The sequence below is a fragment of the Ambystoma mexicanum genome, chromosome 11 (assembly GCF_040938575.1).
Source record: "Ambystoma mexicanum isolate Mex_15411 chromosome 11, UKY_AmexF1_1, whole genome shotgun sequence".
Classification (NCBI taxonomy): domain Eukaryota; kingdom Metazoa; phylum Chordata; class Amphibia; order Caudata; family Ambystomatidae; genus Ambystoma; species Ambystoma mexicanum.
The window spans coordinates 1,333,381,409-1,333,453,497 of record NC_090934.1 but is presented as its reverse complement, the minus strand read 5'-3'; positions in this window follow the sequence as shown (position 1 = coordinate 1,333,453,497).

The following is a 72,089-nucleotide window of genomic DNA, read 5'->3' as shown; positions in this document are numbered from 1 at the left end:
CAACTTTCTTATTCCAGGGCTCATTCAACTCTAAAATGTTTGACAGCCTTTGCTTCCAGCTTGGGCATAGATACAAGAGTGTTTGGTAGGGTTAATCTGGATGTTTATTCTTGCGGATTGTTTTCCGGGTAGAAGATTTCATTCTGAAGAGCAACATATCTTGATTTATTAGAGGGTCACATAAGTATGAAATTATAAAAATGAAGTACAAAACGTAGCAGCAAATAAACTTCACTTGGCTGTAGAAGTTCACATGAGGCAGAATCCTTTCTTTTCTGTACTATTCTATTTTGAAAAATGATTATGTTTTTTTTTTAAATTGACATTATTTTCCTGAGAATAAGGGACAGGGCATAATCTCCTTCCTTTATCACTTTGAGGGATAGAAAACTCTATTCAGGATTTTTGTTTTATCTAAAATATGGATTTCACAGGTCAAGAAGTGTACACTTACAGAACAAGCCAACGCGTATGACAAATTCCTAGGTCTAAGGGATCTATCCCAAGAACACTTTGAGATGAATAGTTTAACTCCCGAAGAGGGAATGTATTAAGCCCTTTTTTGAAAAAGGCCGATGTAGGGCCGAAACACGTGTTAACCAAGGGCCATTTTGTCAACAAATACGTTTTGCACCTTATTGGGCGCACTGTCCTGGATCTTTTTCTCTTTACCTCTGATTGTAAATGACGGGTTCTCCCAGGCTTCCCGTCAATCCAGTGACCTGCGACCTTCCTTTCTTTGAAGGTATTATCAAGACTGAAGGGACTGGTTGTCCCTCCAACCATATCTTATATCTTTATAACTAAATTGGAAAAACTTGCTCAGTCTCATTGAATTTTTGAGTCGCCAAACTAGACCAGCTGTACTCACAAGCCTGGGCTATATTTGAAGATCCATTCGCAATAAAGTCACAAATATACTATCCCATCCTCATCACCCCTCACCCCCTTAGAGATTATTTGATAAGTTTGACAAGAGCAATGCTCAGAAAATATTATTGTTCCGAGGGTTTAAGCATGTATTTTTATACATACGTTGATCGATCCCACAAACATTTCCAATGCACCTTACCTTAGTTTTCCTCTTTTCTACACATGTGAAATCTGGCAACAGGGCGCGGCCATCTTGTGCTAATCTTACCCGTTGCTGCATCGGCCTAAGGCAGCGGTATTCAAACTGTGGGGCGCGACCCCCCAGGGGTCCACGGATGCATCAATAGGGGCCCCTGAGAACTCAGCATGAAATCTAAAAATATATATATATATATATATATATATATATATATATATATATATATATATATATATATATATATATATATATTTTTTTTTAGATTGGAAGAAATGGGCAGAGTGGCTCACATGGTCGGGTTGAAGCATGAAACTGTCTTAGGCAACAATGAAAAAGTGGCCTGCAGTTGTAAATGGATATGTATTCCTTTAGTCACAGACTGGGCCTCATTACAACTATCGGCACCATTGCTACCGTACCACCATAGTAAAAGTTGTGCTCGCGGGTGCCTGACAGCCTGCCAGGTCTGACCTGGCAGGCCGTGAAGTACCCGCGAGCACAGCTCGTCAGATGCACCGGCACCGTTATTAACGGTGCCGGTGCATCCGAGCTCCCCATTCCCATTGAGCCCTACGGAGCTCAAATGGGAATGGGAATCTACCGGTACAGGCACCCGCGAAAGGGAAATTATCAGGTACGTCTAACTCGGCATGACCCAGTAATTGCCCATTCACGGGTGCTGGCGGCTCATCCATTATGGAGGAGCTAAGGAGCCATCCCAGTGAAACAGTGAGCACTCCCTCTGCTGCTTTTTCCAGCTGATGGAGTGCAACTGGGCCGGCTGAACTGTCAAAGGGAAAACTGTTTCCCTTTGAGAGTTCAGTTTAGTTCCCCAGCCGCACATGCTCACTGAGCCATACAAGTGCTGGGCCGTTTTGCTTCGCCAGCATTGCATAGCTCATTGGAATTGCTGGCTGGGGCACTGCATATTTGTATGTGCAAGGGGGAGCTCCTGCGCCTCCTCGCACATATGGACAGAGCAGCCTGGAGCAGGGCGTTTCAGCAACCACACGCAGGCCAATGCAGAAGGTACGTTTATGTTCATTGTTTTTATTTTAACTTGTGTATGGATGCGTGCATGCTTATGTTATGAGTGAATGTATGGTGATGGATGCTTGTGTCAATGATAGAGTGATTTCTCTTTAGATGTGCAGTGCCTTGCATACACACGTAATCATGTTGATTGTGTTAGGCCCAGTGGGGCCTAGGGGACAGGGATGATATCTTTTTACTGGACATTTATTATAGATGTCCAGTAAAAAAGGTCATGCCTGCCCCCTGGACCCCCAGCACCAATTGCAAACTGTTTGGCTATTTACCATTTTTTTTGTTAAAAGTATACTCTACAATGCAACATTTTAACCCATTATTTAAAAAAACATTCACAGGGGGAAACCCCCCCGACCCCCTTTTATTGGTTCTGGCTCCCTCACTATGCTCGGTCACTATGGCATTTTTGGGGGAAATAGTTATGCCCCTCCACTTAAAAAAATCACCAGCCGCCACTGGCCCTCAGACTGTGTTGGAATCGGGATGGGGGGAACCCACGTACTATGGTGGGAGCACAGTGGGTGGAAACCATGGGAAAGTGGTGGGAGCAGACTGGGGAGAGCCCAGGGTCTGTGATGGGGTGCGGAGGGACCAGGAACTGGGTAGGAGTGGGATGAGGGAGCCCAGCGACTGTGATGGGAGCAGGTGACGTAGCGCAATATAGACTGTCCATTTGGCATTTCTGGGGGGTCCCGACCTGCCCAAATATTGCTCAGGGGGGCCCCGGCCAAAAAAATGTGAAGACGACTGGCCTAAGGTGAACTGCCCTGACAGCACTACATCATATGCCCTGCCCCTGAGCCTCACATCACCAAAGTTAGTGATTTTGTCCACCTTTCTCAGTGACTTTTCTGAGCAGCGCACCCAAATGTGCCCAGTCATCACCTACGTGACGTGACGCAGAACCCGAAAATCAACACACAACTTCTCACAACACAACACCGTACAATTCGGAATACTAAACGGTACTTTAAAAAGAAACAACAAGACTGTACAATTTGTAAAGTACTTTTATTTCACAATAAACGCTCCGACAACATCCGACAATTGCCATATTCAATCAAATTTGAAATGTCTTTCTCCGCTCGTGATCCAAAATGTTTATCGTGAGTCTCGTGTTGTTGTTTTTGCGTACACAAGGTGTTAGTTTTGGATAAAAGAAGGGCCTGGGTCGCACAGTGAATTCCAGGGCTTGTGCATCAACTTGAGGCTACACCACCGTAAAGGATGTTATGTTATGTTGCTCCTAATCGCTAGTACAGCCTAAGGGCATATCTGCCCTTGCCGATCGTCCCAAAAAACTGTCAAACATATCCAGTTGTTCACAAGTAGCTGGAACTGGCGATTAAAAAATCCCTCAGTTGGCATCTGGAATCTATGACAATCGCAAAATGGCAAAATGTACCTGTTTCGGAAACATAATAGAAATATGTATCACTACCGATCTTTATTACAATTTGCTTCCAAGAACATTGCTTTGTAGTATGATCAACTCTAAACGGGATACGAAAGCTGATGCTACAATTCTATGTGCTCATACATGGCATTTTAATGAAATATTAGCGTTGAACCTGGGAGAACTGAGTAGTGGTCTACATGCATATCAATGCTGGCCTGCCCATCTGGACAGTAAAAAGAACATTACACACAAAGTTCATTGTAATATGCCACACAGAACAAACGAGTACAATGTAACCCACAAATAATGCTCAGATAATGATAAGTTGATGCTTGTTCGAGTATAAAATCATCCAAAATTAAACTTACATTACATTCACCATTTCCATTCTCTTGGCATAACTCAGACCGTAAGGCAGACTGCGTTCGTACCAACAATTTTTCATAAACTGAATTTACATGTTCCTTAGTCCACTTTTTGAATATATAACCTTATCATATCTTACATTATAACAACCCTCCTTCATTCAATTCCTTTCAGAATGGTCCCTTTCTCTCAAGGTCAAAAAACAATTGAACCTTATACTTTGTGTCCGATGCGTGGGCTTCCTGAGCTCGCAAACAAAAATTCAAAGCTGGTGACCTTCACTCAGAATCAAAATACATTCTTACTTTGCAACAACTTGCCACACCGCATCCATGAGAATTGTAATTCTCATGCACGTGCAGGGCGGTCTTTGCATCAGGCAGTGCAGGTGGCTGCCTGAGGTGCCGACTGTAGGGGGCGCCAGTCTGACTCCATTATTACTTTAATTACGTTTTAACACAGACATAAATAGCTCTTTCCTTGCTGCGCTCTGGGTGTAGCACAAGCACATCAATTTATAAACATCAAGCGTTTTAATTAAGAGTGTAAAATAACCTGAAATTACTTCTATTTAATATTAATACATATTGGGCAACCAATATAAACAATATAGAAGAACGGGCATTCGGAATGTAGTATTGCTCTGTAATACCACAAGGTAAGGTTGGCGTTGCAGACTGCAGAAGCAACAATCCCACATGGGGCTATTGCTAGAAACACTTTGACTCTTTTTTGTGTACCCTCTACTTCAATGTTGGAGTAGGGCGCATTCTGTCATTGCAAAGTTTCCTGACCCCTTAGCAGTGGGTACTGTCTCACTTCTCTGCACAGTGCTTTTAGCCTGCACCTTCACTAATTTTCCAGTTGATTGCATTATTTCAATGACAACACAGATGGTGAGGCAGAAACCTAAATGGTGGACTTGTAAACATAGATTGTAAGTCAATCAACCACTTCTTCCGGTCCTGCACAGGACTGTTCACAAACATCCTAACTGTTTGCACTTTCGCCACAAAAAACACCCGTTTTTTGCTTCTTGCAGCCATATCCCATCCCATCCTCATCACCCCTCACCTCCTAAGATATTATTTGATAAGTTTGACAAGTGCAATGTTGTGTTTTTTAATATGTTTATACTGCAATGTCCGCGGACACCAAGCATGGATCCAAGATGGCGGGCATTTCCAAAAATATGACGCACTTCAGCCTCTTCACCATCCAATCAGGGGACACGTCACATGTCCGCAAACATGACGTAAGCCGATTAGCCAATCGGTGTCCTGCCCGCGGAGCGAACAGGGAAGTGTGTCCGCGGAGCGGACATAGATATCACTAATTTTTTGTGACCTACTTTTTGGTCATTTTAAAAAAAACTACCAGATGGTTTTTCACCAAATTTACAAGCCTGCTTTCGGGACCAAGCCGCTGTTCCTGCTGCAAATTTGGTGAAAATCCGTCCAGCGGTTTGGGCTGTAGGCATGAGCAAAGTTTTTTCCCCATTCAGTCTATGAGAAAAAAAGAAATTTTGGGACCCCCTATATAACTTTTCCCCCCCTGCACCAAACCTCACCAAACTTTGCAAAAACATTCAGAGTGGGCCATATACTTTTTTGCACAGTTTGGTGTGGATTTGTCCAGGGGGAGCAAAGTTATAAGCCGCACAAAAAGTTCTCTTCCTATGGAAACAGCAACTTAACCATAACTACACGGCCACTACCGTGGCCATGTAATATATATATTACATGCTTTTGTTTTGCTTAAACAACAATGTTTTTCTGTTTGAGGGCTCCTTTTATCATCAAGTTAGAGGTACTGCTATGGGCAGTACCTTTGCTCCGTCATACACCAATTTAACCATGGAGTGGTGGAAGGCTACTTTCCTGTCTGATTTACTTTTGTTTAGTTTTCCCCACACAAATTAATGGTTGGTGGTGTTACATTGACAATGTTTTTATAATTTGGAAAGGAAATGAAAGTGAGTGGGGATCTTTTGTGGACAGTATTAACCCCTATGCTGTGAATCTGAGATTTACTGAATGTCACAGCTCCACTGAGATTGTATGTTTGGATGTCAATGTGAGGCTCAACAACCAAGGCATTCATACATCCCTATACAAAAAACCCACTAACACAGGCCTCCCTCTGCATGCCACGAGCTGTCATCCACCATCCTGTAAGAACAGCATCCCTTATGGCAAATGTATTCGCTTTTGGCACAGACATTCTTGAATTTGACTGGTGTAGCAGTCTGGCTGCTGTTGGCTTTTTACAACAGGGTTATCGTAAAAAGATTATAGAAACGGCCTTCCTTAAATTACGTGCACTTTCAAGGGAAAAACTATTGCATGATCCCACCAGTAAGAAAAACAAGGAGCATGATGATCCCCGCCTTATTGTCACATTCAATAATGCGTCCTATGATGTCCGGAAGATTATTATGAGACACTGGCGCATCCTCATGCTTGACAAAGATCTTGGTCCAGTACTGCCGAAATAAATGCCCGTTATTGACCTCCAAACAAGCACCGTCATTAAAGTACAGACTGGTCTTGAGTTATCTATCCCCTGTTCAAAAAAAGTCTACTATGACCAATTGGCTACCAGGTTTACCTAAAGGTTTCACTAAGTGCCAAAAATGTAAGGCTTGTCCACATGCTACTGCCTTTAAATCAATTATACATCCTATTACAGGCACTGAATTTAGGGTAAAACATTTTATCAATTGTGACACTCCATTTGTAGTGTATGTCCTTGCATGTCCCTGCCGGAAATTGTACGTAGGGTCCACTACATGTATATTTAAGCTCAGAATTCTGCAGCACCTTAGAGCGATCAAGAATTTTGACCCTACGTACCCAATGGCCAAACATTTCAGGCAGGACCATGACAGTGACTTCCATTTACTTATATTTTTTGCTGTGGCCCATTTCCCGACTCACCCTAGACTAGGTGACCGAACCTTGAAACAGAGGCAACTGGAAACCAGGTTCATTTTAGATTTTGATACCAAATACCCCATTGGTCATAACATGGATGAGGAGCTACATACATTTATGGGAATCTGACAGCTTTGTCCCTCTTGCCTCATCTCCTCTCCTTCTTGTATGTTTGATTTTTGATTCTGGTTACCTAATATTGTTTCTCTCAGGTATCAATTTGGTACACTGCCCTGGCCTGGTAATGCCCTATGTATTTTAATTTTATTATCTGTGTTATTGTACCTGACATATCTTTTTTTCAGTCTCACGGCTGCCTTGCCTTTCTGATGTATTTGTGGAATGCGACATTATGATTACGACATGACATGTTTATTTTAAATCTGTCCTCTTTACTTGCCTGTAGATATTGTTTTCCTCTCCTTATTTTTGTCCCCTCTCCGTTCTTGTTATTCTACAAGGTTCAGTACTGCCTAGATTTTCTGTTTTCATACATTTGCACTTTAGCGTGTGGGCCTTCAACATGAAAACGTTTTTTTAGATCTTAGGGTGTATATTGCTATGATTTGCACCCTAGACTGCAGCCATATGTATCTTAATATGGAATTTTATGATAGGAAGACATTGGTTTACATATGCACTTGCACTTTATGACTACTGACCTCTCTGAGTGTATACTGCTGCTATGGCGATATATTTGCACAGAAATGCATTTGCACTTTATGCTACAGCTATGGGTTGCCTTGTGTATGAGATCTTTCATTATTGTACTTGCACTTTATGGTCCCTTTTTGAAACATGCTTTAATTTTATGGTTGTAATTTTTGACAGTGATGTATTTATCTCTAAGTGTCAACACAGGCTCTGTATTCATAGTGCAACTCTATGTGTGGATTTACACTTGTAATCCATAACTGTTAACCATGGGATTTTATTTTTTCCATTGTACTTACCTTTTACCCGGTGAAATTTTTAACATGTTTCTTGTATTGTTTAATTGTACAATTTACCAAACCGCTATAGCTAATTCACTCTACTATTGGCATCCATGAGCACTTACTCCAGTCCAATATGGCTGCCCTGGTTTTACGGCATAGCAGCTGACCTGGAGAGGGACTATACTGCAATATGTAAGGTGATTTTTTTTTCGGTTCCCCTAATGTGACCAAGCGCTCAGCGAAGCGCGAAATGCATCATTCAGGACCCCCCCTAGACGTCCTGCTTTGTTTGCTGTGTGTGTTTTGCCTCATTTTTTTGGCATCATTAAAACTTGTTTCTTGACTTTGATCCAATTTTGTATTCTTTTGGGACTGGCAGTACCTCATGTGTGGAGTGTGTTTTTTTCCTCTGCTGTGTCCCACGATCCCACGATATATATATATATATATATATATTACATGGCCACGGTAGTGGCCATGTAGTTATGATTAAGTTGCTGTTTCCATAGGAAGAGCACTTTTTGGGCGGCTTATAACTTTGCTCCCCCTGGACGAATCCTCACCAAACTTTGCAAAAAAAAAGTATATGGCCCACTCTGAATTCTTTCACAAAGTTTGGTAAGGTTTGGTCCAGGGGGGGGCAAAGTTTGCTCACGCCTACAGCCCAAACCGCTTCACGGATTTACACCAAATTTGTGGCGGCAGCGGCGGCTTGGTCTCGAAAGCGTGCTTTTTTTATTTGGTGGAAATCCGTCCAGTAGTTTTTTTGAAAATGACAAAAATGTAAGTGAAAAAAATTAGTGATATCACTTCCCTGTTCGCTCCGCGGATCGGACAGGGATTGGGCAAGCGCTTGCGTGATGTCCGCGGACATGTGACGCTCTCTCCCATTGGCTGGCTGCGGTGAACCGTGCAGTGCATCGTATTTTCAGTGACGCCCGCCATCTTAGTTTATTGTTCGCATTGAGAGGCAACAGAGACCCTGCATACAACCCATCCCGAGCTGCTGCAGACTGCCAGGAGACATGCCATTGCCACACGGTGACCTGCGGAGGGCCGAGGAGCGGATATCCTGTTCCCCTCCACCACCCGCTCATGCCCCGTGTCTCCCTCCAGTTCCCCCGCCCCCCGCTCATGGCCCGTGTCTCTCTCTTGTTCCCCCTCACCCCCCGCTCATGGCCTGGTTCTCCCTCCTTTTCCCCCCACCCCCCACGTATGCCCCGTGTCTCCCTGTTCGCCCCACCCCCCGCACCTGCCCCGTGTCTCCCTCCTGTTCTTCCCACCCCCCGCTCATGGCCCGTGTCTCTCTCTTGTTACCCTCCACCCCCGCTCATGCCCCGTGTCTCCCCTGTTCCCCCCAGCCCCGCTCATGCCCCTTGTCTCCCTCCTTTCCCCCATCCCCCGCTCATGCCCCGTGTCTCCCCTGTTCCCCCCACCCCCGCTCATGCCCAGTGTCTCCCTCCTATTCCCCCCACCCCCCGCTCATGCCCCGTGCCTCCCTCCTGGACCCCCAGCCCCTGCTCATGCCCCATGTCTCCCCTATTCCCCCCACCCCCCGCTCATGCCCGTGTCTCCCTCCTTTCCCCTCCACCCCCTGCTCATGCCCTGTGTCTCCCTTGTTCCACCCACCCCCCGCTCATGCCCTGTGTCTACCTCCTGTTCCGCCCACCCCCCACTCATGCCCCGTGTCTCCCTCCTTTTCCCCCCACCCCCGCTCATGCCCCTTGTCTCCCCTGTTCCACCCCACCCCCCACTCATGCCCCGTTTCTCCCCTATTCCCCCCCACCGCCCGCACATGCGCCGTGTCTCCATCCTTTTCCTCCCAACCCCCGCTCATGTCCCGTGTCTCCCTCCTGCCTCCCCACCCCCCGCTCATGCCCCCTGTCTCCCTCCTTTTGCCCCCCACCCCCGGTTCATGCCCTGTGTCTCCCCTGTTCACCCCCATCCCCCGCTCATGCCCCGTGTCTCCCGCCTGTTACCCACCCACCCCCGCTCATGTCTCGTGTCTCCCCTGTTCCCCCCACCCCCCGCTCATGCCCCGTGTCTCCCTTCTTTTCCCCCATCCCCCACTCATGCCCCGTGTCTTCCCTGTTCCCTCCACCCCCTGCTCATGCCGTGTGTCTCCCTCCTTTTCCCTCCCAACCCCTGCTCATGCCCCGTGTCTCTCCTGTTCCCCCCCGCTCGTGCCCCGTGTCGCCCTGCTTTTCCCCTCCACCCCCCGCTCATGCCCCGTGTCTCCCCTGTTCCCCTACCCCCTGCTCATGCCCCGTGTCTCCCTCCTTTTCCCCCCACCCCCTCTCATGCCCCGTGTCTCCCTCCTTTGCCCCCCCACCCCCCGCTCATTCCCCTTGTCTCCCCTGTTCCCCCCACCCCCCGCTCATGCCCCGTGTCTCCCTCCCATTCCCCCCACCCCCCGCTCCTCATGCCCCGTGTCTTCCCTGTTCCCCTCACCCCCGCTCATGTCCCTTGTCTACCTCCCATTCCCCCCACCCCCCGCTCATGCCCGTGTCTACCTCCCATTCCCCCATCCCCCGCTCATGCCCCGTGTCTCCCCTGTTCTCCCCCACCCCCGCTCATGCCCCGTGTCTCCCCTGTTCCCCCACCACCTGCTCATGCCCTGTGTCTACCTCCGATTCCCCCCACTTCCTGCTCATGCCCTGTGTCTCCCCTGTTCCCCCCGCTCATGCCCCGTGTCTCCCTCTCATTCCCCCCACCCCCCGCTCATGCCCTGTGTCTCCCTCCCGTTCCCCCCACCTCCCGCTCATGCCCTGTGTCTCCCCTGTTTCCCCCAACCCCCCTGTTAATGCCCCGTGTCTCTCTCTTGTTCCCCTCACCCCCCTCTCATGCCCCATGTCTCCCTCCTTTTCTCCCCCACACCCCGCTCATGCCCTGTGTCTCCCCTGTTCCCCCTCACCCCCACCTCATGCCCCGTTTCTCCCTCCTTTTTTATAGCTTACCATAACTGGCAATATATAGACAGATTTGCCATAAAATCCTGAAATATCCTGAATTCATGGACATTCTTCAGGTTTCTGTGGCTGTAGGCATAACAGAGTTATTCACATGTGTACATCTATTAAGTATTCACATTTATAAATACAGTTAATGGGTTTATTTAAGCAAAAGTAAAACATAAGCCTATTACCTGGAAATTATTTTCATGATAGCTGTAACATAAAGGTTCTTGGGAAATGTAGTCCTTCAGAGTAGCATTATATATGAAGGATGGTAAATAAAAAGGCATAAGAAAGTCCAAGACAAAAGGGCTGCCTGCTTGGGGAATTCTAGAGCTCAGATCTTATCCTTTCTTCTGGAAACTACAAGGCCTCTCTACCTCTAATGGGGTTTTAGTGCTTCCTCTCTTTGCCAAGTGTCCCTAAATTACTTCACTTCTTGGCGCTCTCACACTCTGTGTTACCTACTCTGCTCTTGGGAAGCCAGGGCCCACTTTCCTCGTTACACATCACAACTCCTGGCGTTCAATGTCACTCTCCTTTCAACTCTCTTGTCACTTTAACATGCCACTCTTCTGGGTTCATGGAGCTCTCTGGCCCCTCATTGGAGCCTGCCCCTACTCTGAGTTTCTAGGTGCTGTCATCTGTTGTACACCACTTCTTCTGGGGAGCACAGCCAATCTGTTTCTTACTACTTTTCATCATCCCCTTCACCTGGGTCAGGGGTATCTGTATTCTAGTGTCAAGGGGCTCTAGTCCATGTCACTGAAGCACACACCCCTTCTGGACTCACAGGGTTCTGCTCCCCTGCACTATAGCACACCCCTTCTCTCTGGTTCCAGGGGGACACCTCTTCCTCACTGGAATGCACAACTCTTCTGGAGATCAAGGAGCTCTTCACGCACACCCCTTTTCTGGGCTCAAAGAGTTCCTCTTCTCTGATGCTCTCCAGCTTTATCAACAAACTTCTGCAATCAGCCACTAGCCCAAAGACTCTCAGCCTGGAGACTCCAAGCCCAGAGACACTGAGGGTCATTACGAGGTAGGGGGTACCGGGTTCGGGTTCCCTGAATGGGGAATTACTGGGCCATTCCGACCTTGGAGGGCCTGGTATTTCCCCGTTCAGGGAAGCGGACCCCAGCACATCCCCATTCCCATTTGAGCCCAATGGGAATGGGGAGGGTGCTAACAAGGGGGCCATTAATAGCAGGCCCGTTGTTAGCACCCTTGTCTGCTTGCGGGACCCGCTAAGGATGTCTGGTCAGCAGCAGACTCGTAATGAGGTGGTAAGGGGTTGACGGCTCCGGCTCCTTTACCGGTGCCGCTAACCCCTTACCGCCTGGATCATAATGACCCCCACTGTCTGCAGATGTGATCCTCAAATTTAAAGTCCTCATGTACTCCCACTGGCTCAGGCACACTTTCAAATTGATTGGTTAATTGGTTTCTCATTCCAAACCTGGGGTAAAATCTTTTTAAAAGGCATGCTGCTATTTTGGACTTGGTGTTTGACTGCTGCTTTTCTCCTGGTGTGTCTCCAGTCCAGACTTTTCCCCTGCACAAAAAATAATTTTGTGGGTTTCTGGTGTTGAAAGACCATCACAAGGGACAGGTAAACCTTGAGTTCCCACCTGTGCGAAATAGTTTTTTCTTTGGGAAGGGGAAAAGTGTTTCTAGGCAGTACAAGACAGGGAGGGGGAAACAGAGGGAGGATCTGATTAGGCCTTCTGTCATTCAGATTGCACACATGCAGGGAAAGGAAAGGGGAGAAGTGCAAAGAGGGAGGGAGGGTGGCTGAAGGGCAGGTAATCAAAAGTGAAGCCAGTGGGTGGCTCAGTGCAGGTAACCAGAAAGTACAGCCAATGGGTGGCTCATAAGTGCAGAGAGAGCAGACTGTAGGGTTACAGATACAGACCACAAGTGCTGCGGGAGACAAGAGGCAGTGTGAGGTGCAACTGGACAGGCATGGACCTGGGCCCAAGTTCAAAGGGTGGCCAGGTGACCAGCGCATGAAACCTACAGGTCATTAGGAGGGGAAAGGAAGTGAGAAAGCAGAAGTGAAGAGGAAGGTCTGGAGTTGCTTCTGGAACTGGAGATAGTTCTGCTCAAGTTTGAGAGAGGAAGGGACTCTGTTCCAGAGGGAGGCTCCAGCTGAAGAAAGAGATCTGCCCTCAAATCTCTGCTTGGAAAAGCGACTGACCCTCAGAGATCTGGAGGTGGATGAGTGGAGAGCTCGAGTTGGGAGATGCTTAGGAAGAGAGAGTTGGAGGTAGTGCAGTCCCAGGCCCCAGAACACCTTGTGGACAATGCAGAGGGCCTTGAAATTGATCCTTGCCACCACTTGCAGCCAATGAAGAGATTTTAGGGCTGGAGAGATATGATCCCTGGGCTTGAAAACAAGAACATGTCTCGCAGTCCTGTTCTGGATAAGTTGTAGAGGACGGAGAGTAGAGGCAGGAAGATTTAGAAACAGGCTGTTTCAGTAGTCCAGCCTTGAGAGGACCAGAGCTCTGGAGACAGCTTCTGGGGGAAAGTGAGGAAAGGAAGAATACCTCAAAATGTAGACTGAACAGCACAGTTTTACAAGAAATTATTTATGTGAACAACATAAAAGATAGGGTGTCATGAGTGGTCAGGATATGACATGGTATCCCCACTACATGATCAATTTGACATCCACTATCCAATGAATGCAACAACAATAATTGGCAGGAATATATGCCGAGAAGGCCACTGAGGGACTATGCCAATGCTTTGTATGCAATACATACATTCAGCATCCCCAGTTACCACAAGGTGACTTCGTATGTAACATGATCATCCCAGTTATAGCCACTGAGGATAAAAGAAGGAGAAAGCTTGAACTTGGGATTCTCCATGTGGAAGTTCTATCATGATAGACATCAGTCCGAAAGAATCAGCTGTTACTAGAATATTCCCTTCCCCCTCTTTTCCTGTACCTACCTCTGCTTCTCTCATACACTCGATCAGCTTACAGGAGGTTTGAACTGGAAATACAACATATAGTGCAGAATGTTTTTCCCACTACCTTTCCCCCTGTTTTGGCTCCGTTGTCAATGACTCTTGTAAAAGTTTTTCTTCTGCAGGTAGAACTTCTGTGAATTCCTGCTTCACAGTGCATGAACAGACTCCAGTTTCTTTTCTTAAAATGATTCCTGCTCACACACCATTGGTTTGTTCTGTCTGTATGATGTCTCGTGAGGGAAGGGAACATACTAGTAGATGAATTGGATCATTTTTATCTGTTCCTCCTAAAATAAACTATATGCATTGATATTGATATTGATATTTTATTTCTATCGCGCTCGTACACAAGTGTTTCAAAGTGCGACAAGGCAAGGGAGGGGAACAGGGGAGAACCAAAAAAGCGAACTTACTAGGCCCAGTGACATTGAGAACGCGCAAGTGCCTGGGAGAGGGGGAGGGGAAAAGTGCATGGAAGGGGGGAGAAGTGTAAAGTGCGAAGCAGAGGAGAACAGATCAATAACAACAAATAAATAATAAAGGCAGCAAACAGTGGTAGTGCAGCCAGCAATTTGCAAGTGCTAGGTTTAAGGCAGCAGACAGGGTAGGTCTGATAAGTGCAGGAACAAAAGGGGGTGCTGTATGGGTACAGATACAGACCCCAGTGCAGATGGCAGGTTGAGCAGGTACCTGTGCCTGGAGGACAGAGGGTGGCCAAGTGTCCGGTGCCAAGAGAGAACAGATCAGCAGGCAGGGGAGAGGTGGAGCAAAGGCAGAAGAAAAGAGCAAGGTCTTGAGTTGCTCCCAGAACCGGAGATGGTTCTCCTCATGTTTTAGAGTGGCAGGGAGGCTGTTCCAGAGGGAAGACCTAGCCAATGACAGAGATCTACCCCCAGCTCATTTCTTTGAAAAACAACAGAACCTGAGGGAGTTAGAGGTAGAGGAGCGAAGAGCTCGAGAGTGGAGGTATTTGCGGAGGGATAGCTGAAGGTATTTTGGACCCAGGCCCCAGAAAGCCTTGTGAACAATGCAGAGGGTTTTGAATTTAATCCTTGCATCCACTGGGAGCCAATGGAGAGATTTCAGAGCTGGAGAGATACGATCCCAGGGCTTGAGGCCAAGGACAAGTCTTGTAGTCCTGTTCTGGATTAGTTGCAGAGGATGGAGAGTAGAGGCAGGTAGATTTAGAAAGAAGCTGTTACAATAGTCCAATCTAGAGAGAACCAGAGCTTGGGATAACATGAGCTTCTGGGGGAAGGAAAGGCAGAGTACCTCTGAGGAGGTGCAGTAGGAAATTTGACTTTTTAGAGACCTCAGAGATGTGGGCGAGGAAGCAAAGGGAGGAGTCAAAGATGACCCCGAGGTTCTTAGCCTCGCAGGTGGGGGTAGGCGGAGGGCCAAGGGAGGCCAGCTGTAGAGTGAGGGGAAAGGATGGTGAAGGTGTGCCGATGAGGAGGATCTGCGTCTTGCTGGCATTCAGACAAAGATCATTGGCGGCACACCATTTTTGAATGGCAGTTAGGCAATCAGAGAAGAGAGAGGGAGAGGAGGTGGCAGAGGGCAGCCTGAAAATGAGTTGAGTGTCATCAGCGTAGCACTGGAAATTTGAGCAGAAAGTGGCAATGCAGTGGGCGAGAGTTGCCAGGTATTGGTTGATAAGCCAGGGTGAGAGGTTAGACCCCTATGGAAAACCACAGGTAGAGAGGAAGGTAGATGAAAGTAAGTACCCAAGTTAGACCTGGGAGGGTTGATCTGAGAGGAAAGAGGTCAGCCAGGCCAGAGCCTGATCAGTGATACTCAGGTTTTCATGGAGACGGTTGAGCAGGATGGTATGGTTCACCGTGTCAAAGGCAGAAGTGAGATCGAGGAGGATGAGGACAGAGGGAATGTTAGAGCCAAGGTTGGAGAGCAGATCTTCACGGATGTTCAGGAGAGCAGTTTCCATGCTTCTGGCAGCTCTGAAGCCATACTGGTGGTCATGGAGAGAGCCAACAGAATTGGAATGATGGTTAAGCTGAGAGATGGCCAACTTTTCCAGGAGTTTGCCCAGAAAGGGAGTAATGGAAATTGGGTGATAGTTGGCTGGACAAGAAGGATCAGCTGTGGGTTTCTTGAGAAGAGGATGCACAAAGGAGTGCTTCAGAGGGGAGGGGAAGGATCCTGAGGCAAAGGAGTGGTTGCAAAAATCAGCAAGGGCCTGAGCAAGGGTGTCAATGTGGTCCTTGAAGGTTTTAGAGGAACAGGGATGAACCTGTTTTGACAAGTCTTTCATAGATCGGACTTGTCTAGCAACCTTGTCAGGGGAGAAAAGAGGAAAGGACGAAAAGGGTGGTCGGGGGGTGGCTAAAGGAGGGTCAGCAAGCACAGATGGAGAGGAGAGAGGAGGGGTGTGGGTGGAGAGGGTAGACAGGATGTCCTGAAATGAAGTGAGAGCCAAGGGCATTGCAAAGAGCCTGGGAGGCAACAGGATGGGTAGAGACTGTAGCAGGGTTGGCCAGCTCCTTGCAGATTTTAAAGAGTTTGGCCGAGTTGTTAGATACCGCAGAAATACAAGCTTGAATGGGGATTCTCTTCTTGGTGAGGACAGAGAGTCGGTATTTCCTTTGTAGCAGGCGAAAGGCCAGTTTGTTAGAGGATGAACAGGAAGTCCTCCATTTCCTCTCAGCCACCCTACACTTACATTTAAGTGTAGCTAGGTCAGAGTTATACCAGGAATTGCACTTGGCTTTGGACTTCAAACGGATCCTCATGACCGGGGCAAGAGCATGAAGCGTATCAGAAATTGAAGAGTAGAGCAGACAGGGCTGTGTCAGGATGTGAGAGAAAGTGGTGTCAAAAGCCTCAACTGACACACGCTTCATGGGCCAGATGTCCGAGAAGGTAGGTGGCAGTGTTGGGGTAGGCTTGGATTGGGGGGAAGAGGGAGAGATGAGAGAAGAGGAGGGAGTGACCGCTCCAGGAGAGAGGAGTGGGGGGTGAGGGATGGAGAGGGTGAGGTCAGAGGAGATCAAGACATTGAGTGTGTGCCCTGCAGAGTGAGTCGGGCCAGAGGGGAGGATAGACAGGGAGAGGGAGTTGCATAGGTCACGGAAGAGTACAGAGGAGGAGCAAGGAAAGTCTAAGTGTATATTGAGGTCACCGCTGAGGAGGAGTTGAGTGGTAGAGGCCAGGAGAGAGGAGGAGAGGTCTGCCCACTCAGAGAGAAATGAGGTGATTTGACCAGGAGGCCGGTAGATGGTAACCACGGTAAGAGAATGGGTAGGCGGGAGAGAAAGCCTACAGACAAGTAATTCAAAAGAGGAGTAGGTCTGAGTGGGAATGATAGAGGTAGCAAGCCACTCAGGAAGGATCAGGGCTACCCCCCCCATCGGACCAGGAGGATCTGGATGCTGAGAGGATCTTGTAGCCATCAGGGAGGAGAGTGTCAAAGCTTGTGACAGAGCTGGCCATGAACCATATCTCAGTAAGACCAAGGATATCAAGGTCTAGTTCTTCAAGGAGGTGGCAGATGTCAGAGGAGTCTTTGACAGCAGAGCGAGAGTTGAGAGTGACAATATGAAGAAGGTTGCCAGCCTTAAAGACCATCCAGGGAGGGGTACAGATCAGAGGTATGCTCTGCGGAGGAGAAAGAGCCCTAGGAGGGGCATAGGAGGAGGAGGATAGAGAGAGCAAGGTAGCGAAGGGGGGAGAGGAGGGGACAGCAGAAGATGAGAGGAAATTGATGAGGCGAGGGAAGCGCCTTTCAAAGAGAAGGAGATTGGCCTGAGGGCCGTGGACCATGACAGTGCCATTTAGGTAGACATTAATGATGACTTTAGAGGAGTTGAAGGAAGCCATGAGAACTTCCCAGTGAGTGCCACCATTAATGGGAGAGGAGGAGATAGGGCAGAGCACAGAGACCATATGAGGAGCCCATAGATCTGACAAAGGAACGACAAAGAATATGTCGGTGAGGGTCTGGCTGGCGGAAGCATTGCAGTAAGTGTCAGCGATAGGAAAACCAGTGTTAGAGGCCAACATATCCTTTTTGAACTTCTTCCTACCAGACTTAGTGAGAAGGGAAGAATAGTCAATGGAGAAGCAGTTGGAAAAGATAGGAGAAACAGAAAGCGCCATTGGGGTGGAAGAGAGGAGAGGATGGAGATACTGGGGGGGTCTAAGGTAGGAAGGTGTGGGACAAAAGAGAGTGGTGAGGTCACTGGGTTGGCAAGTTACAGAGAAGCAACAGTATACAAGCAAAATACAGACAATTTCGCAATGGGCAGCAAGATTTGACTTTTTAGCACAAAGCAAAAACAGCAAGGTTTGACTTTTTAGAACAAAGCAAAAACAGCAAGATGCGACTTTTTAGAACAAAGCAAAAACTGCAAGATTTGACTTTTCAATCTCAGAATCGGATGTTAGCAAAGGGTTTTAGGAAGCACTGCGCATCATAATGACAACATGGAGTAACAAGCAGAAAGAACAGTGATGGTCAAAGGTGGTAGGAGTGAGTCCATAAGGAGGGAACTAACCCATATATCTGGAGGAGGCAAAGTTAAGGCAGTCCGGATTTCTTGGAGGAGTGAGGTGGCAGCATCGTTGTGGTTAAGGTGCAGGGAGGACCCCAATTAGCATTCTGGAAGCAGTTAGGGGCCTTAGAAGTGGGCCTTTGCTGAGAGGGACGTCTGAAGCCTTCCGGTCCCTGATTGGATGGAAGAAAACACTCAGCAACCAATGGGAGTGCAGCACAAGGAGAGGTGGTTCAGCACAGCCTGCCTACACAATAAAGAAAACCATGCTGGCCATCTTGCAAATGCCAAAAAACAGTCAAATAAGCAGGCAATCGTGGGAAAAAATGTGTGCTTTCAAAAATAGCAAAGCAGCTCCAGGTATTAAAAAGATCAAAAAATGGCAGCACAATGAAAATGCCAAATAAAACAGCCCTTTCCAAAATTTTATGCAGCCAGGCACAAACTCCACATGTGCAGGAAAACAACAGATGGCCAGGAGGGTGGAAACAGGACCCCACTCTCAGTGAGAAGCAGATGAAAAAGGATATGAGTGAATTAAAGAAACCCCTCAATGCTCACACCAGAACAAATGCAACCCACTAGGGAAAAAGGCCCAGTACACCTCTTGCAAGAAGAGCAAGGTTTATTTCCACAAACATAGGGATGCACCAGCAAAGCACCCTGCTGCTGCAGAATTTTCTGCCAAAATTAGTATAACAGGACATTAAAAAGGCACGCAGCATCATCAGTGATGTAAGTTACATAGGGTACAAATCTGAGTGGCTAGCATAGGCTACCTGTTTCATAAGGGATACCAGGCAATTGGTGCCAGTCCTGTCTGTACCTCCTCTCTCATGTTAGCTTCTTCTTGTGCGTAATCAGACATGAGGCCACAACTAATTGCTCATTATATGAAGAAAAAAGAATACATTCTCTTTCTCTAACCTTATGTGCACCTGGTTCTGCAGACAAGGGCTAAGCGGATACTTTGAGGTCATTGAAACTGACACACACACCAGCTCGATTCCAGGCACGTTGGCACCCATCCAAAGCTTTCCACCCTCATTTTAGGGTGGTTGTTTTGCCCCTCCTGGCACCTCGCAGCACAAATCACGTGGCCTCTGGTGAACGCGGCTGATCCCTGTTTTCTGATCTTTTCAGATCGAACGGGGGTCTAACATTTTTATGGTGGGTGGTCTGGGGTTTGCTAATACCTGGGGATGCTGAGGCCTTGAAACAGGTAGCTGGGTGCTATTACTTACAGCTGGCACCCCCTCCTCCAAAAGATGTTTGATAATGCACAACTTAGTAAGTTTTTGTTCGTATTTTTTTCTCTGTACATATTTTCAGTATGTTTGTAAAATTAGTCGATTGCCTCAAATTTTCTGTAGCTGCTTTCACTTTTAAACATCCTATCTCAATAAAAATTGACATTAATAAGGCTCTTCCCCATTCCCAAATTCTGTATTTTGTTCTCTGGGTACATTGATTTTATCAAAATGTAACTGTCAGCTCCGTGTTCCACTGGGTATTCAAGTCACAAAGTTATTCCGCTATATGGTTTCCTTCCAGATTGTGTGGCGGTGGAGGTTCCCAGTGTGAGCGGCCTTATTTGTTATGCCGCCTCATGGTGTTTGCTTGGGTTCCATTCCATGTCTTCGCCATGCACTGTCTAATGCTCAAGTATCCATCTCCCTAATACTACAAAGTGTGCTCATACCCTCATTGCTGCCTGCCCACCCCACTATCCCATACGTCAGCACATGTATTCTAACACTTACAACAGGGCTTCGCAGCCTATGGCTCTCCAGATGTTTTGCTTACAACTACCATGTTCCCCACCATTGACTACGATGGATAGGGCTGATGGCAGTTGTAGTACAAAACATCAGGTGGGCCAAAGGTTGCAGACCCCCGTTTTAGGATATCTGGGGAAGAAATTCTATTACTTGCTTGATTGTATATTACCAAACTATATAAGGTCTAACAACCTACCATACAGTAGTTGTCTGCTTGCATGCACCACATTCTAGTGCACTTTGAGACAGAAAATCATGCTGATTTTGAAATGAATGTACCACACACTTTCAACTAGCCTAAGCGTACCCTATCCTAGCCATGTCAGACTAGCCAATTTTGACTTCTACTTGCCACGCTTATGTCAGTCTAGCCTACGCGAATTGTACATGCCATGCCTACATCAGACAAGGTTGTCTTGATTCCCACTTACCATGTTTATGTCAGATTAGCCTACTTTGATTTCTATTTGCTAGGACTATGTTATACTAACCTACATTGCTCCGTACTATCCATGCCTGGGACAGACTAGCCTACCTTTATTGCTACTTGCCATGCCTATGTCAGATTAGCCTACTTTGATTGCTATTTGCCATGCCCATGTCAGACTAGCCTAACTTTGATTGCTACTTGTCATGCTTATGTCAGGGTAGCCCACTTTGATTTCTACTTGCCTATGTCAGATTAGCCCACTTTCATTGCTACTTGCCATGCCTATGTCAGACTAGCCTACTTGATTTCTACTCACCTTGCCTATGTCAGACTAGCCTATTTTGATTTCTACTTGCCATGCCATGTCAGTCTAGCCTACTTTGATCTACTAGCCATGCCTATGTCAGACTAGCCTAACTGACCGGTACCTGCCTTGCTGACCATCTTCAGCACACCTAGAGTAACCCTACCTGAATACAAATACTAGCCACTGCCATCTGACATATGCAACTGCCATATAACATAATGTATGCCACCACCCTTTTAATAATTGTTGGTCTGATCATTTGGCCCTCGACTATTGGCTCAATACCACAAAATATCTCTTTAAATACTTTGACCAGCAACACTCATAGACCAACCATGCATATTAACTTCTACCAAATGTCTAACCCGCCGAGAACTAACATTCCATGCGACATTACGCACAGGAACAGTAAACTTTGCTCGTGACTCTCCAAACTATTTGAGATACCGACCAGCCGCTGTATTACACCAGTTGACCATAATAACAAATATGATATCCCTTGCAACAAGATGAGTCACCTTAACTTAAGTGCAACCCACAATCAGAATTTCAGAACACCCAAACATAATAAACACCCAACCATGACGACTTACCTCAACAACAAGGCCTTGCCCATTATATCAACAGTAACTCCTGCTCCGCCGCTTAAAGGAGCACTCATTAATGCTAGGTCACTAGTTGCCCATGCTACTGAAATCAGCAACCTATATTAACAGAAAATTATGGCTTCTTGGCCATTAATGAATCCTGGCCACATCAGGCAGCAGCCCCTTCCCTGATGCCTGCAGTACCAGCCAACTACACCATCCTGAGAGAAGTTAGAGTCGACACGCGAGGAGGGGAGATAGCCATTATAGCTAAATCTAGCTTAGACATGAGAATAGCAGTACCACTGCATATCAACTCTTGCAAATTCTCTCACAGTTAAGCTACCTATCTCTGACTCACAAACCATCATTATATATCATATATATAGACCAGCAGGCCCCATTAGCTACTTTGAGGAGGACCTCTCGAAGATCCTATTGGATAATTAAAAAAATGCTTCACAGGCCTTACTACTAGGAGATATGAACTTAGGCTTCAATGATCCTAAAGATGTACAAGCAACAGCCATTGCCAACATCCTATGGGAGCTTGGTTTCTCCCAAAAAGTAACACAGCCAACCCATGAGAAGGGCAGAACGCTTGACTAGGTGGCTGACTACAATTGCAATATTACCATTACCACGATTAGCTCAAGGGTATGGACAGCCCATTCGCTCATAGCTTTCACTTTAGATGCCAAAATTAACTCAACCCTAAATAACGTCACAGCACCACCCACGCTAACCAGAAATAAAAAGAATATAACTACCGACAGACTCCTACCGCTGATACTCCCGACATTAAACTCCCTACCAGATACACTAGAACCATCTACCCTAGTCAATGAATTTAATAAAGTTGTGACAGAAGCTCTGGACAAAATTGCCCCTTTGAAAATGAGGAATAGCAAACCAAGAGCACACCTTACCACTTGGTTTACGCCATATCTAAAATCACTAAGAAAAGAAAAATGCAAAAGTGAAACAATCTGGAGTCTAACACCTTCTTAGCTGAACAAAACCAACCTCATTAACATCTCCATGAAATCCAAAATAGAAATACAGCGAGCAAAAAAAGAAAGTTTCGATAATAGAATACTGCAAGCAAAATCAGGCACAAAGGAACTCTTTTCAATTCTGGAAGAATTGGGAATCCAATCCCTGTACCGGATAACTGCGTTAAAGATAAAACATGGTCCTCTGACATCCAGGAGGCACTCATTGACAAAATTGCTACTCTTCAAAACAAAATCTCCAAAAAAAGATTAAGCATATCGACATCAACCCCTCAAACTGCTAAAATACCCCCTGCACCCAAACCAGCACATCGCTTTAAATTTAATAAAGTCTCCATACTGGAGGTCGAAAAAAAATAATACTCTCACTTAAGCCATCTAACTGCCGAGGAGATAAATGTCCTGCCCAACTCATAAAAGACACCGCAAGAGACTTATCAACTTTCATTTCTAAGCTTATCAATGCGTCATTCACCTCAGGCACTATCCCAAGTAACCTTAAGGAATCTTGGGTCCTCCCTCTCCTCAAGAAACAAACCTTGGACCCGACTATACCTACAAACGATAGCCCAATCCCAACAATGCCATTCCTCCTGATGATAATAGATAGGATGGCTTACCTACAGATTCAGCAATTGGTGGAGCAGAACCAACTCCTCGGTACCCGTCAATCAAGCTTCAGAGCCCAGCATGAGACTGAAATGGCACTCACAGACCTTAAAGCCCAGGCTGATGAGTTGACAGACCAAGGTAAATGCGCCCTACTACTTCTCCTGGATCTGTCAGCAGCGTTTGACCTGGTGGATCACAAGGTACTCTGCAACCACCTAGAGTCAGCAGTGCATTTCTCACAACAAGCCATTGATTGGATTTAATCTTTCCTAAGTGAAAGAACTATGAGAGTCTTCTCTACATCAGCAGCAGCTGATCCCATTCCTATCACCTGTGGGGTTCCTCAGGGGTCCTGTGTCTCCCCTACCATGTATAATATATTTACCAAGCCCTCTTTGATGTTCTGGACTATCCTGGTGTCACCTACACTAACTATGCAGACGACACTCAGATTCTCATCCCACTTATAGGGGATTACAATCAGGATTTGGCCTTGGTGAATAGAATATACCTCATCATCCAGGCATGGATGGCACTCCATGGTCTATGCCTGAATGATGACAAAACGGAACTCATTCTGGGGACTTCACCCAACATTAACAAACTTGGCCATAAATATACCTCCTTCGATATTGATGGCAACTCGATTAAGTTTGCCAAGGAGGTAAAAACTTTAGGTTTTTACCTTGATTCTAACCTCACTCTGGTGAAACAAGTGAATGCAATGGCATCATCTACAGCTTACACCTGTAAGCTAATCAGATCGGCCAAACCCTTCCTCTCAATACACAGTTGCACCACACTGGCAAGAGCACTTTGGCTGCCCAAGTTGGACTATTACAACACACTATACCTTGGGGCCAATGAACACATCACCAGGAAAATCCAAATACTTCAAAATAATGCCCTAAGAGCAGAATTAGGAATGACCAAAAAATAACATATCTTGTATGCTAGAAGACAGTTCAACTGGCTTTCCACAATAGATAAAATTAGACTAAAAATTGCCTCACTCACATTCAAGTGCCTTAATAATGCAGCACCCCCCTACTTGACAGAAAGGTTGAACAAAAGACTCACGGTCCGACCTACCAGAGCAGCCTACACCAACTGTCTGACAATCCCTGCCTTTAAACATAAGACAATCAGTGGCAATAGCTTCCCTGTCAAAGCCGCCCAACTTTGGAACTCTCTCCCGCCCACTACGAGGGCGGAACAAACTTACCATCATTTTAGACTAAATATAATCAATTGGCTTAAGGCTAATGATCTTTAAACCTAGACTTGCCAACTCTTTACACTTACTACCACTGTAACCTTATATCACCACTGTAACCTATATCGTATCTTTGTACATCATCTATGCAACAGTGTTAAAATTACACTACATCCTGTATCATAACTGTAACTATGTGATTATGTAACTTTTTTACTACATCATGTATCATAACTGTATGTAATTATGTAACTTTTTATTTCACCTGTAACCATGTAAGCCGAAAATGTACTTGTCCTCTGCGCCCTGATACCCTTGGGTCTGGTGCGCGTTACAAATAAAAATGCAAACAAACCAACAAACAAACAAACATTGATGTATCTTTCAGTTATTCTCTGGAGTTAACACATGCATAAATGGACACTTATCAATCTTGGTCAATCTGCTGTGACCAAGGTCTCACTTTACCTCGGAATAATGGTATTACGCAAATTGTTCGAACACAATTGTTCAAATTAGTCAAATTACCTAATTGACCGAAAGTCAAGGGTCCGAATTTACCTTTGCACAATTGACCGCATATATATATATTCAGTGAAAAAACGTTGTTAAAGGGACATTATGTTAAGTTGTGCTACTAAAAACCTATGAAATTCAGTGAAAAAACTTTGTCAAAGGGATGTCATGGTTCCAAGTAAAACCGAAAAACCCTTGAAATTCGCCAGTTATGGTAAGCTAAGCAACCATAACTCGTGCCACCACCGTGCACTGCTAAGACTAACACCCAGGACATCAAAGATGACATCACAAATGTCATTGATGACATCACTGATGACATCACATGTGTATGTACTTTTCATGAAATATGTGTACAAGGGATTCTTATTATAATGTTGCGAAACAAGTGTCAAGGATCATTGCAATAAATATCATACCCTAATTAGTGCATTGAACAATGCATTGATATAAATAGCATTCTATTGTGGGGTTCTATCTAGTATACTAAGCTACTCATACAGAAACATAACATTGTATGCAGCGTACAAGATGAAGGTATGATATTCGTAATGTTAATATGTTGAATAACGAAATGATAATTGTTTTCTTAATAGATTTTTGTGTACTGTGAAATATGTAATACGTAGCTAATAAAATACATGTATTACATAATTGCATTACTATAGAAAAAACACAAAGACACAAGAGCACATACCAATATGGGTATATACAGGGAAAGTGAAGTTAGCAAAAAAACACAAATAGTAGCAGAAACAATTCATAACTTAACTGATTATTTTCATGCAAATAAATGATTGCTCTGTTTCAAAGCTGCTATTTACCCTATGTATATGTATCACTTGATGTGATTGGACCCACAGGGAAAGTACAGCCATAAAAAAAAAAAAAAACAGAACTATCAGAAAGTGCTCATAAGTCTATTGATTATCTTTATGCACAAAAAGGATTGCTGTCTTTCAAGCTTGTGTCTTCCCGTATGTATATGTTTCATATGATGTGACTGGACTCTAAGGGAATTACTGTAAGAACCTACTTGAAGGATACGTCTATAAATAAAATAACATTTTTAGTTTCTGACTGTTACTGAAGAAAACCATGTGGATATGTCAGCAAAAGAAAAAAGAGTGAGCCAGACATGTGATGTCATCAGTGATGTCATCAATGACATTTGTGATGCCCTCTTTGATGTCCTGGGTGTTAGTCTTAGCAGTGCACGGTGGTGGCGCGAGTTATGGTTGCTTAGCTTACCATAACTGGCGAATTTCAAGGGTTTTTCGGTTTTACTTGGAACCATAACGTCCCTTTGACAAAGTTTTTTCACTGAATTTCATAGGTGTTTAGTAGCGCAACTTAACCATAACGTCCCTTTAACAAAGTTTTTTCACTGAATTTCATAGGTTTTTAGTAGCGCAACTTAACCACAACGTCCCTTTAACAACGTTTTTTCATTGAATTTCATAGGTTTTTATTAGTGCAACTTAACCATAATGTCCATGTAACATTTTTTTTTAACTAAATTTTAAAGGTTTTTATTAGTGCAACGTCACCATAACATCCTTTTCAATAGATGAAGACCACTAACATCTTATATCCTCAAAGTGGGAACGCCAGGTGGTAAAAAAAACAAAAAGATTTTCCTTCCTACACCAGGGCCGCCTGCGGCGTCCCGGTGTAGGAAGGAAAATCTTTTACCAAGATGGCCACCATGGAAAGGGAAGGTGGGGTGTATAAAGAACACAACAGGGCATGAGCCGGGGGTGGGGGGGAACAGGGGAGACACATGGGCATGAGCGGGGGGTAAGAAGGAACAGGGTACAATCGGGGCATGAGCAGGGGTTGGGGGGAAAAGGAAGGAAACACGGGGCATGAGCGGTGGTGGGGGGAACATGAGAGAGACACGGGGCATGAGCAGCGGGTGGGGAGGAACATGAGGGAGACACGGGGTATGAGCGGGGGTGGGGAGGAACACGAGGGAGACACGGGGCATGAGCGGGGGGGTACAGGGCACACACGAGACATGAGCGGGGGTGGGGGGAAAGGAGAAAGACAAGAGGCATGAGCGGGGGGTGGGGGGAACACGAGGGAGACACGGGGCATGAGCGGGCGTGTGGGGGGTAACACGAGGGAAACACGGCGGGGCATGAGCAGGGGGTGGGGGGAACACGACAGAGACACGGGGCATGAGCGGGGGGTTGGGGGCAACAGGAGACAGACACGGGGCATGAGCGGGGGGTGGGGCCAACAGGAGCGAGACACGGGGCATGAGCGGGGGTGGGGAGAACAGGAGACAGACACGGGGCATGAGCAGGCGGGTGGGGAGAACAGGAGACAGACACGGGGCATGAGCGGGGGTGGGGGAACAGGAGACATGGGGCATGAGCGGGGGGTGGGGAGAACAGACACGGGGCATGAGCGGGAGGGTGGGGGGCAACAGGAGACAGACACAGGGCATGAGCTGTGGGTGGGAGGAACAGGAGACAGACACGGGGCATGAGTGCGGGGTGGGGAGAACAGGAGACAGACACAGGGCATGAGCAGGGGTGTGGGGGGCAACAGGAGATAGACACGGGGCATGAGCGGGGGGTGGGGAGAACAGGATACAGACACGGGGCATGAGCAGGGGGTGGGAAGAACAGGAGACAGACACGCGGCATGAGCAGGGGGCGTGGGGGGCAACATGAGACAGACACGGCACATGAGCGGAACAGGAGACAGATACGGGCCATGAGAGGGGAGGACAGAACACAGACACGGGGCATGAGCGGGGGGTGGGGAGAACAGGATACAGACACGGGGCATGAGCAGGGGGTGGGGAGAACAGGAGACAGACACGCGGCATGAGCAGGGGGCGTGGGGGGCAACATTAGACAGACACGGCACATGAGGGGAACAGGAGACAGATACGGGGCATGAGAGGGGAGAACAGAAGACAGACACGGGGCATGAGCGGGGGGTGGGGGGAAGGGGAGAGAGACACGGGGCATGAGCGGGGCGGGGGGAGGGAGAGAGACACACGTGGCATGAGCGGGGGGTGGGGGCAGGGAGAGAGACACATGGGGCATGAGCGGGGGGTGGGCGGGAGGGAGAGAGACACACGGGGCATGAGCGGGGGGTGGGCGGGAGTTTGAGAGACACACGGGGCATGAGCGGGGGTGGGAGGGAGGGAGAGAGACACACGGGGCATGAGCAGGGGGGTGGGGGGGTCAGAATTGAAACAATATTATGCCTCCTATCGCAACAATTGTATGTGTATTGGCCTACGCCAAGCTGTCTAAACATCATATGCGAACAAACTCTGCGGCAAGGTCTTGACCTTAGAGAAAGTAATGTAAGTCGCCATCTTGGATTAAGCCGCCATTTTAGGTTCTCTTGTAATGTGGAAGTCACCCTGAACATCAAAATGGAGGCCGAATGACATTCTGAGTAAGATTCTGGCCGTTGTGACATCCGTACACACGAATAATTAATATGCCTGCAGGTCACTTGTCTGGGTCGCGAACTGAGACCTTGTCCTATTGTTGACCTATGTGTAAATGTACAACTATATCAGCGAAACTAATCAAAATGCATATATTATAGGATTGACCTGGCTAGGCACCCATAGGCCCGGGCTCATAGAATGGTTCAGCCGCGAGAGGGTTGGCCAAGGTCTGGACAAACAATATAAAAGACCCAAATATTCCAATGTGCGGTCTCTCTTACTAATGCATCGAACCTTCGTTGAAGTTTGTTACGTTACTCTGAGAGCCGAATAGCTATCCGTTTGTCAATTGACTTTGGTAAATGTTGTAGCTTTTAAATAAAGCACTTGTATGTTCTTTGTAACCTGTGTTGGTGTGTTTCTTTTTGGGCTTCCCGGCCTCATATTATTTTTATGTTTTCACAGTTGGCGCCCGAACAGGGACCCTCAAGATTGATGCCGGATCATTGAAGGTTGACGCAGACTATCGAACCAGGATCGGACGGTGTGATACTGCGGGCCCGACCGAACGAGACGCGATACCTCGGCAGCGCTACACGATCAGATCCTTGGACGATAGTCATGTGGTCTGACACGGCATCTTGACGAGGGTCCATTTTTGAGGCGGGCAGATTTGTCGAAACCACCAAACACAAGGTAAAATTTGTTAGGTAAGTTCTTTGGTAAACCCGGCTCTTAATTTAACCCTGACAATTTGAATTTGGCGTATTGTATCTGCAGACACAATTATTGACCAGGTAACACCAATTTTTTGTGAAATGCCTGGGATATTGTCTAGCTGCTTTAGGGCTCTGTTCCGCAGCGATCGACAATCTTTGGAATTTAGCCGCCCGGCACCACAGGAGGGGTCGCCGGCATGTACTATGTACTGTAAGTATGGCATCGGAAGTATAGTATTTAATGATATTTGGCACAGACAAACCAGACATGCCTCCGAATTTCAGTGGCCAATCAATGGTAGTTTCGAGATCCCCCGCATTGAATACCTAGAATCGGTCTTGCTAAAAAAGAAGGCCAGACCTGCAGCATTTGATGTTTTACAGAATTGGAAAAAAGAAGCGTTGCAGCAGCTTAAAAGTAGGGATAAACATGCACGCCGTCATAAAACAAATGCCGAAAAAGCTTTGTTATATGATAAGGAAAAACATTCGGAGTCAGTCAAAAACATGATAGGGCTTTCTCACTAGGTATCCAGAAAATGTATCCCTCTAAAGATTTCCATGTTTCTGAAGAATTTATTGAAAAATAGTTAAACGAACGCAGGCCTGGTGCCTCTGCGCCACCTCCGTATGATCCTCTCCCGGGTGCTCTGCCCATTCCTGCTGTTGTTCCTGCTGTTATTCCTGTTCCCCCTGTACAACCTATTGTTCTTATTCCTTTAGTTGTTGTTACTCCACCTATCCCGCTAACCCTTCCTCTTGCGCCGATAGTTGCACCCTCATTAAATTTGCCCACACCTCAGCTCCCTAGTGGTTCTGTATTGACTGAAGTTGATCAAGGTGCAGGGTCAAAGATTGTCACTCGTAATACTGTTTCTGCAGACAAGAAACGGGAATTATTTGCATGGGCTAAGCACTGTATGGAGAAAGGTGATCAAATTAACGTCTTTTCCACATTATCAAATATGGACAATTTTCCCGAGAAAAATGTTTTTATCGAAGGTTTGGGGACTCATTTATGTGTGATGTGGGGTAGATTACAAAATTCGGATCTCCCACAAGGAGTGAGGGATCTAAATGCTTTAGCACTTTCGAAGGACACAGAGGAGAAAGTACATGGTCATGTTGAGAGATTGTTTGAGTATAGGAGGGACTTTGAGAAATCACGAGATGAGGATGATGAAGACGACAGTATGTATGTGCAGAAACGGTTCCTTCCGTGTCGTAGATCAGCACCTGAGGAAGTACGAATTTGTACCAAAGATCCGATTCGATGGATCTCGGATTCATCGATACCGCCAGATGAAGTATATGTCACGTATAGTCAGTATACAGTAGAAATGCAGAGGAAGGTGATTCAGGTAATAGTACAGTATCTGCAGGAAGAATGTGTAAGGAAGAAGGTTAGTTGTCCTATAGAGTTATTGGAAATTTGTAAAAGGGCTTTTTCGCCCGACACTTCTTCGACTGCCTTCGCGCTCGACCTGGCTCTGTTGCTTAGTAAGCGGTCGGAGTTACCTATATCTCAGTTGCCTATGAGAGAGGTTCCTCCGACATTTGTCCGTAAGGTTGAAATTCACGCTAACGCTGGGACTGGTGCACCCGCTGTGGATATCCCTGCACATTATTTATCACAATTTGTTCACGTCCCGTTTTCACGACAGGAAGTAAACACTATTAGACAATCAATTCCCGATATCAGGAAAAACCCGACAGGATTCTACAAAGAGATAGAGTCTGTTTTGCAGTCCTCTGTGTTCACCTTAAGTGACATTGACTTGCTATTCCCTGTACTCCTGCCCGTAGATTTATGGAAGCAGGTTCGAACAATAGACGATGTGCCAGGATTAGGAGATACGTGGGCTAACATGACTAGGTTTGATGGGGAAAGACCAGCTGGTGAGAAACCACCTCAGGTAATACTTGCTTTGCCTGATAGAATTGTCGCAAAATTGAAAACCATAATTCCTGAGAAAAGAATTATTTGGGACAAGCTCACGGCCTGTGTTCAAGGGAAAACTGAAGGTGCCACCGAGTTCTTTAATAGATTCGAACAGATATTCTCTGATTTCAGTGGACAGGACTTGGGCACAGAGTCTGGGAAAAGGTTGTTTGTAGACAAATTTGTTACGTGGGTTGTTACCCGACATCCAGTCACAGATTATGTCCTCTGAGAGCGCTTGGCAGGCGAAATCCCAATCTGAAGTTTTGCACATGGCTCAGTATTATGAGAACTGTGTGAATAATGAAAAAGAGAAAATAGAGAAAAAGAAAGGAGATTTGAAGACAAAAGTATTGTTACAACAAATTGTTAGAAATCCCAGAGGAGGTACGTCACAGATCAGAGGTCAGTATGTCCCAAAAGGAAACGCTCCTTTGGGTCCTGTGAATGTTAATCAATGTGCCTATTGCCGCCAGGAAGGTCATTGGCGAGCACAGTGCCCCGTCCTTTGACAAAGATCAAACAATGCGTTTGGGAGTATGGGTAGACGACCTAGAGGTCGCCCTGGAGCAGGGGGTCCTGATAGAGGTCAGTTTCACAAGATCCTCAGCAACCTTTTTCACGGGAAAATCAGACTTCGAGTGTGGGCGCAAGAAACATATTTGATCACCCTTCTGCTGCCTACCTTTCTGAAGAGCTTCCTTCCGATGACATTTTGTTTCCTTAGGACTGCCCAAAGCAGGGTTTGGAACCTTCACCTATTCCCGTTAATCAGAAAGGTCCCTACGTTGAATTGTTAGTGGGGAATAGGAAACATCAGTTTTTGATAGACACTGGAGCACAGAAGTGCTCCATTGATCATTCCCGGGTTCCAAACATTCCACTGTCAGGGCAAACAAATGTTTCTGTAGGGTTTTCTGGTATACCAATTGTCTGTCCGGTTTCTTCGCCGGTGTCTGTTTCTTTGGGTCCCTTTACGGACCATTGCCCTTTCCTTCTGACTTCGAACTGTGGAGAGAATTTTGCTAGGGTTAAATTTGTTAAAGAAACTGAATGCAGTAATTCATTGTTCCTCTGATGGAGTACGACTGACGGTTTCACCACAGCAACTTCCCAATTTTCAGTTTTTGACTAGACCATTGCCTCCTGAGTTTAGTGTTGTTCCAGAATGTTTATGGGCGGTTGACGACAATGATGTTGGGGTGCTACAGATTGAGCCTGTTAAAATAGTTTTGAAACATGGAGTTAAATTACCACGCATTCCGCAGTATAAAATATCAGTTGAGGGCGAGCGTGCTTTGAAGTGCATTGTCTCCGATTTTGTGCATCGAGGGGTGATTGAAGAGATTGCAGGTAGTTTATGTAACAGCCCCATCTTGCCTGTATACAAGAAAGGCGACAATGCAATCCCATACCGTTTTATAATTGATCTTCGTGCTATTAACAAAGTTGTCGCCCCACAATTTCCAATTGTGCCTGATGTAACAATGATACTAACAATGATCCCTGCTAAAGCTACGCATTTTAGTGTTGTGGATCTAAAGAATGCTTTCTTTAGTATTCCTATACACAAGGAGAGTAGATATTTGTTTGCGTTCACCTTGGGAGGACGTTCATTCACATTTACTCGGGCACCTCAAGGGTATACTGAAAGTCCAAGCATTTATAGTAGAGCTTTGAAAGAGCAACTTGACACCCTCGAATTGCCACCTACTTGTACACTACTTCAGTATGTCGATTATTTGCTTTTGGCTGCAGATTCCGAAAGTGCTTGTAAAGAAGGCACTGTATTGTTACTTATTCATCTGGCCGAAAACGGTCATAAAGCTTCACTCAAGAAATTTCAATATTGTTGCCAGGAGGTCGCCTATTTAGGTTACCTCCTGTCAAAGGAGGGGAGAAGATTGACACCTGAAAGAATAAAACTAATTTCTGGCATGTCTGTTCCAAATACACAGAAGCAAGTCAGGGCCTTAATAGGTATGGCTTCTTACTGTAGGTTGTGGATCCCGAACTTTTCACTAGTGATAAAACCGATGTTGGCTTTGACGAAGAAGGGCATTTCTCTGCCACTGCCATGGAAATCGGAACATCAACGATCATTTGAGCTTCTCAAAACTGCGTTATGCTCTGCACCGGTTCTGGGTACTCCAAATTATGACAAGGCCTTTGTGTTGTTTGTGCATGAATGTGATGGATGTGCTTTGGCTGTGTTAACACAGGAACACGGAGGGAAGAATAGGCCGTGCGGCTACTACTCCTCCGCCCTTGATCCTGTCGCATGCGCTTTGCCAAGATGTTTGCGAGCTGTCGCTGCTGCTGCCGCGTCTGTAAAACAGAGTGAGGAAATGGTCCTAGGCCATGATTTAATTTTGATGGTACCTCACTCTGTAGATGTCCTATTGAATAAAACCCAAACGCAACACCTCACTTCTGCACATCTGACAAGGTATGAATTAATTCTGTTTGCCCCTCACATTCAAATTAAGAGGTGTTGTGTTCTTAATCCGGCTGAACTTCTACCTTTCCCGCAAAATATTGTTTGCGGTGATGAAGAATTACATGACTGCCTGTATACCACTGAACAGGAAACGAAGGGCAGGATAGACCTTATAGATACTCCTTTGGACAATGCAGAAGGGGAGCTGTTTTGTGATGGCTCCTGCTTCAAACTTCCAGATGGTATATCTACAGCTGCTTACGCAGTTACTACGTTGAGTACGGTTGTTGAAACTAAGAGAATTCCGCATAACTCCACGCAGGCCGCAGAGATTATAGCGTTGACCCGAGCTTGTGAACTCTCCGAAGGGCGTATAGTAAACGTATATACTGATAGCCAGTACGCCTTTGGGGTGGCTCACAACTTCGGGAGGCTCTGGTCGGAAAGAGGGTTCCTAACCTCACATGGGACCAAGATCCAGCATGGTCCCCTGATAGTGCAATTGCTCTCGGCACTCTCACTCCCTAGGCAGTTAGCGATCATGAAATGTGCAGCACATCGTAAGGTCATAGATGATGTGGGAAAAGGAAATGCTTTTGCTGACCAGAGAGCCAGGCAAACGGCTACAGACCTTAGCGCAGACATGTATGCTCTAAGGGAAACAAAAGATGCCTATGTAATGGATGTGGGTATTGGGTCTGTGCGAGATATTCAAACTGATGCCACAATAGAAGAGTCTAAAAGGTGGGCCGAAGGAATGGGGAAACTGGATGATGATGGGTGTTGGGTGGATACATCTGAAGGAAAATGGTTGCTCCCTGATTCATATGTGCTGGCAAAGGTTACGATGGCACACGGTCCTACGCATGTGTGTGCTCAGCAGATCACGAAAATGTTAGAACAAGTATGGGTGAATGATAAAATTTCGAAGATTGCACAGCGACATGTGCAGAATTGTATGATTTGCTTACAGCACAATGTGGGGAAGGGGACAGTAACTCCAAGGGGTAGCTTTCGGCCCCCTTCTGTTCCCTTTGAGGTCATCCACTTTGATTTTATTGAGATGGAACGGTGTAACAATCTAAAATATGTTCTTGTGATTATTTGTGCTTTTAGTAAATGGGTCGAGGCTTTCCCCGTTAAAGATGCTACTGCCATGACCACTGCAAAGACTAGGGTAAAATAATTCTTTCCACGGTTTGGGCTTCCAAGGGTAATTTGGTCGGACAATGGTCCCCGTTTTGTTGCAGCAGTAATTTTGCAGATATGCATAGCGTTGCACATTGAAAAACGATTTCACTCGGCTAGACATCCTCAAAGTGCTGGGTTGGTAGAGAGACATAACGGCATTCTAAAGAATAAGCTTGCAAAAATATGTGCCGACACCAAACTGAAATGGCCAGATGCCTTACCTATTGTATTGTTAGCCATGCGTACCACACCTCAAACTAAGACTGGGCTCTCCCCATTTGAGGTAGTGATGGGGAGACCTGCTAACATTTGGGGCCTTCCGAAGCCCAGAACCTTAAGGGAGGTAGAAAATGTAATGCTTGTAGACTACTGTAACCAGTTGACTAAAAATCTGCATCTCATTTATCATCAGGTCCAATCAGCTTTACCTGTACGGTTTACGGGCCCAGGACACGATATTCAGCCTGGAAGTTGGGTCCTAGTGAAGGCCTACGAAATGTCTTCCTGTCTCGCTCCTCGCTGGAGGGGACCCTACCAGGTGCTGTTGGTCACTCAGACAGCAGTGCGGGTGGCTGGAAAAAAACATTGGATCCACGCGACGCATGTCAAGAAACTTCCTCACCCGACGCCACACGTTACAGAAGAAGCAGAACCCTTTGCTGATGCTACAATCTCTGATCTTGGAGTAGCAAACAGCATTGTGAGTGCGTCGGAGAATTTCCCTGAGCCCGTGGAGCTTGGGGAACAGTCCATTTCGTCTCCACACTCTTTGAAACAGTCATTTCCGGAAAACATTGTTTCAAGTTCTGATACGTCGCTTCCCTCAGGAAGTGACGTTACCTTGTTTCCGGATCAAACAGTTTTGGGTACCACCAGGTACGACCTTCGACGAAGAAAATAGAACTACGGCACGGGTCTTTCCGTGCATTTGGAAAAGAAGAAGTGATTGAAAGTTTTCTCTTGTGAAAGAGAGTTCCTTTTGAACAAAAGGAAAAAAAAAGGGATTCTGCTGGCTAGGGTTGGGAAGGCCTAAGAAGTCGCGCGACCGTAGTGTCGCCAGCAACGAACATTGGGGTCGTCGATTGAGAAACTACGATGCCTGCCACCTCCACCGCTGCTCCCTGCACTGGTCTTGTAAATAAGGGGGTGACCAAATCAGACAACGAACAATGTGCATGGGCCACGAAAACGTATTGCTGTGTTGTGTTAATAATAATTGGAATTTATGTAATTACTGCTGTGGGACTTTGGTACTACGAAGAAATTTACCCTCTAAAACCTCTACTGCCAATTGAGATTGTACCTACTGCCTTGACTTCCTCTGTACACCTTCACACCTTGTCACCTAGAGACTCCCAGCATAGACAAAAGTATCATAATAACGCTTTAATGATAGTCATGAATGTAACGCATGCCATTTTTAATAAGAGTAATTGTTGGATTTGCACCCATTTACCGCAACATGGGAACAAGGGGCTAGGATGGTATATTCACCCTTTACCTTTAACGACTGCTTGCTATGCTTCTCTTAGAGCACTATTCTTTGGCCGTTGGAATGATAGCGTCTCAGGGAACTTTGATGGAACTAATTTAAATGATTTTGAGAAACGTGAATTGACTCCCCTGGGATGCTCGCTTTTTGCAAATAGAAGTAGACCAAATGTCACTTCTATTAGGCCATCTGATAAACTATCTCTTCCTTTCCAAACTCTAATTTCCTTTAAAATGGCTCTGATAGGCAATAAGGATGCTGTGCCTCCTTCCTACTCTATTAATCATAGCCCCGATTCAGTCCTCTTTTGTGTACAAAGAAATGGCACTCGGCCAATGGGAGATTTTGAAGGTTGTGTGAACATTGTAAATTTGACCGGGGAGAACAGGCCTCTGTATGTAGGGGGGCCTGTCTATTTCATTTGTGGTAGTTCAACATTTCCCTGGTTGCCCAAGGATTGGCAGGGAACCTGTTATTTAGGAATCCTGTTACCTGGGGTATTCATAGCTAGTACTTTGGAGGTTTCTAAGGCTCGCCCACGGTGGGACGAGAACGGGGATACCCCTGGGCAAGTATTGGGAGATATAGGGAAATCAGTTGTGCCATTTTGGGGACAGATAGCAAACTCTGAAAATATTAGGGGACTAGCAAGAGTACTGGAGAGAACCATCAACCGGACCACGGATATACTCTACAATATGACACTAGAACAAAAGGCAATAAGATTGGTAGCGCTCCAAAATCGGATGGCATTAGATGTCATTCTGGCAGAACGTGGTGGAGTATGCAAATTAGTGGGGTCCGCTTGCTGTGTTTTCAAACCAGATTCCTCACCGACAATTTTCAAAGCAATACAGAACTTGCACATCCTTAGTTCTGAAGTGCATGTTCCTGTGGGAGATTGGAATATTAGCGCCTGGTTCTGGGATTCTCTACGATCCTGGGGTTGGAAGGTGCTTTCTGTTATCCTGGTTATTTTGGGAATCCTGTTATTCCTTTGTTGCTGTTTCCAATGTCTACCTAGTATATGTGCAATGCTAGGGGGGTGCTGTGCTGAAGCGGTGAGCACAGTAGGTCACAAGATATACGCTCCAGATACAGCATCTAAAGAGTTTGTGTTACAAGAGGTTCTGATGAACGACCTAATGGCTATAGACATTACAGATAATGATTCAGGATGTATAGACGACAATGCATGGAGTTATTTACAAAAGTATTAGAAATTATATTAGCACTTGGCATAGGCCAAAAGGAGGGTTTGTCGGAATTGAAACAATATTATGCCTCCTATCGCAACAATTGTATGTGTATTGGCCTACGCCAAGTTGTCTAAACATCATATGCGAACAAACTCTGCGGCAAGGTCTTGCCCTTAGAGAAAGTAATGTAAGTCTCCTTCTTGGATTAAGCCGCCATTTTAGGTTCTCTTGTAATGTGGAAGTCACCCTGAACATCAAAATGGAAGCCGAATGACATTCTGAGTAAGATTCTGGCCGTTGTGACCTCCGTACACACGAATAATTAATATGCCTGCAGGTCACTTGTCGGGGTCGCGAACTGAGACCTTGTCCTATTGTTGACCTATGTGTAAATGTACAACTATATCAGCGAAACTAATCAAAATGCATATATTATAGGATTGACCTGGCTAGGAACCCATAGACCCGGGCTCATAGAATGGTTAACCCGCGAGAGGGTTGGCCAAGGGCTGGACAAACAATATAAAAGACCCAAATATTCCAATGTGCGGTCTCTCTTACTAATGCATCGAACCTTCGTTGAAGTTCGTTACGTTACTCTGAGAGCCGAATAGCTATCCGTTTGTCAATTGACTTTGGTAACTGTTGTAGCTTTTAAATAAAGCACTTGTATGTTCTTTGTAACGTGTGTTGGTGTGTTTCTTTTTGGGCTTCCCAGCCTCATATTATTTGTATGTTTTCACAGGGGGAAGGGGAGAGAGACACACGGGGCATGAACGGGGGGTGGGGGGAGGGAGAGAGACACACGGGGCATGAGTGGGGGGTTGGGGGGGAGGGAGCGAGACACACGGGGCATGAGCGGGGCGTGGGGGGGAGAGACACACGGGGCATGAGCAGGAGGGGGAGAGACACACGGGACATGAGCGGGGGGTGGGCGGGAGGGCGAGAGACACATGGGACATGAGTGGGGGGTGGGTGGCAGGTGGGGAGAGACACACGGGACATGAGCGGGGGGTGGGAGAGACACACGGGGGTGGGAGAGACACACGGGGGTGGGAGAGACACATGGGGTATGAGCGGGGGGTGGGCGGCGGGTGGGGAGAGACACACGGACATGAGCGGGGGGTGGGGAGAGACACACGGGGCATGAGCGGGGGGTGGGCGGGAGGGAGAGACACACGGACATGAGCGGGGGGTGAGCGGCGGGTGGGGAGAGACACACGGACATGAGCGGGGGGTGGGAGAGACACACGGGGCATGAGCGGGGGGTGGGCGGGAGTTAGAAAGACACACGACATGAGCGGGGGAGGGCGGGAGGGAGAAAGACACACAGACATGAGCGGGGGTGGGCAGGAGGGAGAAAGACACGCGGACATGAGCGGGGGGTGGGCGGGATTGAGAAAGACACACGGACATGAGCGGGGGGTGGGCGGGAGGGAGAAAGACACACGGACATGAGCGGGGGTGGGAGGAACAGGAGACAGACACAGGCATGAGCGGGGGTGGGGGACTTACTGTGCAGGCGGGATACAAAGCCTCTCATGCGAGGAACAAAGATGGCGGGCGTCTCTGAAGCCAGACGCACTGCACGCTTTCACGCATCCAATGAGAGAGCAGGTCAGATGTCCGCGGACATCACGCAAGCTGCTTGCCCAATCACAGTCCTGTCCACGGAGCGAACAGGGAAGTGTGTCCGCGAAGCGAACACAGATATCCCTAATTTTTTTCACTTACATTTTTGTCATTTTTTTAAAAACTACTGGACGGATTTACACCAAATAAAGCAAAGCACGCTTTCAGGACCAATCCGCCGCTCCTGCTGCAAATTTGGTGTAAATCCGTCCAGCGGTTTGGGCTGTAGGCGTGAGCAAAGTTGTTTCCCATTATGTCTATGGGAAAAAAAAAGTTTTGGGAACCCCCCTATAACTTCGCTCTCCCTGGACGAATCCTCACCAAACTGCAAAAAAAATCAGAGTGACCCAAATACTTTTTTTGCAAAGTTTGGTGAGGATTCGTCCAGGGAGAGCGAAGTTATAAGCCGCCCAAAAACTGCTCTTCCTATGGAAACAGCAACTTAACCATATAAGGGGTTGCCGGGGTTTCCCCCGCCGATATGTAACAATTGACCTTCACAATTCGGTCAATTGTGCAAAGGTCAATTGTAATTCGAACAATTGTAGTTCGAACAATGCGTATACAACCAGAACAATGACCTTTTCCTTGGACACACAACTGCCACTTTTCCTCTCCTGCTATCATATTAATAACAGGTGCTGCTTTAGGTTTAATTGAAAGCAGGGCCCTTTAATCCAATAAACGATCAGGGCCCTTTAATCCAATTAACGATGGATCTGCGTTTGCTTTGGAATTCCCTCATCTGCAGATAAGCAATATAATGCATTTCCTTTGATTCCGAAAAACGGCCTCTCTTTGCAGATAAAGTTTCAATATCAATCATCAATACTTGAAACCAACGATTTACTCACGTGATGTTCGTTTTTTGGACTCTACTGTATGCCTTTCAATTATTTTATATATTTTATAACAAGGTCATAAGCTTTTAACAATGCTCTAAGTTGTTCCACTGCAGTGATAACATATGCAATGCCATCGAAAATAAATTAGTTTTACAACGGTAGCGGGCGCCCCTCTCTCTCGAAAGAACAGACTTGATAACCTGTTCAGTGGTTATTAACCACTTGAGAGTTCGCAGCCACTGCTTTTACTCACTGTGCCTTTCAAAGATGGGAAATATCCATTTGCATATCAGTCTTTGTCCTGCCCAGGGGCAGTCCAGCACCGAAATGCAATGGCAACTCCAACCTGAACGAGAGTACCACCAGCAACCCCATACACGTGTTTCACCCTTGTTGGGGATCATCAGTGAGGTGAAGCTGATGCCTCTCTAAGCACAGTGAGAGGGAGACCACGTCTGGTTGCCCCCAGGAGACCTAGGGTTACCAATCCCAGGTTCCTTGAAAAATAGTTTTACAACGGTAGCGGGCGCCCCTCTCTCGAAAGAACAGACTTGATAACCTGTTCAGTGGTTATTAACCACTTGAGAGTTCGCAGCCACTGCTTTTACTCACTGTGCCTTTCAAAGATGGGAAATATCCATTTGCATATCAGTCTTTGTCCTGCCCAGGGGCAGTCCAGCACCGAAATGCAATGGCAACTCCAACCTGAATGAGAGTACCACCAGCAATCCCATACACGTGTTTCACCCTTGTTGGGGATCATCAGTGAGGTGAAGCTGATGCCTCTCTAAGCACAGTGAGAGGGAGACCACGTCTGGTTGCCCCCAGGAGACCTAGGGTTACCAATCCCAGGTTCCTTGAAAAATAGTTTTACAACGGTAGCGGGCGCCCCTCTCTCGAAAGAACAGACTTGATAACCTGTTCAGTGGTTATTAACCACTTGAGAGTTCGCAGCCACTGCTTTTACTCACTGTGCCTTTCAAAGATGGGAAATATCCATTTGCATATCAGTCTTTGTCCTGCCCAGGGGCAGTCCAGCACCGAAATGCAATGGCAAATCCAACCTGAACGAGAGTACCACCAGCAACCCCATACTCGTGTTTCACCCTTGTTGGGGATCATCAGTGAGGTGAAGCTGATGCCTCTCTAAGCACAGTGAGAGGGAGACCACGTCTTGTTGCCCCCAGGAGACCTAGGGTTACCAATCCCAGGTTCCTTGAAAAATAGTTTTACAACGGTAGCGGGCGTCCCTCTCTCGAAAGAACAGACTTGATAACCTGTTCAGTGGTTATTAACCACTTGAGAGTTCGCAGCCACTGCTTTTACTCACTGTGCCTTTCAAAGATGGGAAATATCCATTTGCATATCAGTCTTTGTCCTGCCCAGGGGCAGTCCAGCACCGAAATGCAATGGCAACTCCAACCTGAACGAGAGTACCACCAGCAACCCCATACACGTGTTTCACCCTTGTTGGGGATCATCAGTGAGGTGAAGCTGATGCCTCTCTAAGCACAGTGAGAGGGAGACCACGTCTGGTTGCCCCCAGGAGACCTAGGGTTACCAATCCCAGGTTCCTTGAAAAATAGTTTTACAACGGTAGCGGGCGCCCCTCTCTCGAAAGAACAGACTTGATAACCTGTTCAGTGGTTATTAACCACTTGAGAGTTCGCAGCCACTGCATTTACTCACTGTGCCTTTCAAAGATGGGAAATATCCATTTGCATATCAGTCTTTGTCCTGCCCAGGGGCAGTCCAGCACCGAAATGCAATGGCAACTCCACCTGAACGAGAGTACCACCAGCAACCCCATACACGTGTTTCACCCTTGTTGGGGATCATCAGTGAGGTGAAGCTGATGCCTCTCTAAGCACAGTGAGAGGGAGACCACGTCTGGTTGCCCCCAGGAGACCTAGGGTTACCAATCCCAGGTTCCTTGAAAAATAGTTTTACAACGGTAGCGGACGCCCCTCTCTCGAAAGAACAGACTTGATAACCTGTTCAGTGGTTATTAATCACTTGAGAGTTCGCAGCCACTGCTTTTACTCACTGTGCCTTTCAAAGATGGGAAATATCCATTTGCATATCAGTCTTTGTCCTGCCCAGGGGCAGTCCAGCACCGAAATGCAATGGCAACTCCAACCTGAACGAGAGTACCACCAGCAACCCCATACACGTGTTTCACCCTTGTTGGGGATCATCAGTGAGGTGAAGCTGATGCCTCTCTAAGCACAGTGAGAGGGAGACCACGTCTGGTTGCCCCCAGGAGACCTAGGGTTACCAATCCCAGGTTCCTTGAAAAATAGTTTTACAACGGTAGCGGGCGCCCCTCTCTCGAAAGAACAGACTTGATAACCTGTTCAGTGGTTATTAACCACTTGAGAGTTCGCAGCCACTGCTTTTACTCACTGTGCCTTTCAAAGATGGGAAATATCCATTTGCATATCAGTCTTTGTCCTGCCCAGGGGCAGTCCAGCACCGAAATGCAATGGCAACTCCAACCTGAACGAGAGTACCACCAGCAACCCCATACACGTGTTTCACCCTTGTTGGGGATCATCAGTGAGGTGAAGCTGATGCCTCTCTAAGCACAGTGAGAGGGAGACCACGTCTGGTTGCCCCCAGGAGACCTAGGGTTACCAATCCCAGGTTCCTTGAAAAATAGTTTTACAACGGTAGCGGGCGCCCCTCTCTCGAAAGAACAGACTTGATAACCTGTTCAGTGGTTATTAACCACTTGAGAGTTCGCAGCCACTGCTTTTACTCACTGTGCCTTTCAAAGATGGGAAATATCCATTTGCATATCAGTCTTTGTCCTGCCCAGGGGCAGTCCAGCACCGAAATGCAATGGCAACTCCAACCTGAACGAGAGTACCACCAGCAACCCCATACACGTGTTTCACCCTTGTTGGGGATCATCAGTGAGGTGAAGCTGATGCCTTTCTAAGCACAGTGAGAGGGAGACCACGTCTGGTTGCCCCCAGGAGACCCAGGGTTACCAATCCCAGGTTCCTTGAAAAATAGTTTTACAACGGTAGCGGGCGCCCCTCTCTCGAAAGAACAGACTTGATAACCTGTTCAGTGGTTATTAACCACTTGAGAGTTCGCAGCCACTGCTTTTACTCACTGTGCCTTTCAAAGATGGGAAATATCCATTTGCATATCAGTCTTTGTCCTGCCCAGGGGCAGTCCAGCACCGAAATGCAATGGCAACTCCAACCTGAACGAGAGTACCACCAGCAACCCCATACACGTGTTTCACCCTTGTTGGGGATCATCAGTGAGGTGAAGCTGATGCCTCTCTAAGCACAGTGAGAGGGAGACCACGTCTGGTTGCCCCCAGGAGACCTAGGGTTACCAATCCCAGGTTCCTTGAAAAATAGTTTTACAACGGTAGCGGGCGCCCCTCTCTCGAAAGAACAGACTTGATAACCTGTTCAGTGGTTATTAACCACTTGAGAGTTCGCAGCCACTGCTTTTACTCACTGTGCCTTTCAAAGATGGGAAATATCCATTTGCATATCAGTCTTTGTCCTGCCCAGGGGCAGTCCAGCACCGAAATGCAATGGCAACTCCAACCTGAATGAGAGTACCACCAGCAATCCCATACACGTGTTTCACCCTTGTTGGGGATCATCAGTGAGGTGAAGCTGATGCCTCTCTAAGCACAGTGAGAGGGAGACCACGTCTGGTTGCCCCCAGGAGACCTAGGGTTACCAATCCCAGGTTCCTTGAAAAATAGTTTTACAACGGTAGCGGGCGCCCCTCTCTCGAAAGAACAGACTTGATAACCTGTTCAGTGGTTATTAACCACTTGAGAGTTCGCAGCCACTGCTTTTACTCACTGTGCCTTTCAAAGATGGGAAATATCCATTTGCATATCAGTCTTTGTCCTGCCCAGGGGCAGTCCAGCACCGAAATGCAATGGCAACTCCAACCTGAACGAGAGTACCACCAGCAACCCCATACACGTGTTTCACCCTTGTTGGGGATCATCAGTGAGGTGAAGCTGATGCCTTTCTAAGCACAGTGAGAGGGAGACCACGTCTGGTTGCCCCCAGGAGACCTAGGGTTACCAATCCCAGGTTCCTTGAAAAATAGTTTTACAACGGTAGCGGGCGCCCCTCTCTCGAAAGAACAGACTTGATAACCTGTTCAGTGGTTATTAACCACTTGAGAGTTCACAGCCACTGCTTTTACTCACTGTGCCTTTCAAAGATGGGAAATATCCATTTGCATATCAGTCTTTGTCCTGCCCAGGGGCAGTCCAGCACCGAAATGCAATGGCAACTCCAACCTGAACGAGAGTACCACCAGCAACCCCATACACGTGTTTCACCCTTGTTGGGGATCATCAGTGAGGTGAAGCTGATGCCTTTCTAAGCACAGTGAGAGGGAGACCACGTCTGGTTGCCCCCAGGAGACCCAGGGTTACCAATCCCAGGTTCCTTGAAAAATAGTTTTACAACGGTAGCGGGCACCCCTCTCTCGAAAGAACAGACTTGATAACCTGTTCAGTGGTTATTAACCACTTGAGAGTTCGCAGCCACTGCTTTTACTCACTGTGCCTTTCAAAGATGGGAAATATCCATTTGCATATCAGTCTTTGTCCTGCCCAGGGGCAGTCCAGCACCGAAATGCAATGGCAACTCCAACCTGAACGAGAGTACCACCAGCAACCCCATACACGTGTTTCACCCTTGTTGGGGATCATCAGTGAGGTGAAGCTGATGCCTCTCTAAGCACAGTGAGAGGGAGACCACGTCTGGTTGCCCCCAGATGACCTAGGGTTACCAATCCCAGGTTCCTTGAAAAATAGTTTTACAACGGTAGCGGGCGCCCCTCTCTCGAAAGAACAGACTTGATAACCTGTTCAGTGGTTATTAACCACTTGAGAGTTCGCAGCCACTGCTTTTACTCACTGTGCCTTTCAAAGATGGGAAATATCCATTTGCATATCAGTCTTTGTCCTGCCCAGGAGCAGTCCAGCACCGAAATGCAATGGCAACTCCAACCTGAATGAGAGTACCACCAGCAATCCCATACACGTGTTTCACCCTTGTTGGGGATCATCAGTGAGGTGAAGCTGATGCCTCTCTAAGCACAGTGAGAGGGAGACCACGTCTGGTTGCCCCCAGGAGACCTAGGGTTACCAATCCCAGGTTCCTTGAAAAATAGTTTTACAACGGTAGCGGGCGCCCCTCTCTCGAAAGAACAGACTTGATAACCTGTTCAGTGGTTATTAACCACTTGAGAGTTCGCAGCCACTGCTTTTACTCACTGTGCCTTTCAAAGATGGGAAATATCCATTTGCATATCAGTCTTTGTCCTGTCCAGGGGCAGTCCAGCACCGAAATGCAATGGCAACTCCAACCTGAACGAGAGTACCACCAGCAACCCCATACACGTGTTTCACCCTTGTTGGGGATCATCAGTGAGGTGAAGCTGATGCCTCTCTAAGCACAGTGAGAGGGAGACCACGTCTGGTTGCCCCCAGGAGACCTAGGGTTACCAATCCCAGGTTCCTTGAAAAATAGTTTTACAACGGTAGCGGGCGCCCCTCTCTCGAAAGAACAGACTTGATAACCTGTTCAGTGGTTATTAACCACTTGAGAGTTCGCAGCCACTGCTTTTACTCACTGTGCCTTTCAAAGATGGGAAATATCCATTTGCATATCAGTCTTTGTCCTGCCCAGGGGCAGTCCAGCACCGAAATGCAATGGCAACTCCAACCTGAACGAGAGTACCACCAGCAACCCCATGCACGTGTTTCACCCTTGTTGGGGATCATCAGTGAGGTGAAGCTGATGCCTCTCTAAGCACAGTGAGAGGGAGACCACGTCTGGTTGCCCCCAGGAGACCTAGGGTTACCAATCCCTGGTTCCTTGAAAAATAGTTTTACAACGGTAGCGGACGCCCCTCTCTCGAAAGAACAGACTTGATAACCTGTTCAGTGGTTATTAACCACTTGAGAGTTCGCAGCCACTGCTTTTACTCACTGTGCCTTTCAAAGATGGGAAATATCCATTTGCATATCAGTCTTTGTCCTGCCCAGGGGCAGTCCAGCACCGAAATGCAATGGCAACTCCAACCTGAACGAGAGTACCACCAGCAACCCCATACACGTGTTTCACCCTTGTTGGGGATCATCAGTGAGGTGAAGCTGATGCCTCTCTAAGCACAGTGAGAGGGAGACCACGTCTGGTTGCCCCCAGGAGACCTAGGGTTACCAATCCCAGGTTCCTTGAAAAATAGTTTTACAACGGTAGCGGGCGCCCCTCTCTCGAAAGAACAGACTTGATAACCTGTTCAGTGGTTATTAACCACTTGAGAGTTCGCAGCCACTGCTTTTACTCACTGTGCCTTTCAAAGATGGGAAATATCCATTTGCATATCAGTCTTTGTCCTGCCCAGGGGCAGTCCAGCACCGAAATGCAATGGCAACTCCAACCTGAACGAGAGTACCACCAGCAACCCCATACACGTGTTTCACCCTTGTTGGGGATCATCAGTGAGGTGAAGCTGATGGCTCTCTAAGCACAGTGAGAGGGAGACCACGTCTGGTTGCCCCCAGGAGACCTAGGGTTACCAATCCCAGGTTCCTTGAAAAATAGTTTTACAACGGTAGCGGGCGCCCCTCTCTCGAAAGAACAGACTTGATAACCTGTTCAGTGGTTATTAACCACTTGAGAGTTCGCAGCCACTGCTTTTACTCACTGTGCCTTTCAAAGATGGGAAATATCCATTTGCATATCAGTCTTTGTCCTGCCCAGGGGCAGTCCAGCACCGAAATGCAATGGCAACTCCAACCTGAACGAGAGTACCACCAGCAACCCCATACTCGTGTTTCACCCTTGTTGGGGATCATCAGTGAGGTGAAGCTGATGCCTCTCTAAGCACAGTGAGAGGGAGACCACGTCTGGTTGCCTCCAGGAGACCTAGGGTTACCAATCCCAGGTTCCTTGAAAAATAGTTTTACAACGGTAGCGGGCGTCCCTCTCTCGAAAGAACAGACTTGATAACCTGTTCAGTGGTTATTAACCACTTGAGAGTTCGCAGCCACTGCTTTTACTCACTGTGCCTTTCAAAGATGGGAAATATCCATTTGCATATCAGTCTTTGTCCTGCCCAGGGGCAGTTCAGCACCGAAATGCAATGGCAACTCCAACCTGAACGAGAGTACCACCAGCAACCCCATACACGTGTTTCACCCTTGTTGGGGATCATCAGTGAGGTGAAGCTGATGCCTCTCTAAGCACAGTGAGAGGGAGACCACGTCTGGTTGCCCCCAGGAGACCTAGGGTTACCAATCCCAGGTTCCTTGAAAAATAGTTTTACAACGGTAGCGGGCGCCCCTCTCTCGAAAGAACAGACTTGATAACCTGTTCAGTGGTTATTAACCACTTGAGAGTTCGCAGCCACTGCATTTACTCACTGTGCCTTTCAAAGATGGGAAATATCCATTTGCATATCAGTCTTTGTCCTGCCCAGGGGCAGTCCAGCACCGAAATGCAATGGCAACTCCACCTGAACGAGAGTACCACCAGCAACCCCATGCACGTGTTTCACCCTTGTTGGGGATCATCAGTGAGGTGAAGCTGATGCCTCTCTAAGCACAGTGAGAGGGAGACCACGTCTGGTTGCCCCCAGGGGACCTAGGGTTACCAATCCCTGGTTCCTTGAAAAATAGTTTTACAACGGTAGCGGACGCCCCTCTCTCGAAAGAACAGACTTGATAACCTGTTCAGTGGTTATTAACCACTTGAGAGTTCGCAGCCACTGCTTTTACTCACTGTGCCTTTCAAAGATGGGAAATATCCATTTGCATATCAGTCTTTGTCCTGCCCAGGGGCAGTCCAGCACCGAAATGCAATGGCAACTCCAACCTGAACGAGAGTACCACCAGCAACCCCATACACGTGTTTCACCCTTGTTGGGGATCATCAGTGAGGTGAAGCTGATGCCTCTCTAAGCACAGTGAGAGGGAGACCACGTCTGGTTGCCCCCAGGAGACCTAGGGTTACCAATCCCAGGTTCCTTGAAAAATAGTTTTACAACGGTAGCGGGCGCCCCTCTCTCGAAAGAACAGACTTGATAACCTGTTCAGTGGTTATTAACCACTTGAGAGTTCGCAGCCACTGCTTTTACTCACTGTGCCTTTCAAAGATGGGAAATATCCATTTGCATATCAGTCTTTGTCCTGCCCAGGGGCAGTCCAGCACCGAAATGCAATGGCAACTCCAACCTGAACGAGAGTACCACCAGCAACCCCATACACGTGTTTCACCCTTGTTGGGGATCATCAGTGAGGTGAAGCTGATGCCTCTCTAAGCACAGTGAGAGGGAGACCACGTCTGGTTGCCCCCAGGAGACCTAGGGTTACCAATCCCAGGTTCCTTGAAAAATAGTTTTACAACGGTAGCGGGCGCCCCTCTCTCGAAAGAACAGACTTGATAACCTGTTCAGTGGTTATTGACCACTTGAGAGTTCGCAGCCACTGCTTTTACTCACTGTGCCTTTCAAAGATGGGAAATATCCATTTGCATATCAGTCTTTGTCCTGCCCAGGGGCAGTCCAGCACCGAAATGCAATGGCAACTCCAACCTGAACGAGAGTACCACCAGCAACCCCATACTCGTGTTTCACCCTTGTTGGGGATCATCAGTGAGGTGAAGCTGATGCCTCTCTAAGCACAGTGAGAGGGAGACCACGTCTGGTTGCCTCCAGGAGACCTAGGGTTACCAATCCCAGGTTCCTTGAAAAATAGTTTTACAACGGTAGCGGGCGTCCCTCTCTCGAAAGAACAGACTTGATAACCTGTTCAGTGGTTATTAACCACTTGAGAGTTCGCAGCCACTGCTTTTACTCACTGTGCCTTTCAAAGATGGGAAATATCCATTTGCATATCAGTCTTTGTCCTGCCCAGGGGCAGTTCAGCACCGAAATGCAATGGCAACTCCAACCTGAACGAGAGTACCACCAGCAACCCCATACACGTGTTTCACCCTTGTTGGGGATCATCAGTGAGGTGAAGCTGATGCCTCTCTAAGCACAGTGAGAGGGAGACCACGTCTGGTTGCCCCCAGGAGACCTAGGGTTACCAATCCCAGGTTCCTTGAAAAATAGTTTTACAACGGTAGCGGGCGCCCCTCTCTCGAAAGAACAGACTTGATAACCTGTTCAGTGGTTATTAACCACTTGAGAGTTCGCAGCCACTGCATTTACTCACTGTGCCTTTCAAAGATGGGAAATATCCATTTGCATATCAGTCTTTGTCCTGCCCAGGGGCAGTCCAGCACCGAAATGCAATGGCAACTCCACCTGAACGAGAGTACCACCAGCAACCCCATACACGTGTTTCACCCTTGTTGGGGATCATCAGTGAGGTGAAGCTGATGCCTCTCTAAGCACAGTGAGAGGGAGACCACGTCTGGTTGCCCCCAGGAGACCTAGGGTTACCAATCCCAGGTTCCTTGAAAAATAGTTTTACAACGGTAGCGGACGCCCCTCTCTCGAAAGAACAGACTTGATAACCTGTTCAGTGGTTATTAACCACTTGAGAGTTCGCAGCCACTGCTTTTACTCACTGTGCCTTTCAAAGATGGGAAATATCCATTTGCATATCAGTCTTTGTCCTGCCCAGGGGCAGTCCAGCACCGAAATGCAATGGCAACTCCAACCTGAACGAGAGTACCACCAGCAACCCCATACACGTGTTTCACCCTTGTTGGGGATCATCAGTGAGGTGAAGCTGATGCCTCTCTAAGCACAGTGAATGGGAGACCACGTCTGGTTGCCCCCGGAGACCTAGGGTTACCAATCCCAGGTTCCTTGAAAAATAGTTTTACAACGGTAGCGGGCGCCCCTCTCTCGAAAGAACAGACTTGATAACCTGTTCAGTGGTTATTAACCACTTGAGAGTTCGCAGCCACTGCTTTTACTCACTGTGCCTTTCACAGATGGGAAATATCCATTTGCATATCAGTCTTTGTCCTGCCCAGGGGCAGTCCAGCACCGAAATACAATGGCAATTCCAATCTGAACGAGAGTACCACCAGCAACCCCATACACGTGTTTCACCCTTGTTGGGGATCATCAGTGAGGTGAAGCTGATGCCTCTCTAAGCACAGTGAGAGGGAGACCACGTCTGGTTGCCCCCAGGAGACCTAGGGTTACCAATCCCAGGTTCCTTGAAAAATAGTTTTACAACGGTAGCGGGCGCCCCTCTCTCGAAAGAACAGACTTGATAACCTGTTCAGTGGTTATTAACCACTTGAGAGTTCGCAGCCACTGCATTTACTCACTGTGCCTTTCAAAGATGGGAAATATCCATTTGCATATCAGTCTTTGTCCTGCCCAGGGGCAGTCCAGCACCGAAATGCAATGGCAACTCCACCTGAACGAGAGTACCACCAGCAACCCCATACACGTGTTTCACCCTTGTTGGGGATCATCAGTGAGGTGAAGCTGATGCCTCTCTAAGCACAGTGAGAGGGAGACCACGTCTGGTTGCCCCCAGGAGACCTAGGGTTACCAATCCCAGGTTCCTTGAAAAATAGTTTTACAACGGTAGCGGACGCCCCTCTCTCGAAAGAACAGACTTGATAACCTGTTCAGTGGTTATTAACCACTTGAGAGTTCGCAGCCACTGCTTTTACTCACTGTGCCTTTCAAAGATGGGAAATATCCATTTGCATATCAGTCTTTGTCCTGCCCAGGGGCAGTCCAGCACCGAAATGCAATGGCAACTCCAACCTGAACGAGAGTACCACCAGCAACCCCATACACGTGTTTCACCCTTGTTGGGGATCATCAGTGAGGTGAAGCTGATGCCTCTCTAAGCACAGTGAGAGGGAGACCACGTCTGGTTGCCCCCAGGAGACCTAGGGTTACCAATCCCAGGTTCCTTGAAAAATAGTTTTACAACGGTAGCGGGCGCCCCTCTCTCGAAAGAACAGACTTGATAACCTGTTCAGTGGTTATTAACCACTTGAGAGTTCGCAGCCACTGCTTTTACTCACTGTGCCTTTCAAAGATGGGAAATATCCATTTGCATATCAGTCTTTGTCCTGCCCAGGGGCAGTCCAGCACCGAAATGCAATGGCAACTCCAACCTGAACGAGAGTACCACCAGCAACCCCATACACGTGTTTCACCCTTGTTGGGGATCATCAGTGAGGTGAAGCTGATGCCTCTCTAAGCACAGTGAGAGGGAGACCACGTCTGGTTGCCCCCAGGAGACCTAGGGTTACCAATCCCAGGTTCCTTGAAAAATAGTTTTACAACGGTAGCGGGCGCCCCTCTCTCGAAAGAACAGACTTGATAACCTGTTCAGTGGTTATTAACCACTTGAGAGTTCGCAGCCACTGCTTTTACTCACTGTGCCTTTCAAAGATGGGAAATATCCATTTGCATATCAGTCTTTGTCCTGCCCAGGGGCAGTCCAGCACCGAAATGCAATGGCAACTCCAACCTGAACGAGAGTACCACCAGCAACCCCATACTCGTGTTTCACCCTTGTTGGGGATCATCAGTGAGGTGAAGCTGATGCCTCTCTAAGCACAGTGAGAGGGAGACCACGTCTGGTTGCCCCCAGGAGACCTAGGGTTACCAATCCCAGGTTCCTTGAAAAATAGTTTTACAACGGTAGCGGGCGTCCCTCTCTCGAAAGAACAGACTTGATAACCTGTTCAGTGGTTATTAACCACTTGAGAGTTCGCAGCCACTGCTTTTACTCACTGTGCCTTTCAAAGATGGGAAATATCCATTTGCATATCAGTCTTTGTCCTGCCCAGGGGCAGTCCAGCACCGAAATGCAATGGCAACTCCAACCTGAACGAGAGTACCACCAGCAACCCCATACACGTGTTTCACCCTTGTTGGGGATCATCAGTGAGGTGAAGCTGATGCCTCTCTAAGCACAGTGAGAGGGAGACCACGTCTGGTTGCCCCCAGGAGACCTAGGGTTACCAATCCCAGGTTCCTTGAAAAATAGTTTTACAACGGTAGCGGGCGCCCCTCTCTCGAAAGAACAGACTTGATAACCTGTTCAGTGGTTATTAACCACTTGAGAGTTCGCAGCCACTGCTTTTACTCACTGTGCCTTTCAAAGATGGGAAATATTCATTTGCATATCAGTCTTTGTCCTGCCCAGGGGCAGTCCAGCACCGAAATGCAATGGCAACTCCAACCTGAACGAGAGTACCACCAGCAACCCCATACACGTGTTTCACCCTTGTTGGGGATCATCAGTGAGGTGAAGCTGATGCCTCTCTAAGCACAGTGAATGGGAGACCACGTCTGGTTGCCCCCAGGAGACCTAGGGTTACCAATCCCAGGTTCCTTGAAAAATAGTTTTACAATGGTAGCGGGCGCCCCTCTCTCGAAAGAACAGACTTGATAACCTGTTCAGTGGTTATTAACCACTTGAGAGTTCGCAGCCACTGCTTTTACTCACTGTGCCTTTCACAGATGGGAAATATCCATTTGCATATCAGTCTTTGTCCTGCCCAGGGGCAGTCCAGCACCGAAATACAATGGCAATTCCAATCTGAACGAGAGTACCACCAGCAACCCCATACACGTGTTTCACCCTTGTTGGGGATCATCAGTGAGGTGAAGCTGATGCCTCTCTAAGCACAGTGAGAGGGAGACCACGTCTGGTTGCCCCCAGGAGACCTAGGGTTACCAATCCCAGGTTCCTTAACAAATAGTATTACAAAGGTAGCGGGCGCCCCTCTCTCGCAAGAACAGACATGATAACCTGTTCAGTGGTTATTAACCACTTGAGAGTTCGCAGCCACTGCTTTTACTCACTGTGCCTTTCACAGATGGGAAACATCCATTTGCATATCAGTCTTTGTCCTGCCCAGGGGCAGTCCAGCACCGAAATACAATGGCAATTCCAATCTGAACGAGAGTACCACCAGCAACCTGCACCATGTTCCGCTATGTTGAACTAATGTGACTTGTTTGGGATCATGAAAACAGAAGTTGTAACATCCTTTTGTACCTCGACCTCTGTTTTTGCCTTAACTAATTTAAGAACGACTCACGAGGTTTTATAACAACTCTTAGTCTTCATCCTAGATGTTGCGGTATCATGTCTACCTGACATGGGTTTAATGAGGGCGGTGATAGTTGTTTCTGTGCACTAAAGAAGAGGAAGAGTCACTTAGTTACAGGCGCGTTTATGTAATAAAACCTATAGTGACTGGTTTACTAGGGAGGCGTTTGGGGGGTGGAGAGGTCAGGACCCCAGCTCAGTACCGAGCTCCCATTACAAATGTCTCTTTCAAACTGTTGGTGCTTTGCATAATAACAAGTTATGTTTAATTAGTTCCTGCGGGGGGAGGTGAGGGGGGGTCCGGCCTCTCAGCCAATGAGGAGGCTCAGAATGAGTTTTTTTTCCACATGGTAAAACCTCCACTCCAAGCCTCCTCAGAGCTGGAGGCTGCCATCTTCCCCTGCCATGTCTCAGGTAAGTGCATCCTGCGCCCCCGCTTCCCCATCACCCACCCCTCTTTTCCACATGTTCAGCCCCCCTACCCCTCCCCCACTTACTTGCTGCTGCAATGTCCCTCGCCACACAGGGAACAGCAATGTTCCTGGTGCATCGCCGACATTCAAATGGCCGCCATGGAAAGGGAGAAGGGACTACGTGTAGTTCCCCTTCCCCGACCCATGGTGGACATCTTTTTTGCCCTTTTATTTTAAGTTGAGAAATGGCAAACATGTTGTTTCTAAACTTAAACACATTATAAGTATCATAGTACAATGTGGCGGGATACTAATAGCAATATAACCCTTGCAAGGGAGTATTAAGAGGGCAGGTAATGCCCCCCTCTTGGGTTATAATGCTTACTTAGACATATTTACTTTGCTGACAATTCTTATTTTTTTTCGGGGTGGGGGGGGTTGGCCCTCACACTTTATTCAGTCTTAATGTCCCTTTGAAAACAGGCACTTCACGTAGCTGCTTTAAGAGAGTTTAGTGTTATCGGGGTAGCCAACTGGCCAATGATATCCAAAAAGCAGGGAGCGTCTACATAGATTATTCAACATTTGTCGCGGCTCATCTCCCTTTGTACTTCTCCATTTCACGGGCCGCCTTATCCCCATGTAACCCAATAAATGCTTGTAAACAGCCCAGAGAAACCGGTGCATTTTTCTAATGCATTCCTGCATAAAACATGCCTCGCTGACAGACAAAATGCCCTGAAAGCCATTCATGCGTTTTAACATCCCAGACGGTATGGATCACACAGGGTTAAAATAGCCTATTCTGCAGGGACAGGGGGATTAAAAGCCTGAGAGTGCACATGTGAGATTTACTGGAAAAACTAATTGTGTACACCTGACTGGCAGTGATCGCAGGAACACATGGTTAGCTGGAAGCAGCCCTTGAAATGCAACAGAAGCCAGAGGGCTCGATTCTCCACAGAACATAGCATTTCTTCAATCTGAATGCAGATTTATTTTTAGCTTATATACCAATAAAAGGCTTCCTCTTCTTTTTTAGTTTTGGCTATTAGGAGGTGCTTAAGTGGCACCTATAATCTGCAACTATTGCACATGAGTACAGATAGATAGGGGATGCCATGTGAAGAGGGGCACACAGTGTTTGGGTCTTGTTTAGTTATTTGCCCACCCATTAACTTGAAATGGCCATGCTAATCTCCAGAGTCATTACAACTTACTGCCTGCCCCTCTGCTCCCAAAACACAGCCTCCTGGGATCCCTCTGAGCTGGCGCTATCAAGCAATAACATAAAACTTTGACTTGTACTTGGCCTGCCAGTGTTATTTTTGGGCAGTATTCTGAGAGCTATTTGCTTTATTGCAGCTGTAAATATGCTACCCGTATAATAAATAATTACTTAACCTATTGCCTTCAGCCACTTGATTTATAAGCAGTATGGGTGTCCTCAAACTGAAGTAAAGTTAAAATCAAGCATTGATAGAGCCATCAGTTTTGGCTTATTGTATTGTATTGTATTGTATTTGGTTATTTATATAGCGCTCTTTCACCATTTGTATGGCCTCAATACTCTTTGTAATTGGAACGCCCTTGGCGATGGTAGTCAATGTGCTGGAGGTTCTAAGAGTTCTAGATTAGGTGATGCATGTGTGCATTTTCCGCCGGTCTAAGAGTTAGGTGGCTGGCTAGGCTCATCTAAGCAGCCCAAAAAAAGGGCAGGCACCTGGGTGGGCGCTGTTGGAGGTTTGCGTTAAAGTGCTTTTGTTGAACTGTCGATGTGTGGCCAGCTATACCAAATTTCTTTTTGTTGGCAGTGGCTTTATGCTAGTGGCAGAGGGGTTGAGGTACGCCAGGTGTTTCAGTTTGAACAGCTATATGCGCTGCTAGACCAGATGACAGGAGTGCTGCTAGGGGCTATGCTAATGTCAGGACTGTCGGAACTTGGAGATAGCTAACCTTTTTAGTTGTAGCCTCTGAGCTTCTGTCCGGGACTACAACAAAAAGACCTGGGGATATAGCCCCCTAAACCCCCCCCCCCCCAGCAACACCTCTGCCAGATGAGCATAGCCATAGCTGCATTCTATGGTGTATGGATGTTTGGCCGTGCCTATGGCCTGTGTCCACAGATATGGCGTAATGTATACGTACCGTAGGCTTCGATGTTGTCCGGCTGCATCGATCTTTCTCCAGTGCGTACAAGGCAGATGTGATAGTCAGATATGGAGATATGGCCTTCCATCACGTTCATAAGTTATGTATAGGTATTATACATATGAAAGGCACGGCTATAAGATGCCTAGGTATTTCACAATATGCTTTATGGCCAGGTAGTACCATCCCATTCCAACAGCGCTGGATGGATGATTTAACAGATGGATGGACAGACCGATAGAGAATATACATTGTTATGCTAGTATGCAACATGTTACCATAAATGTACCCTGTAGCATTTTTCAGTAGGAGCAACCTCACAAAATAGGTGCATTTTTTAGATGGTGAGCGTAGCACAAATGGAAGCTGATCAACAGGGCCACAACAATCATTTCTTTGACAGGCTCATAATTGGCGAAAAAGCATGTGAGATGGGCGTGCAAAGCAGGGGACATATATGTTCCTGCCAATCCATAAGCCAGAAAAGACATTTGCTCCATTGTTGCCTCAGCAAAGCCTGAATTCAAACTATGAGGCCTTCAACTCCTACGCCTTTTTCCAGTTGCCATGTCCCCATTGGCTTCTGCCTTGAGGCACCTGCATGCACAAATATTGCCTGGTGCTGAACTTCATACACATGCTGGCCACTTGAATTTCTCCAGGACATCTCTTTGCTGCCAGAGGGAAAAAAGGTACACATGTGGTGAACAGGGGAATCAGAATGAGCGCATCTGTAATGCGCAAAAAAATCACCTTATCTACAAAAGTAACCTGAGCATTTCAGCAGACCAGTCCCATGCATACATTAATGTCAGCAGCATTATACAGGCCCCCAACACCCATGTAGGTACTGGGGGCGTATTTCCCATTGAAGGGCACTTAAAAGATACTTCATTGTGAAATGTTAAAAAAGAAAACAAAAAGTCTATCCCTGTTTGTGAGATAGAAATGCAAGTGGGACAGCAGCTGTTCAAGACTGTTATTCCATTTCAAAGAAAATGAAAAACAGGGTCAGCCATGACTCTATCATGCATTGTGCATTTCTTTGTGCCCAATCCAAATAGGCACAGTGCAATGTGACTGTTTTCTGTTGTATGCAATGATCATTCCACATGTGGAATGTGCAAAGGCGGTGAAAAAGGGCATCTGAATGTGCGCATTTTATCACAACCTAAAAAAATTTGAGAATCCACCCCATCCTTTCTTAAAAATCCACATGGATTTTAAAAATCTTTTAAGCCAAATAGAGCAAAAATGACCAATGGCGTGAAATGGCATTAACCGATATGAGTGGATTCGGGCATTTACTGACTCGGCTCGATTGGCTTGCAAGCCACCTCTTTGGAGATTCAAATGACTTGAGTCTATTCAAACCTATTCTTAAACCGGCATTTGAGTCGAGCCCTTCAAGGCTTGCCAATACCTAAAATATTGCAATATTGAAAGCATGATATTAACACATTTCTGCACCATCGACCTGAGAGAATATATTGTCACATCCCTAACTTGTAGAACTGTCTCACATCCCAGCTTTGCTCCTCAACTTAAGTGTGTGATTGTGGGCAAATTATTTGATTTCACAGTGATTTTCATGTGTGAATTCTAATGCAAACTACTTAAGTCCTGTTTCGTACCAAATAGAGGATGATTTAATAATTACACAGAACTGTTTTATATTAATAACACAACAGCAATATTTATGCTTGCACATATGGTAATAAATTAAATATGCTATTGTTGTATTTTTTAAGTTTGTTGAATACTAAGGAATGATGGTTTGGCGCGTGTGTGTGTGTGTGTGCGTGTGCGTGTGCGTGCGTGCGTGCGTGCGTGTGTGCGTGCGTGTCAATCAGGGCTACATATCTATCCTGGCTCACCAGCACGCATGCCAGTAGCTCACACTTTTTGACTAGCATCTTTCTAAACTCTTTATAGATTAGTCAGGCTGTTTTATAATGCAATGTGTATGCTTTAAAAGTCATGCCTAGCAGTTTGTTTTGTTTTTGTTTTTTTTTGTCCCTGGCATTTATTTATCGTTGTATCGTTAATGAATATATTTATCTATTTGTATAAAGAAAAACATATTTTTTTAGCTTGTTAAAGCCAAACATTTACTCAAATGTGCACCAAATGGGGCTGAGCAGATAAGCGGTCAAGTATCTAAAGTGCAGACTGGTTTACCTCTTAAATACTTTGTGTGATCCAAAGTAAATCATGTTATCTTGGAACTGCCAAAATTGAGATGCCAGGTATGGATTTTTTTATTGCGGGAGGTGGGAAGGCAGGACACCAGGTCTGTGCCGTGTGCTGAAGGAGGTGAGGAGGCAGGACACCAGGTCTAAGTCTTGTGCTGTGGGAGGCGAGGAGGCAAGACACCAGGTCTGTGTCTTGTGCTGTGGGAGGTGAGGAGTCAGGACAGCAGGTCTGTGTCATGTACTGTGGGAGGCGAGGAGGCAGGATACCAGGTCGGTGCTGGGTGCTGTGGGAGCTGGGAAGGCAGGACAGGAGGTCTGTGTCTTGTACTGTCGGAGGTGAGGAGGCAAGAGACCAGGTCTGTGTCTTGTGCTGTGGGAGGTGAGGAGTCAGGACAGCAGGTCTGTGTCATGTACTGTGGGAGGCGAGGAGGCAGGATACCAGGTCGGTGCTGGGTGCTGTGGGAGCTGGGAAGGCAGGACAGGAGGTCTGTGTCTTGTACTGTCGGAGGTGAGGAGGCAAGAGACCAGGTCTGTGTCTTGTGCTGTGGGAGGTGAGGAGTCAGGACAGCAGGTCTATGTCTTGTGCTGTGGGAGGTTCGAAGGAGGGACAACAGGTCTGTGTCTTGTGCTGTGGGAGGCGGTAAGGCAGGACACCAGGTCTGAGTCATGGACTGTGGGAGGTGATGAGGCAGGACACCAGGTCTGTGTCTTGTACTGTGGGAGGTGATGAGGCAGGACACCAGGTCTGTGTCTTGTACTGTGGGAGTTGAGGAGGCAAGACACCAGGACTGTGTCTTCTACTGTGGGAGGTGAGGAGACAAGACACCGGGTCTGTGCTGTGTGCTGTAGGAGGTGAGGAGTCAGGACACCAGATCTGTGTCTAGTGCTGATGGAGGTGGGAAGGCAGGACAGCAGGTCTGTGCCTTGTGCTGTGGGAGGTGAGGTGGCAGAAAGGCAGGTCTATGTCTTGAGCTGTGGGAGGTGGGAAGGCAGGACAGCAGGTCTGTGCCTTGGTCTGTGGGAGTTGAGGAGGCAGGACACCAGGTGTGCGTCATGTGATGTGGCATGTGAGGAGGCAGGACACCAGATTTGTATTGTGTGCTGTGGGAGGTGAGGAGGCAGGACACCAGTTCTGCGTTGTGTGATGTGGAATGTGAGGATGCAGGACACCAGGTCTGCGTCTTGCACTGTGGGAGATGAGGATGCAGGACACCAAGTCTGTGTTGTGTGCTGTGGGGGTGAGGAGGCAGGACACCAGGTCTCTGTCTTGTGCTGTGGCAGGTGAGGAGGCAGGACACCAGATCTGTGTTGTATGCTGTGGGAGGTGAGGAGGCAGGACACCAGGTCTGTGTCGTGTGTCGTGGGAGATGAGGAGGCAAGACACCAGGTCTGTTTCTTGTGCTGTGGGAGGTGAGGAGGCAGGACACCAGGTCAGTGTCTTGTACTGTGGGAGGTGAGGAGACAGAACACCAGGTCTGTGTCATGTGCTGTGGGAGGTGAGGAGGCAGGACACCAGATCTGTGTCTTGTGCTGTGGGAGGTGGGAAGGCAGGACAGCAGGTCTGTGCCTTGTGATGTGGCAGGTGAGGAGGCAGAATAGCAGGTCTATGCCTTGTGCTGTGGCAGGTGAAGAGGCAGGACACCAGATCTGTGTTGTGTGCTGTGGGAGGTGAGGAGGCAGGACACCAGGTCTGTGTTGTGTGCCGTGGGAGATGAGGAGGCAGGACACCAGGTCTGTGTCTTGTGCTGTGGGGGGTGAGGAGGCAGGACACCAGGTCTCTGTCTTGTGCTGTGGGGGGCGAGGAGGCAGGAAACCAGATCTGTGTTGTGTGCTGTGGGAGGTGAGGAGGCAGGACACCAGGTCTGTCTCGTGTGCCATGGGCGATAAGGAGGCAGGACATCAGGTCTGTGTCTTGTACTGTGGGAGGTGAGGAGACAGAACACCAGGTCTGAGTCTTGTGATGTGGGAGTTGAGGAGGCAGGACACCAGGTCAGTGTCTTGTACTGTGGGAGGTGAGGAGACAGAACACAAGGTCTGTGTCATGTGCTGTGGGAGGTGAGGAGGCAGGACACCATATCTGTGTCTTGAGCTGTGGGAGGTGGGAAGGCAGGACAGCAGGTCTGTGCCTTGGGCTGTGGGAGGTGAGGAGGCAGGACAGCAGCTATGGATCTTTTGGTGTCTTGGTTCTTTTTTAGTTTTTCGAGACAAGCCCGGCCACCTCTCTCAGCTTTGGCCCTGCTCTATCCATGAATTATCAGACTCGCCCATTTCTAGTTTATGATGCCTACACAAGCTGTCCCTTCATGCCTGACAAACTACGATGTTACAAAGGCATCCATGTGCCTGATTTACAAAGCGTATTCAATGGGAGTGCATCATTGTAAAACGCGTTTGTAAATCAGGCCCAATGTCTTTCATGCTCCCGCATCTCATGTTGTTCAGCTGAACTGAGCAGCGCCTCCTCGTGATGCAGAGCGCATCCGCCATTTCATCCATTAAATGGCGGGTCTTTTCAGATCACTTTAGTGCAGTAGGTGTGTTCAGCACCCGTGCGCAACAAAGGGTCTCCATTTCCTGAATCATTAGCGGCAGGGAGGGGTCAAGGCTGCCTCTCACAGCCATTTCTCTTCCTTCTCAAATGCCGCGTTCTTTGTAAATGAAAAAGGGGCAATCAATAGGCCAACGAGGAAGGTGGACTCGCAGCTAGACAGTGCTGAATGTGTAGAAAGGCCTCGCTCTGAGGCGACTGTTCCAGAACATAACAGGCTGGCATTGTGACTCACTGAAGTCTAGCCATAAAGTCTGGGGGGAGGGCTGTGGTGCGTGTGCGTGCTCCCCGCGCGCCTATATATAAAGGCTTTATTAAACACTTTTACTCCCTAGTAATGGCCAAATACTCACAACAAATAAAAATAGAGAGTAAAAATGCTCCCAAGAAAAAACAGTACACACACCCACACACACACAGTGGGCCCTTGCTTTCACGCACCAGCTCTATGGATATGTTTAAAAAAGTGGTGGATGTAGTAGCCCAGGAAGAAACCAGTATCACTGCCTGATCCATAGAGTTACTTACACATGTATCTTTTCACAAAAAACTAGGTGTAAAGAAATGACGATTACAATAACATGCTTTTCCTTTTATTCGCTTATGAAATACTCCCATTGGGTATGAGACTTACTTTTTTTTACTCCCCAAAAATCATTTTACTCCCAAATTAAAAAAAATAGGGAGTACAATGCGCCCACTTCAAAATCTTCTCTAGGGCACTGTGTGTGCTTGCGTGCATTTACGTGCACAGGCTGTTTAATGAAACTGTTTAATTGACATTTAAAGCCATAGAAATCATATCTTGAATGTGAAATTTCAACAAAATCTCGTTATGCTAGTGTTGGTGGATGCGTAGAATTATTTTTATAACAAATCTTTATTTTTCATTTTATATCAACATATCATTTAGTCTTTGTATAGAACCAATCAAATACAACTTTATAAGCGCCCTTTACCCACTCCCTCGTTTCCCACCTGTTCTATTTACAAATCATAAGGGGGGCCATTTTCTTCCAGCTGCTAATCGTATGAAGACCGCTCAAGTCAGCACTTGAGTGTTAGCAGTTCTCTGCGCACTTTTGATTGGTTGGACTTCGATTGTGCAGACAATGCACGAAAATCCGGATGGGTTCTGGTTTCCATGCGCTGTTTGTACTTGGTAATCCATGTCACCCACCATTTAAAATGCATGGCGGGTGGGCATTTACAAGGATTCCTCAAGAATTAAATTCACTTTCGCCAGCATCAAAATCAGATACTGGCAAAGATGCCTTCGCATTTTATGGCCAAGCAGATAGGTGTGACAGGCACATCAGTTTCATTGGGTGCCTGCACGCCACTTGGCAATTTTAAAATCCACTAGAATGTTAAATAAAGTGTAAAACTATATTTAACACTTTTACCCATGTTTTTTACACTGCCTTTATACACCCCTGGAGATTGAAAAGAGAGACTGAATCTGTCTTTATGTCAAGTCTGGACACTATACTTTAAAAGACCAAATAAAAATAATGAAAATAATAATAATACTATATAAGTGGCATGAACCTCAATAAAATAATCTCTGCCAATTTATTTGCTCAAGAACTATTGGTGAGTTGGAGGCATCCAGTGAATTCATCAGACCAGGACACGTTAGCAAACCTGGTCATTATAAACCTCTACTGGAATTCCCTAGCACTCTCCAATGAAACGTTCTTGGACATGGTCGCAAGCATCATTGATGATGCATCCATCAAATCGCACACTAATTACATCATTTTGTGCAGAGACCTCAATACAAGATGTTTAAAAGGCGACCACGGAAAAAGCGGGCCAGTACAAAGCCCAGGTTCAGTTGAGAGAGAAATCTTATGGATGTTTCCCATGGCCTCACGTGATCTGCACATCCTAAACGAACAAGCCGAAGGGGACAAACCATCTGTGGCGAATTGGGAGCATGCTAATCAACATGCAGATATCGACTATGTCTTTGTATCCAGAGATCTTCTACACATCGTCAAGACGTTCGAAGTGATCAAGACGATAAACAGCAATCACAACCTGTTATGTGCAACTTGGGCCATAGCGCCAGAACCGAACAGACAACGAATGACGACATCAGTATAAGAGTGTAATAAAGACTCACGATTCAAACTGTATAAAACCACAATTGAAAAACTAACAAAGGATTACTTAAACAACTTAAGATCTGACAGAGTCGATTACACGCCCCTACCGCATTCAAAAATGAGGCCTAAAGATGGAGACAACTAAAAGAATCCACACTTACGATGCCTTACTGGTAGAAAAAAGAAGAGCATTAAGAAGACCTAAACGTCTAGCCGCAAAGACAAATCACAGGGAAGGCAAAGAAAGGGCAACTACTGCAACCAAGATCTATAAAAACTGGATCCTTAGACACAGAGCAGAAATGTATCAAAACGACTGAAAATATGCTACGAGAGATCTGTGGCAGGAATGTGAAAAACTTCTGGAAAGTGAAATACTTCTGGTCATTGGTCACATCCACAACATCTAACACTGTAGACACCTAGCAGAACAACGTTAAAGAACAAGTTTGGGTGGATCATTTCACAAATCTTTTTTATGGAGAAGAGGACTACTTGCAACACCGACTAGTGAACTTGGCTGAAATATGGGACATCCCCCACGATGTAGAACTTATACTGGGGAAAATACACAAATTGAATACTTCAAGGACCCCTGGCACCGCCAGATTGACCAATGCTATCCTGAAAGAACATTCAGAGACATGGGCTCTTTTTATCCACAAACATATTGAGAAAATTACACAAACTCGCTCAATTCCTAATTCATGGAGGAAATCTACAGTGGTCCCCATTTTCAAGAAATGTCTAAAAGAAAATCCAAGGAACTATCGTCCCATCGCACTTCTAGATGTGATTGGGATGGTTTTTGGCTCCTTAGTTCTACAACGCTTACAAGATTGGCAAAAGGCAGTAGGTTGCAATGATCCCTTTCAAACTGGCTTCGTGAAGGATTTTGGTACAACTGCTAACATTCTCCTTCTGAGTACTCTGAAGAGGATGGAGCAGGAAGGAAGACCAAGGATCTTCGGGGTCTTTGTGGACTTGGTCCAAGCTTTTGATCAGGTCAACTGACAAAACCTGTGGGGATAACTGGCCACCTGGAGTTGTCTGACATCAATTTTAGAACCCCTAATCACTCTCCACTCAAACAACCCCTTGAGAGTGCGCCTCAATCGATCTGGAACTCTATCAACAGAAATAGTACACAGCTAAAGGTGTCAAATATGGTTGTCCCCTTGTCTGAGCATTGTTTAATTTTTTCTTGGCCGATCTCCAACATTTTGAGCCTATGACCAGATCTTTTCGACGAACTATAGCTGAATAGTCTCAAGAAATATACCAACGAGAATCACCTGGAGATAAAAAAAGAGAAAACAAAAATCATGTGCTTCGAAAAAATCAAAAAAACGTAACGAGAAATTGCAATGGTTTCTGGGACACTTGCAGATTGAACAAGTTAAACAATTTAAATATATAGGAGTCAGGTTGAATAACAGCTCAGTGGAAACTCCAATGATAGACCTCCTGTCTGAGAGAACCAAAACCTTGACCAGCCAGGAAGGGGCAATGGATAAGAAATATGTCAATTTCTCCATGTTACCGGTGTTGAACTATTATAAATCGAAAGTAGTTCTGTCACTGACCTACGGTGCCGAGGCCATGCCAGATATTCCAAAGAAAGTATGCCCCAAGTTCGAGGGTCTCTTCTGGAAGCGGGTCTTGAGACTTCCAAACACAACGCCAATAACGATCATATGTAGAGAGTTGGGCTTTCTTTCCCTCCAAGTAGTGGTGGAATTGAATAGCTTGGAACTGTTTAGAAAAATCTTCTTACCCGCCCAGCCGGAAATCTTTGAGACTATCAACAGAGAACTAACAGGCGGAGCAAACAAACCACTGGACAAATTGGCTACCAAAAACAGAAACAAACTGGGGGAAATATGCTGCACGGGAGTAGATCTGAGGCTAATTCCCACAAGAGTAAAAAAGAAACTAGGAGAAAACGATTGGATTCTTACTCTTGCCTCCACATCTAGCTATGAGTTAACAGCACATTTATTATTGAAATGCAGAAAATTAAACCAGCTTTCGTGATATCTGGTAAAGTTCCGCAGCAGACTTTTCCGAGACAAATTCTTAAAGATTCATCTGAATCTCTTCCCCACCAACGAGATCATTGCAATAAGAGAAAAAACTGACCAAAACAAATGTCGATACTGCAAAGAAGAAGAAAAAGTGGAACGCCTAAAACACCTTTTACTCCAATGTCCAGGGCTAATCAAGGAGTGACAGAGTTCACTGGGCCAACATTTCATGACATTTCCATCATATAAAGCAGAGGACTGGTGGGCTTCTCTAATGTGTGGAGACAAGACAACATTTGTGATAGCAGTGGTGTCATTTATGGTCAATATCCTTCCGAAACCAGAAGAATAGATTTGCATACAAAAACTGGAAAGAAAGGGAAGAGCCTTCAGTCGACAAGTTGGTTGTTTGTCGAAGAGGACAACGATATATTTTAAAGGAAAATGCAAATTCTTTCTAAAAGGAAAAACAAATTATTTCTTACTTTTTTTTAAATTGTACACCAATTAAATCTAATAAAAAATACTATAGATCTAATGTTATTTGTTTCTTTGTTTGTTTTATTTGTATGGTGCACCAAACCCAGGGGTAACTGGGCACAAGCAGTACAAGACAATGTTAAGATTAGGTTACAGGATATGTCATTAGCAGAATTTCAAATTACAATTTACAAGATTTACAAAGTACAAAGTTGCACGGTAGTCAGTAATATACAATATTTACAAGATATATGATAAGATTATAAACATTGAACATTTAATTGGAAGATAGTGCAGTCTGTCGCTGAGCTGTACTCTAAATGCTATGTTGCAGCACAGTTTGCTCAACCGGTAGATAATCAGTGAATTTTGTCAGAGAATATGTATGGCCAGGTGTTTTGACTGAAGTCAGACGAACTCATTTTCCAATCCTGTGTGAAATGTTAAACTGAAAAAAAAAAACCCATCTGTAAAAGGTTTAATCATGGTCTTAAACATCATTTTACAATGTGGGGGATGTCCAAGTATTTGACATGCAGAGCAGAGCCAGCACTCCCATTTTCTCCACCTGTCAAATAAGAATGCTTTACTCGCACCATCTGACTCTAGTGCTTGCGGAAATCCAGTGGCTTCCCATGGAATCCGATAGCTTTTACCACTTGCATGTTATTACTTCCCGCCATGAACTTATAAGGTGGCCCCCATTTCCACCTCTTTTGGCTCAATCAAATACAAACACTGCCTGGTAACTGGGGTCCGCCCAGCTTTCTGTGCTCTGTAGAGCTATCACAATTGCACAGAGTGAACTTAGTGTTAGCATGGCCAGTCCTCTCGTGCAATGTTTTCAGTGCCGATCAGCACTTTTGGGGGAGAGAGAGATTGCTCTTCTGGTACAAAAAACGTGGCTTGCTACTCAAGTAAAGTCTACTTCCTGTACTTTTGTATTATATAAGTAGAAGCGTATTCATGAAGCTGAACTGCACTATAGACAAAGTAAATACTGCCTGGAGGATAGCACAGGGGCAACAGCTTGTCTAAGAAGGAAATCAACAGCAATCAGCACAGGTTGAAGACCTGCTTCCCGTGCTTAGAGGCTGGTCTCTCGGCATTAAGCACAATATAAGAACCCAATTCATTTTTTTTTGTTTTAAATAGTCAAGGGAGAGTGTGAGCTGGCATGAAAGAAGCGTGGAGGGGAAGAGTGGCAGGCCGTGCTACGCTTCTCCACCATGCAATTCGCACTGTACCAGCAGACATGGGTGGTGGTGGGTTTGGGGCTTTACATATCTGAGAATCTCCTTTTTTAACAGTATGTGTAAAGCTCAACCCAGAAAGGGCAGTCACAGGAGTAGAAAGAGTCTATCTGATGGGTACATGTGATAAGGTACCCGCAAAAATGTCGCCGCCATGTAAAAGATTCACCCAAAAATTACTATTTTCTGCACAGACATCATTACATGGAACATGTGGGGAACACCCCAATACCCCCACAACCCCCAAAACCTATTTTTTCTTTTCAAGGGGAGCAGGGGACACCCTGAAACCCCTGCTCTCCCAGTCCCTATACATACGGTCACCTGTATGATGCCGACACAACCTTTTCTCAGCAACATTATGTACAGCAACCATATATATAGGGAAATTATTACCTGATACCATCTAATGTATTTTGATCACTAGAGAATACCCAAACCAAATCCAAAGATGGACATCGATTAAAAATCACCCACGAAGAAGGGATACAGAGAGGATGGACTGACTAAATCCAATGCTCCAGCTATTACGGATGGTTCGAAATTGCCAGGAGCTGAGAGCTATTTAGCTCCTGGTTATAACCAAGAGACGCCTGGTTAGCTTGAAACCAACAGCTACAAGCAGCTACTTTTGACTTCCCAGGCAAATGGTGTCATACACACATAGCTCCTTAAAATTACCTGTATGGGTTTGGGAATGTGTATAAAAGAGAGCTAAGGGCACACCTAAATTACATTTAAAACATATTGAATAATATATAATAGACACAAAGTTTGAGTTTACACCTTGCGCACAAATTGGTTTTGCTGCGTGCTATGTAGAGAGGTAGCTCCAGCCTTACGGGTGATGACTGTTAGCCAGGAGCTGCTTTTTGTGTCTGGCCAACAAATCCTAATTTCAATCTCTTATTAATAGTCCTGACACTGCTGCTACTATTATTATTAGGAATTAAGAAGGAAAGACTGAACAAATCCACTCTGTTAATGCAATAACTTAGATGTAGTGCCTCAAACAGGAGTAGCAAGGGGGATATATTTAATACAGCCAAGCAAGCACATGATGGCAAAAGAAGCTAGAGATTTAAGCAATCACAGAAAGAAAAGAAAGAGCTCATTCCCATGGCACGTAGAAGAAAGGGGACAGAAACGCAGTAAGCACAAACCTTCTCAGACTCGTCCACAGAGCAAGCCAGATGATGGCAACTCAATGATGTGCTCCCTAAAACGATCATAATGAGTTTGACAGTAACAGAATTACCGCCACTTTTACCACAACACCAAATTACAAGTAACTCAAAATATGTGGTCATTGATCCAGCACCAATTCCGTCAGAGGAATTGGCACAGGAGTAATTACTGCCAAAAAACAGCATTTCCCCAGTGATAATTCCTCAGAGAAATCAGCACGGAATAAGAAATCACTTATTGCACAGTATTATGAGTTGACATACTGCCAAAATGTAATGGTCATTCCTCCAAAACACCGGTGCAGTTACCTCCACCTTGGAGGCGCAGGTACATGCATCCAGTGATGAAAGTGCAGCTACAGGTGCATCCAATTGCACTCAAAAGAGTCTTTAGGGCCCATACCTTCCTCAACCCACTATCAAGCAACAAACAGCCTCTAGCAGCTGCGGACTGCAGCCTCCACAATCTGCTCCTATTCATTGGGCTGAAGAGACAGGCAGTGCAGCAGCAGCCAGTGAAATCGGCATGGCACAAGCAGAGGAGACGTGTGATGAGGAGGCCACCCATACCTCGTGTCAGACCCTCTCTCAGGGCACAAACTGACGTCCAACATATCAACCATTGGCTGAACAGAGGCATCATAGTAGAGCTGCTCACCTTGATATGGGTGGAACATGCAAGTGGGCTCAGTATCAGGGCTGCCATCCCACCCCTGCTGAAGCTGTTGGCCAGCCTGCACTTCCTAGCTATGGGCACTTGTCAACACACCGAAAGGATGCCGCGTGGCATATCCCAAATAACGGCTTGACAGAGGCAGAGAATGGACACATATCATTCAAGTATAGTCATTAACCCCTCAACATTGGATATCAAGGCTTTGGAGTCCTGTGTAAGGGACCCAATCCGTCAAAACAAATGAAAGGGAAATTAAATAAACTCAAGGTATGCAAAAACCCAAACTGAGTAAGACGATCAAGACAAAGATAAGAAGAAGATGTTTATAAGCACTCTGTTTATTTTGTCTTAATGTATGTTCTGAGTTGGGCACACCAGGGTTCCAAGCAACCCCATATTGGTAACAATGTAGAATTGGCAGCAAACTACTGGATCAGCATTATTCATCGGACTCTCTAAAACAGGAAATGTAAAGCAATCTGTCTTTAATATTGAAAAAAACAGATGCCTACTTGGTCTTCTAAATATCATTCACTTGATATTTCTAGATCTCCAAATCCTACCTCATTACAACCAGTAGTTATGTTTCCCTATTTGCAATGGGTGGTATCTCCTCTCTTGCCCAAGATGTTATGATGTGCATACATGCAATTATTAGTCAAAATTAACCCACAGTGGAGCGCTCAAATCCTGGCAGCCAACCGTGCAAATCTGGATACTGATGGCGGTCAGGATTCCATGTGCCAACAGCATGCTTCCCAGTCCAAACTCACTTTCTGTTCAGTCCCCTCTAACCTCTCCTTCTCCTGGCACATCTTTAACTGCCCTTCCATTGTTCCCCTGACCTGCAGTCTTTCCTTGGCTCCCCTATAAGTGCCCCACACTGATCCTTCTCCGCTACAGGTGTTGCCCATACGCTACTTCTCTTCTTGCAATAATAACAGAAAAGGGACTATTACTAGGTAGCTACCAAGCATCCATTGCTCAGTGGCCATTCTACAATTAGGCCCCCTTTTTCCCCTTCACCCCCTCCCCCACCCACAGGTCTGACAGTAACACCCAGCCCTGTATCCAGGTGTTGACAGCCTCATTAACCACAGCTACTGGGCAATATGTGCTCATATGAGCATAGATGTTTTCCTTACATGGTGTCGCTTCGCTCACACCCATAGTTTGTGCTTTCATTTGGCTCACCTACCAGGGACCTTCCCAAATATCATGACTACCCACACACATGCTTTTCTACAGCAAAAGACACCATTAAGAGCCTGACGTTGTGAAAGGGAGGGAAGCAAGCTCCACGATCAGATACTTTAAAGCAGGGCTGTCCAACTCCAGGGCCCGAGGGCCGGAATCCTGGTGGGTTTTCAGGATTTCCCTCATTAATATTCATGAGAAGAAATGTGCATGCATTTAAAATCATTGTATACAAATGAATCTGATGAATATTAATAAGGGGCATTCTGAAAACCTGGAATGTGTCTAACCTTCGAGCCCTATAGTTTGGCAAACCTGCTTTAAATGGTTTGCTTGGCCCTAAGTCCCAAATTAAAAAGAGGTGAATCAACTAGTCACTTTTAATGATATCCCCTCACTCATTATCTTCCACAGGTACAGACCAGCACAGAAGGCATCTGAGGACTATCGAAACCCAACATCATAGTCAGGCAATGTGGGTGTTTGGAGTAAGAGCTGGCAGGAAAAGTTTGGAGTGAGTTGAAGAGTGAGGAAGTAGTTTGGAGCAAGTTGGAGAGTGAGGAAGGAGATTGGCAGAAGAGTGGAGAGCAGAGGAGGTTGAAGACAATAGTGGAAGATAAGCCATCGGAGAAGGTCGGGTTGTGACAAAAGGAGGTTGCTGGAGTCATCTGGAGGAGGTTGGGTTGAGACAAAATGAGGTTGATTAGGGGTATCTGGAGGAAGCTGGACTGAAGCAAAAAAGAGGCAGCTAGGAGTTATCTCAGGTGGTTGGGTTGAGCCAGAAAGAGTTTATTCTTTGTCCACTGGATGTGATTAGGTTTAGCCACCATTGGGATGTTGATCGGAGACATCACAAGGAGATTGGAGGAGAACATCAGGTGGAAGTAGGGGATGCTAGCAAGGTAGCAGCTAGAAATACCAGGAAGGCAGGGAGGGGAGGGTGTGCGTGAGCAAAGGCATGTGCAAGGAGTAAGATCCTTTTCTGACAGTGGGAGGAGGAATGAGTATGTGGCATGGTGTAGAGGATTCAATGCAGAAGAGAGATGGTGAAGAGGGTAGGTGTCAAGAGTCCAAGGCTGGGAATTGACAAAGGCATGGTTGAACCCTGCCTCTGGGAAAACCCAAGGGAGGCAAACCAGGTTAACTCAGATCAGAAGTTAAAGAGGAAAGTGGAAAAGAAGGGTGTGGGAACCCCTTGGACCTGGGACTGAGAACTGAGGAGGAGCGACCCCAAAAAGGCCAAAGAAGAGTGCAAGATCTCCATAAACCAGATATTGAGAACCAAGGATACGAAACCCCAAGAAGGCCAGAGGGGAAGGGCCAGAGCCCAACTTCGAGACCTCAGGGGATTCCATGACCAGAAGGGAGTGAAGGGTGTGGGAAACCCTTTTAGCCTGACCTTGTGTCATCCTACAGGTCGCCCTGTAAAGGCTTGAGGGTATGAGACAACTCATTCAGTTTCATGTGATTTGTCCCCATTTGTTGTTTTGTCCACCTTATATAATAGTCCAAAAATAGAAGAAAGTAGTTTGAACTGCAAATACTTCTTGGCCTGATAATTGAACTCTGTCACCTGTGTGGCATTTAGCATTGATTATAGTGCACACACATCAACAAAATGAATTTGATTAACTTAAATATTGACCCAGGCCTCCTCAAGCAAAACTAAATTTGGGAACATTGTCAAAGGAAATAAAAAAGGAAATATAGTTCTTTTTTTGCATGTTTCCTAAAACTATAGTTGTTGTACTCCTGTATGCTTATTACATGACATATTTATTGCACAATTACCACCGTGACATATCAATACCCCAACCTGTTTCCATCCTGTGTTGAGTTAATGAAGGGACATTTTTCAGATTGTTTATCAAAACATTCATACAATTTTAAGTTGTGTACCCGCAAAGCAGTTAGACCTCCATTTCGTAAAGAACGCTATTTTTAATAGAAATGGAATATCCTGAGAACATGTTGAAGTGGTGCACCTACTGGCTGGGACATCTAATCCGACTTCTGCACATTGCTGCGAGTTTTCAGGGCCTTTTAGATGTCAGCTACTAAGTGGTACGCCTTCATTCCAATGCACCCAACGTTTTAAGCGCAATCTGCATGGAAATTGCTAGACCCTCCTTTTTGAAAGTCTGAACTACAGAGGTTTTATCCAACTGAATCTTGCCACAGGAATACTCTGAGTGGCAGCGACGGCTCAAGGGATTTTATTGAATGGTTTCCAATGGCCCATAGTCCGCCCCCTCGCTCTCATCTAAAAAGCATCAATCCTACCTAGCCCAGGAACCTCTTTATCCTAGGTTAGTATTTATATAAAGTGTGCACTACTGTCTCTGGTCTAATCTAGCTGGTTGGGATCCCCTAAAGGCAATTGCCTTGTCTGTTAGGCCTCCCTCAGGCACTTTCTAGACTCACCCTCCCCTCTCACAATGGTTACTTGGCTACAAGGGATAACTGGGTGTACCTTTCATACACTCTTCCCAATGTGGTCTTCTTCCTATCATGCACACACACTCCCCTCCATCTCTGCTGCTTCCCTATTACTACTCTCCTTCTTCCAACTCCATCCACCACCACCCCTACTACCTGTGTCTTCCTCCACTGTCCCTCTGTCTCTCACTCCTTCTAAGTCTTGCCCCATCCTTTGATGTTATTACTCCCTCCTCCATGCTACTACTCCCTCCTCCACACTACTACTCCCTCCTCCACATTTGCACTCACTAAGCAATACCTCATCTGATCCAAATATCACCTCAAATGCAACTCCATCATCCTTCCTCCCACTGGCCTGTTAGTTTGCCAGCTCCTCCCTCCTGTGACCTTATCCGAACAACCCACAACTTCCTGTTTCCTGGAGGTTCTTTTATCCCCCTTCCCTTTCTCTGGTTGGACATCTGGCTCTATCCTATATAGCCTTGTCTTCCACAACTGGAACTTTATTACAAAGTCTTTTAAGAGTGACGTAAGCCCCACACCTTTTCTAAATGTGGGACAGCCGTGCTGCAATAATGATGGCCTGCGATGCATAGTCTCAACATTTGTGTAAGGGACCACAGCTCAATTCCCCTTAAGGTAGAACTGTCTTTGTTGTGTTCCTACTTTGTGTCCCTGGTGGTCTAGTGCCGCTGCATCACCCTTGCTGCTGTGTGCACAGAGGCTGGCATGCAGTGGGTGGCTTCTGTAACAGCCACGCAGAAGCTCTGGCTCCTTATTCAG